A 72089-nucleotide genomic window follows, 5' to 3' on the forward strand; every position below is an offset into this window, starting at 1 on the left:
TCTACCTGATAAAGATTTCCAAATAATGGTAGTGAAAATGATCCAAAATCTTGAAAACAAAATGGAGTTACAGATAAATAGCCTGGAGACAAGAATTGAGAAGATGCAAGAAATGTTTAACAAGCACCTAGAAGAGATAACAAAGAGTCAATCAACAATGAATAATGCAATAAATGAGATAAAAAACACACTGGAGGGAACCAACAGTAGAATAATGGAGGCAGAAGATAGGGTAAGTGAAGTAGAAGATAGAATAGTAGAAATAAATAAAACAGAGAGGAAAAAAGAAAAAAGAATTAAAAGAAATTAGGACAACTTCAGAGACCTCTGGGACAATGTTAAATGCACCAACATTCAAATCATAGGTAGGAGTCCCAGAAGAAGAAGACAAAAAGAAAGACCATGAGAAAATACTTGAGGAGATAATAGTTGAAAACTTCCCTAAAATGGGGAAGGAAATAGTCACACAAGTCCAAGAAACCCAGAGAGTCCCAAACAAGATAAACCCAAGGAAAAACACCCCAACACATATTAATCAAATTAACAAAGATCAAACACAAAGAACAAATATTAAAAGCAACAAGGGGAAAACAACAAATAACACACAAGGGAATTCCCATAAGTGTAACAGCTGATCTTTCAACAGAAACTCTTCAGGCCAGAAGGGAATGGCAGGACATACTTAAAGTGATGAAAGAAAAAAAAACCTACAGCCCAGATTACTGTACCCAGCAAGGATCTCATTCAAATATGAAGGAGAAATCAAAAGCTTTACAGACAAGCAAAAGCTGAGAGAATTCAGCATCACCAAACCAGCTCTCCAACAAATGCTAAAGGATCTTCTCTAGACAGGAAACACAGAAAGGGTGTATAAACTTGAAACCAAAATAGCAAAGTAAATGGCAAAGGGATCATACTTATCAATAATTACCTTAAATGTAAATGGTTGAATGCCCCAACCAAAAGACAGACTGGCTGAATGGATACAAAAACAAGACCCCTATATATGTTGTCTATAAGAGACCCACCTCAAAACAAGGGACACAAACAGACTAAAAGTGAAGGGCTGGAAAAATATATTCTATGCAAACAGAGACCAAAGGAAAGCAAGAGTCACAATACTCATATCAGATAAAATAGACTTTAAAATAAAGGCTGTGAAAGGAGACAAAGAAGGACACTACATAATGATCAAAGGATCAATCCAGGAAGAAGATATAACAATTATAAATGTATATGCACCTAACATAGGAGCACGGCAATATGTTAAGACAAATGCTAACAAGTATGAAAGGGGAAATTAACAATAACACAATGATAGTGGGAGACTTTAATACCCCACTCACACCTATGGATAGATCAGTTAAACAGAAAATTAACAAGGAAATACAAAATTTAAATGATACAATAGATCAGTTAGACCTAATTGATATCTATAGGACATTTCTTTCCAATACAATGAATTTCACCTTTTTCTCAAGGGCACATGGAACCTTCTCCAGGATAGATCACATCCTGGGCCATAAATCTAGCTTTGGAAAATTCAAAATATTGAAATAATTCCAAGCATCTCTTCTGACCACAATGCAGTAAGATTAGATGTCAATTACAGGAGAAAAACTATTAAAAAATTCCGACATATGGAGGCTGAACAAGCCACTGCTGAATAACCAACAAATCACAGAAGAAATAAAAAAATAAATCAAAATAATTATAGAAACAAATGAAAATGAAAACACAACAACCCAAAACCTATGGGACACTGTAAACGCAGTGGTAAGGGGAAGGTTCATAGCAATACAGGCTTACCTCAAGATAAAATAAAAAAGTCAAATAAATAACCTAACTCTACACTTAAAGCAACTAGAAAAGGGATAAATGAAGAACTGTAGGGTTAGTAGAAGGAAAGAAGTCTTAAAAATTAGGGCAGAAATAAGTGCAAAAGAAGCAAAAGAGACCATAGCAAAAAAAAAAAAAAAAAAAAAAAAATCCAAAAGCTGGTTCTTTGGGAGATAAATAAAATTGGCAAACCATTAGCCAGACTCATCAAAAAACAAAGGGAGAAAAATCAAATCAACAAAATTAGAAATGAAAATGAAGAGATCACAACAGACAACACAAAAATACAAAGGATCATAAGAGACTACTATCAGCAACTATATGCCAATAAAATGGACAACTTGGAAGAAATGGACAAATTCTTAGAAAAGTACAATTTTCCAAAACTTAACCAGGAAGAAATAGAAAATCTTAACAGACCCATCACAAGCACAGAAATATAAACTGTAATCAGAAATCTTCCAGCAAACAAAAGCCCAGGGCCAGATGGCTTCACAGCTAATTCTACCAAAAATTTAGAGAAGAGCCTACAACTATCCTACTCAAACTCTTCCAGAAAATTTCAGAAGAAGGTAAACTTCCAAACTCATTCTATAAGACCACCATCACCCTAATACCAAAACCTGACAAAGATGCCACAAAAAAAGAAAACTACAGGCCAATATCACTGATGAACATAGATGTAAAAATTCTTAACAAAATTCTAGCTAACAGAATCCAACAACAGATTAAAAAGATCATACATCAGGACCAAGTGGGCTTTTCCCAGAGATGCAAGGATTCTTCAATATCTGCAAATCAATCAATGTAATACACCACATTAACAAATTGAAAGATAAAAACCATACGATTATCTCAATAGATGCAGAGAAAGCCTTTGACAAAATTCAACATCAATTTATGATAAAAATCCTCCAGAAAGCAGGAATAGAAGGAACATACCTCAACATAATAAAAGCTATATATGACAAACTCACAACAAACATTATCCTCAATGGTGAAAAACTGGAAGTATTTCCCTTAAAATAAGGAACAAGACAAGGGTGCCCACTCTCATCACTACTATTCAACATAGTTTTGGAAGTGTTGGGCACAGTAATCAGAGCAGAAAAAGAAATAAAAGGAATTCGGATTGGAAAAGAAGAAGTAAAACTCTCAATGTTTGCAGATGACATGATCCTCTACATAGAAAACCCTTAAGACTCCACCAGAAAATTACTAGAGCTAATCAATGAATATAGTAAAGTTGCAGGATATAAAATTAACACACAGAAATCCCTTGCATTCCTATACACTAACAATGAGAAAACAGAAAGAGAAATTAAGGAAACAATTCTATTCACCATTGCAATGAAAAGAATAAAATACTGAGGAATATATCTACCTAGGGAAACAAAAGACCTATATATAGAAAACTATAAAACAGTGATGAAAGAAATCAAAGAGGACACAAATAGATGGAGAAATATACCATGTTCATAGATTGGAAGAATCAATCTAGTGAAAATGAGTATACTATCCAAAGCGATCTATAGATTCAGTGCAATCCCTATCAAGCTACCAACGGTATTTTTCACAGAACTAGAACAAATAATTTCACAATTTGTATGGAAATACAAAAAAACCTCAAATAGCCAAAGCAATCTTGAGAAAGAAGAATGGAACTGGAGTAATCAACCTGCCTGACTTCAGGCTCTACTACAAACCCGCAGTTGTCAAGACAGTATGGTACTGGCACAAAGACAGAAATATAGATCAATGGAACAAAATAGAAAGTCCAGAGATAAATCCACGCACCTATGGACACCTTATCTTCCACAAAGGAGGCAAGAATATACAATGGAGAAAAGACAATCTCTTTAACAAGTGGTGCTGGGAAAAGTGGTCAACCACTTGTAAAGGAAAGAAACTAAAACACTCTCTAACACCATACACAAAAATAAGCTCAAAATGGATTAAAGATCTAAACGTTAAGACCCAAAACTGTAAACCTCCTAGAGGGAAACATAGGCAAAACACTCTCTGACATAAATCACAGCAGGATCCTCTCTGACCCACTTTCCAGATTATTGGAAATAAAAGCAAAAATAAACAAATGGGACTTAATTAAACTTAAAAGCTTTTGCACAACAAAGGAAACTATAAGCAAGGTGAAAAGACAGCCTTCAGAATGGGAGAAAATAATGGTAAATGAAGCAACTGACAAAGAATTAATCTCAAAAATATACCAGCAACTCCTGCAGCTCAATCCCAGAAAAATAAATAGCCCAATCAAAGAATGGGCCAAAGAACTAAACAGACATTTCTCCAAAGAAGACATACAGATGGCTAACAAACACATGAAAAGATGCTCAACATCACTCATTATCAGAGAACTGCAAATCAAAACCACAATTAGGATCCATCTCACGCGGGTCAGAACGGCTGTTATCCAAAAATCTACAAACAATAAGTGCTGGAGAGGGTGCGGAGAAAAGGGAATCCTCTTACACTGTTGATGGGAATGCAAACTAGTACAGTCACTATGGAGAACAGTGTGGAGATTCCTTAAAAAAACTGGAAATAGAACTGCCATATGACCCAACAATCCCAGTGCTGGGCATACACACCGAGGAAACCATAACTGAAAGAGGCATGTGTACCCCAATGTTCATAACAGCGCTGTTAATAATAGCCAGGACATGGAAGCAACCTAGACGTCCATCAGCAGACAAATGGATAAGAAAGCTGTGCTATACATACACAATGGAATATTATTCAGCCATTTAAAAGAATACATTTGAATCAGTTCTAATGAGGTGGATGAAACTGGAGCCTATTATACAGAGTGAAGTAAGCCAAAGAGGAAAACACCAATACAGTATACTAACACATAAATATGGAATTTAGAAAGATGGTAATGATAACCCTATATGCGAGACAGCAAAAAGGGACACAGATGTATAGAGCAGTCTTTTGGACTCTGTGGGAGAGGGTGAGGGTGGGATGATTTGGGAGAATGGCACTGAAACGTGTATATTATCGTATGTGAAACAGATCACCAGTCCAGGTTCAATGCATGAGACAGGGTGCTTGGGGCTGGTGCACTGGGAAGACCCAGAGGGATGGATGGGGAAGGAGGTGGGAGAGGGGTTCAGGGTGGGGATCACATGTACACTCGTGGGAGATTTATGTCAATTCATGACATTCAGTTCAATGTATGGCAAAACCACTACAATATTGTAAAGTAATTAGCCTCCAATTAAAATAAATAAATTTATATTTTAAAAATAAAATAAAAAATAGTCATTAAAAATTTAAAAAAGAAAAGAAAAAAAAAAAAAAGGAACTGATCATCTTGAATTGTGGTGCTGGAGAAAATTCTTGAGAGTCCCTTGGACTACAAGGAGAACAAACCAATCAGTCCTAAAGGAAATCAACCCTGAATATTCACTGAAAGGACTTATGCTGAATTTGAAGCTCCAAGAGTTTGGTCACTTGATACAAAGAGCTGATTCAATGGAAAAGACTGTGTTGCTGTGAAAGATTGAGGGCAGGAGGAGAAGAGGGCGACAGAGGATGAGATAGTTAAGAAGCATCAATTGACATCAGTTTGAGCAAACTTTGGGAGATAGTGGAGGGCATAGGAGCCTGGCATGCTGCAGTCCATGTAGTCAGGAAGAGTAGGACACAACTTAGTGACTGAACAGCAGTTTACAGTATGTGGATACTGTTTTATTTTCTCTGTCACTCAGCCTATAATGCTCTTACTTTCTTGTACACTCAGTTTAAAAGACTTCATGACTTATTAAATTCAGTAATTTTTATATATTTCCAGCTCCCTTGTAGCTTTCTCCCATCATTTACCTCACCTGAAAAAAACATTCAGGTAAAATTGAGATCTTTGCTTACTCTATTCCTGTAGAGCAGAATTTGAGTTTGCAGGGGAGATTCACAAGCTGGCTACCTGGCCCAATTGACATTCATGATTTCAAATTTCAAGCTCACCTTCATGTTTCCCAACAAGTTGACTGCATGCTGTTAATCCATGTACTCATTTATCCCTCTCAATTAGAATTTGAGACAGTAGTAATGTTGTTTTCTATTTTACTCAAAAAAGGGAAGCATTCAGGAGAACATTTCCATGTGATCTCATTAGTTCTATCTATCAACTCACTTTCTTCTGTATCCATAAATTATCCTTCTCTCTCATACCCTGAGAGACTGTGTTCATCTTCTCAACCCATACACTTCATTTGAGTATTATGTGGCATAAGTAAGGTGTGTCCCTGGATCTTTTGGCATGACAGTAGGATCAAGTCTGGGATTGAGAGCTTCCAATAATTTCACATCTCTATCAGAAAAAGGTAAAATGTCCTAATAGTCCCAAGGAGTGCTGACAGATCTCATCCCCAGATGGAAAATGTTTTTGTCTCCCCTGTAGCCACACTTCAAATGCATCAAATATTTTCCAAATTCCTGGCACTCATAGTTGCTCTTCTTCTCTACAGTATATTGTGATTTCCCTCCCTCTGCACTTACCATCCTTTTCCAAATATCTTCTTATGAAGATTCTCTTTACTGAATAACTATAAAATGTTAAGTCCACTATTCGAATTCACATACTTTGCTTTAATTTTCTATAAAATATAAACATCTAGCATTTTAATTTATTTATTGTTTCTCTCCTCCCTCTGCTGCCATACACATAACATACAACAGTGTAAGAGCTGATATCTGTCTAGGACATCAACCACCATATCCCCAGTGCTTAGAATCATACTAGGATTTTCATAAAGTTTGTTGAATGACTGAATAAATGAATGGATTCAGTGATTAGTCATAAAAACTAAGTGATGTTTCTCAAAAAGTGTTACTAGACTAGCTATTTCAAATTATTCAAGGTGCTTAATTTAAATGCATATTTTTCCCATAATCTTAATCAAATCTTAATCACAAGAGATGAGATTAAATGACTTTTTATTTTTTTTTTAATTGCTTTACAGTTGTTGAAGATTTGTGGCCAATTATGTTTTAAGAAACATTGGTCTACAGGATTAAATCTGCATTTCATGGCCTAATGAACTCTTTCTCCTGATCTAACCCTTGCTAATCCGTTTGCCAGCCTTATCTCCATTGATTTACTCTTACATGTTACGTTCTTTAAGCACTCTGATCTGTCAGGTTGACGATCCAATTGACTTTATTATTTGTGATGGCTTTCATTCAACTTTCTTACTTGCACAATTCCTATCGTGTACTTGACTCTTCCCCCAATGATACCACAAAGTAAATGATATAAATGGGGATGCCTTTATATATCACTATCATATGTTATATCATACAACAATCAGCATGAAGAGGGCCAGATAGAGACTTTTGGCTGGGATTAAGCATTTGTATAAACTCTGTGTGTGAGATCTATGCTACAAGTCAATCAAATTGCACATTAAACACTTTGTGTCAGCAGTCACACTGTGAGAGTGACATCAGTCAGATTATTAGGTGTAAGTATTTATCTTTGATAATTTTAAAAAATAAAATGATTTTTAGAAGGATTTATGGTAGTTTAGAACATTAATAGAAATGGTATAAAACCAGACTGGGGAAATTGGGTAGAGGTAGAAAATGGCTGGGAAGGTAACCCTCCAGCACAAATCAGCCCAGGGAGAACCATCTGCTGAGAATCACTATTGTCACTGCTGGGTACCACATACTGTACCACATACCACATCTTACACTGTAGATGCTGCCAGTACTTGACAGCACCATTTTTTAAGGAACTCTTGATAACTTAATTTTAATATCACTTCCACAGCTACCACTACAATGAAATGTCCAACATCTTTGTTCCTGTATCATTAGCTATTAAATAAACAGGTTGAGTGGCAGTGTCTGATTGGCTCAGTCATTTCATGCACTTGCACCAAAGGTGAAGACTTGGCTGAGGGAGCTGCTATCATAACATATGACTTCTGCTCCTCCAAAAGTGGAGGAAATTTACAAATAAAATTAAGGTGTAATTTATTAGGTTGGTGCAAAAGTAATTGCAGTTTCAGACTGTGAATTTTAAATCATTATAACTTGGCTCAAATATATCGTTATTAATCAAAATAGGAATCATTACAATCAACACATTTTTGCCAATGATAAGTAAGTTTGTTTATTCCTATAGCATAAAAATTCATGCTTCAAGCTTAGATGAACTCTTGGAAAGAATTTTCTGCATCCTGCTGGTTGTAGAAGTCTTTTCCCTGCAAAAAGTTGATGCTTGTATAAGTGGTAGTCTGTTAGCAAGAGTTCAGGTGAATATGGCAGATGAGGCAAAACTTCCTGGCCCAATTCATTCAACTTTTGAAGTGTTGCTTGTGCTACATGTGGTCAAGTGTATTCATGGGGAAGAATTGGGCCTTTTCTGCTGACCAATGCTGGCTTCAAGCATTGTAGTTTTCAGTTCATTGCATCGATTTGCTGAGCATACTTATTAGATATAATGGTTTCACTGGAATTCATAAAGCTGTAGTGAATCAAATGGGCAGCAGACTATTTCCTTTTCCTGGTGCAAGTTTAGTTTCAGGAAGTACTTTGGAGTTTCTGGGTCCAACCATTGAGCTGGTCATTGTCAGTTGTCCTATAAAATCTACTTTTCATCACAAGTCACAATTCAATTGAGAAATCGCTCCTGTTTGTTGCACAGAATAAGAGAAGATGACAATTCAAAACAATTGTTTTGTTTTGTTTGATTTTCAGTCAGCTCACCAGGCATCCATATATCAAGTTTTATTACCTTTCAATTTTCTTCAAATGCAGAATGTCTATAGAGTGGTTGACATTGAGTTCTTGGGCAAATTCTCATGTAGTAGCAGAGGATCAGCTTTGATGATGGCTCTCAATTGATGTTGTCACCTTCCGATGGCCAGCCACTATGGTCTTCATCTCCAAGACCCTTGCCTCCTTTGCAAAACTTCTTGAACCATGACCATACATTCATTGTTCCTGGGTCAAATGCATTATTGATGCTGAAAGTTGTCTCTGCTGCTCTACAACCCATTTTGAACTTGAATAAGAAAATCACTCAAATTTGCTTCTTGACTAACATAATTTCCATAGTCTAAAATAAATATAAAATAAATAGCAAGTCATAAGTTGTTAGCAAAAATATAAGTGAGAAATGTGTAGTAAAATGATGTATAACATAACCACATTTATTTAGAATGTATCCCAATATCAAAGGACAAATTTCAATACTGCAAAAACCACAACTGGGTGGCCAATCATATGAAAATTTTCTAATTCCAGTACAATTAATAAAATTATTTCCTATTATAATCTTCTTCTAAAGACTGAAGATGTGGCAGATATGCTAGTATTTGGTTTTGACAAATGTGAGACCTCATTGGCTCCTCTCTGAGCTTTATTAAGAAGGTAGTATTTTAGTTCTTGTGAACCTCTAACATAAACAACATGGGCAGTATTCTGTAACATAGCTAGTTGTCTGCCACCATGTGCCTTTATCCTTGCTGGTCCCTCTATCCTCCATTGTTCTTGGGATATATCTGGCATTAACTTTTCATTCCTTCTTCTAATACCACTTTAGACTTTGTCTCCTTTCCAAAGTCATTGTTAATGCTTAGAAACCAACTAGCTGCACTGTCTAGAAGTGTATCTACCCCTAGAGTACCCATAACTTGAAAACAGTCATGTCTATCTCCTTTTTATTTGTATTCTTAGCACTTCACACTAGATTTGAAACAGGAGGCACACATCTCTAAATTCTCATCATATAACTGACTAGAATTTGAAGGGAATTGTATTCCAGTGTGTTGTTGTTCTTGGTCTATATTTGGTACTGACTAATAAAACACATGAAATTATAAGATCCTTACCCCTTGGAAGGAAAGTTATGACCAACCTAGATAGCATATTAAAAAGGAGAATCATTACTTTGCCAACAAAGGTCCATCTAGTCAAGACTATGGTTTTTCCAGTGGTCATGTATGGATGTGAGAGTTGAACTGTAAAGAAAGCTGAGTACCGAAAAATTGATGCTTTTGAACTGTGGTGTTGGAGAAGATTCTTGAGAGTCCCTTGGACTGCAAGGAGATTCAACCAGTCCATCCTAAAGGAGATCAGTCCTGAGTGTTCATTGGATGCACTGATGTTGAAGCTGAAACTCCAATACTTTGGCCACCTCATGTGAAGAGTTGATTCATTGGAAAAGACCCTGATGCTGGGAGGGATTGGGGGCAGGAGGAGAAGGGGACGACAGAGGATGATATGGCTGCATGGCACCACCGACTTGATGGACATGAGTTTGAGTAAACTCCGGGAGTTGGTGATGGACAGGGAGGCCTGGCATGCTGTGATTCATGGGGTCGCAGAGTCGGACACTACTGAATGACTGAACTGAACTGAATAAAACACAGTTATCAGAAGTGGGGGTGGCTATCCTAAACAAAATAATTGACAAGTTAATGTTTTCATGGGAAGTAAGTCAAGTATATTTCAAATTCTCAAATTCCTGATTAAATTGTATTGCTCTATTTTTCCCGCCCACCCCCCCCTCCAGGTGTATAAACTGAATTAAAATACCAGAGGGAAAATACCAATGGAAATAATTCAAATATAATTATATGTCAGTGACTCTTTTCTTGAAATTATTTTCCTATTGATCTATCGTACGTTGCACCTCAGAAGAGAAAGTTTACCATGAGACAGTACATTACATTGGTTATTGATCTGCTGTGATGTACTGCTTCATTCACTCATAGTACTCATTTATGAAAAGTGCATTTCTACATCAGGGACACTTTTGTGCTAAATTCATGAATCTCCTAAAAATCTCTTCCTTCAATAGCCATATATTATGACTACACAGATGTGACTCTTGATGGAATTTCCAGAAGCTGCACATCAGAAATACAGCTAGTACTTAAACAATAAGCACATAAAAATTTGGAATGGAGTTGAAGAATAATGAATTTTGAAGGCTATCTATTTTCTTTATGGGACTCAGACCATGTTTGATCATCCTTTTGAAACTAGTAGGAGTATCTCTTAATAAAATTAGTCTGCATTTTTATAATAATTAATATGTGTTGAGAGCTGCTTCACAACTGTCTTATATTTTACACATTTTCATTAAATAGAAATAATGTGGTATCTACATTGTACTTTATTATTAATAGGTAATTATAAATATTGTTTTCTTTAAATTTAAGTTAAATATTAAATCACAAATTAAGCAGATTTTACAAAAGATATATTTTCTCCTTCACTTTTAAATTAACAATGTAAGCAAATTTAAATTAGAGATATTTGGAGAAAAAGATCTGTTCTGAGAAAACCATACAGACCAGAAGTTAGTGTATACTTGCCTATTAAATGTTTTGATATGGTACACTATGTTAATTTGTTACTAATCTATTCTAGCATCTTTTCTTTAGTAAAACACTTTTTATCTTTCCATTTTAAGTTCTTAAAATAAACATTTCCATAAAGCAGTAAATATTATGTTCTTATCCACATGCTTTCCTACAAACAAGTTTTCCAAATAAATCACTTTGTTTTTTTTTTAAATCTCAAGATTCCTTTCATTGAAAGAGTATAGAAAATCTTATCATGAAGCCTTATCCTGATTATGGCATACATGATTGCCACTACCCAAGTATCCAGGGCATGCAAGATGGATTAACCAGCCTTTCTGATTTTTTTTTTCTAATTCACTAAAATTTAATTAAATTCAGTCATCAAAAGTATAAGTTCATGACTTCATCATTTTTCCAAAAACTTTTCATACTATAAAGAAGATAAAGAGACTTGATTATAATTAATTTTCCAAGTTTAGGGTTCCATATAGTATGTTATAGTGTGTAAAATTAGAGTAGGAAATGGCAACCCACTCAAGTATTCTTGCCTAGAAAATTCCATGGATAGAGGAGCCTGGTGGGTCCATGGGGTTGCCAGAGGTGGACACAACTGAGTGACTTTCACATACACAGTGTATAAAATAGTGGGGAGGGAAGGTTGCAACAGAACATATGAGTCATGATATTAAACAGATAACATTATCAGCTAAATTTAAACCCAAGTTATCCAACTGAAAGTCAGCTAGTGACACCAAAACTATGGGATACATGTATGCTCTCAGTTCAGTTCAGTCACTCAGTCGTGTGTGACTCTTTGGGACCCCATAGACCACAGCACGCCAGGCCTCCCTGTCCATCACCAACTCCAGGAGTTTACCCAAACTCATGTCCATTGAGTTAGTGATGCCATCCAACCATCTCATCCTCTGTCACCCCCTTCTCCTTAGCATCAGGGTCATTTAAAATGAGTCAGTTCTTCGCATCATGTGGCCAAAGTATTGGAGTTTCAGCTTCAACATCAGTCCTTCCAGTAAACACTCAGGATTGATCTCCTTTAGGATTGACTGGTTTGATCTCCTTGCAGTCCAAGGGACTCTCAAGAGTCTTCAACATCACTGTTTAAAAGCATGAATTCATTGGTGCTCAGTTTTCTTTATAGTCCAACTCTCACATTCATACATGACTACTGGAAAAACCATAGCCTTGACTAGACAGACCTTTGTTGGTAAAGTAATGTCTCTGCTTTTTAATATGCTGTCTAGGTTGGTCATAGCTTTTCTTCCAAGGAGCAAGCATCTTTTAACTTCATGACTGCAATCACCATCTGCAGTGATTTTGGAGCCCAAGAAATAAAGTCCATCACTGTTTCCACTGTTTCCCCTCTTTTCCCATCTATTTGCCATGAAGTGATGAGACCAGATGCCATGATCTTAGTTTTCTGAATATTGAGCTTTTGCCATGAAGTGATGAGACCAGATGCCATGATCTTAGTTTTCTGAATATTGAGCTTTAAGCCAACTTTTTCACTATAAGGCATGGCTAATAAAATACACAGAGTTATTAAGGGTAATTGAATCTGTCAGGAGAAATATCAATAACCTCAGATATGCAGATGACACCACCCTTATGGCAGAAAGTGAAGGTGACCTAAACAGCCTCTTGATGACAGTCTCTGAAAGAGGAGAGTGAAAAAGTTGGTTTAAAGTTTAACATTCACAAAACTAAGATCATGGATCAGGTCCCATCACTTCATGGCAAATAGGTGGGGAAACAGTTGAAACAGTGACAGACTTCATTTTGGGGGAGGGTTCTCCAAAATCACTGCAGATGATGACTGAAGCCATGAAATTAAAAGACGCTTACTCCTTGGAAGGAAAGTTATGACCAACCTAGACAGAATATTAAAAAGCAGAGTCATTACTTTACCAACAAAGGTCTGTCTAGTTAAGGCTATGGTTTTTCCAGTGGTCATGTACGGATGTGAGAGTTGGACTATAAAGAAAGCTGAGCACTGCAGAATTGATGCTTTTGAACTGTGGTGTTGGAGAAGACTCTTGAGAGTCCCTTGGACTGCAAGGAGATCCAACCAGGCCATCTTAAAGGAGATCAGTCCTGGGTGTTCATTGGAACACAACACATTCAACACAATGTTGAAGCTGAAACTCCAATACTTTGGCCACCTCATGTGAAGAGCTGACTCATTGGAAAAGACCCTGATGCTGGGAAAGATTGAGGGCAGGAGGAGAAGGGGACGACAGAGGATGAGATGGCTGGATGTTATCACCAACTTGATGGACCTGAGTTTGGGTAAACTCTGGGAGTTGGTGATGGACAGCGAGGCCTGGCATGCTGCGGTTCATGGGGTCGCAAAGAGTTGGACACGACTGAGTGACTGAACTGAACTGACCTGAATCTGTTAGCATGAGTCATTTTATATAAAGAGGTATATATCTTTATTTGAACACAGGGAATTTTAATGGCTAGATAACATTTTGTTTGTTCTTTAGTCGCTAAGCCATGTCTAAGTCTTTGTGTAGCCTGCCAGGCTTGTCCATGGGATTTCCCAGGCAATCATACTAGAGTGGATTGCCATTTCCTTCTCAAGCAGATTTTATTGACCCAGGGGATCGAATCTGTGGCTTCTGTGTTGGCAATTAGGTTCTTTACCACTGAGCCACCAGAGAAATCCTAATTAACATACAGATTGTTAAAATATTGGAAGATTTGATCTTATTTTTTAAATTGAATTAGTGATTTGTGGAAAAATTAAAGAACATAAACTTTGGTTCATGACATAAAATTTTATAATTCAATGTTAACTTTTGAATGCCATAAACCAAAATATGCTGTAAAATCTTTAAAATTAATCTAAAAAGTTGATATCATTAAATAATTTTTTAATATCAACATCGGGAAGGTCACAGAAGTTGTTTAAATTTAAATAAATGTTTTGGAGTTTAAGAATACTCCCCAGTTCGTCACTGTTGGGGAATTGTTCCAGTCATGATCCTGGAGGTAGGTGGCGACTAATTCAAATGAAGGAAATAGGACCAAAATATAGCTCACTAGACTGTATTCAGACTTCCAAACCAATATTTTCATGATGACATCTCAAGACAGACAATTTCACAAAAACTTTCATTAGGTTTCTGAGGAATCTTAAATATATTACATCCAAGAAAGAAGAATAATATATACATCTTTCAGAGAATTAAGAAAAAGACTATATACAACTAAGATTATAGCACAACTGAAAAATAATTCAGCAGATAAGTGAGAAGATACAACTGAGGGAAGACTAACAGAAAATAGAGCACAGATGAAAAAGAAGTACAAAATATAACATAAAATACTATTTAAAACAAAGTTTACAGAATTAGCTCTGAATATTAGGAATATACCCAAAGCAAACGATATTATGAAATTTAAGAATACTGATTTTCTCTTTTGATTTCAACTCTACAACACACATTTTTAAGGAAAAATAACTAAAATGGATTATTGAGGTAGTTAATATTTGAACTGAATAGTTTTTTAGTTAACTCTAAGAAAAGATTTGTTGAAGGTTATGATTAAGGTATTTGGTGTTGAACATAAGAGTATTCTTCCTTCAGCAAGCACCCATTTGAAAGCTTAGTTTGGAATTAGTTGGAAATTGTTCCTTTGGTAACAGAGATAATATCTAAGATGTAAAGCTAGCTAATAAAATGTCTTAGTTTGAGCATAACAACAACAACAAAAAAAGAATACTGATGACCAAAAGAACCTCTTCAGAGTTTTGAATAACAAAAGTAAGCAAGACAAGAACCAAGTCTCAGAATGGCATCTGCTTACTAAGTAGTAGCAACGAAATGAGGAAAGACAATATCTTCATTCAGTAACACTGCAATCTCACTCTGTGACTAGTAAAAAGCAAGTGATTGGCATCCTGTACATGTTAAATATATTTCTCTAACCTCATCCATTTTGAGTCGATAACCTTTGATAATGTTGATAATTTCTTTCTTGCAATTTGTATCTGTTACCTACCTCTTCCTGAGCACATATCCCAGTTAGGACAGGCTGAGTTATGTTGCAGTAATAAAAAGTCTAATATTTTACTGTATTACAACACAAATTTGTTTCTACTTTGCTATATATCCATCTGGTTCAGTTTTAGATCTATCTGATTTGAACCTTATTCAGTAACTAGAGTTGGCAGAACATCCTTCATCTGGAATAGGGAAAGTGGAAAAGTGTATGCTGATTCTTGAAGCATACACTTAAGGGCATTGCATGTCACGTCTACACAAAGTCTATAGCTTCCCTGGTGACCCAGATAGTAAAGAATCTACCTGCAATTCAGGAGATCCCTGAGTTTAGAAGATCCTCTAGAGAAGGGAATGACTATGCACAGCAATATTCTTACCTGGAGAATTCCATGGACAGAGGAGCCTCATAGGCTACAGTCTTATGGGATCTCAAAGAGTCAGACACAACTGAGTAACTAATATTTTCATTTTCTACACAGAGTCCATAGCCTAAAGGACATCATGCCTGTATTAAACAAGTTTAGGATGTATAAATTTTTTCTGGAGGATCTCTGAATTCTTATGAGAGGTGATAGTGTCTACCAGACCCACATTTCTGGTTAAAAGCTTTATTCCTATATAAATATGTCATCTCAAACTTAGCATATCAAAAATTTAACACTTGAACTCCATATTTAAAACAAGGTCCATTTCTGTCTTCATTATTCGTTAATGGCCTATTCTTTCAATCACTCACACAGCCTTGAAACCCTTTTTTATTCACTCTTCTAAATTTTGAACAAAAATGTTACTTTGTTTTCTTCTACTCCTAAAATCAGCCTTATCTTCTTTATTATAATTATTAAAACAAGAACAAAAACTTATTTTAAAATGAAGGAAAGCTTTGTCTTTTATTTTCTATGTAATAGGTATTCAACTTCTTAAACATTCTCTAAAAATATCTTATGTCATCATTGTAAAAACTGAAGTAGATACTATTATAATTCCCTTGTTACAAAGGGTGAACCGATTCATTTCTTCCTCACTTATGATCCAAACACAAAGTTGAGTTCATCTTCCAGACTTCTCTTCTGAACTTTTGATAGCTACCTAACAGATCTGATACTTCTTAGGTGAACAAACGAATTCTAAAAACCACTGCCACATTAAATCTCCAAAATTATATTTATTTTCCTAATATTATAATCCACTTAAAATCTTTCACTTTCTCTCCATCTCCACCTGTAGTATATATAAGATTTTTCAAAATATGGCCCTAATTTCCTCTCTGTTCATATCTTACCACACCTCAATTTGCATGTTAGCCCAACTTCTTTTCTAAACATATTTTTGGCATTCTAAGTATTTGTTATAAGCTTATTTCACTTAGAAAAATTTTTCTTCCCTATTTCTGAAGTTTCACTCTGGAAATGGCCAAAACTCAAAGTTATGGTGAACAAAATTGAAAAAATAGTATATTATGTACCACCCCATATTTATTCTAAAATTGTGTACACATATACACAATGAATTCTTCTGTATTATTTTATTCCCTTGAAAGTGAAAGTCACTCAGCCGTGTCTGACTCTTTGTGACCCCATGAACTATATAGTCCATGGAATTCTCCAGGCCAGAATACTGGAGTGGGTAGCCTTTCCCTTCTCCAGGGGATCTTCCCAACCCAGGAATCTAACCCGGGTTTCCTGCATTGCAAGTGGATTCCTTACCAGCTGAGCCACAGGAAAACCCATTTTATTTCTTTATTTAGAGTTGTTTTTGTTTTTTTTTTTACCCCAGAATGTCACTACCATAATGACATGTTTCTTATATTTTAGGAAAAAACTAACACATAATCAAAATACTATTTATTTTTCAAACTCTTCTGTAATAACCACATTCCAGATTGCCTAGTTCACTATGATACTTGTAAGAGAATAAGATCTTTCCTGTTTTCTGTTATTTAATTTTTTTTTTTTCAAATTTCAGGTAAGAGATCTCAAGAGCCTTGAGGGAATGGGGTGTCTTGCCTTTCTATTTAAGCTTTTTCTGTTCCATAGCATAAGTTCTTCTATAGAAAAAAGTCAATCAAAACACTTTTTGGAATATGTGGTGTGGTGGTGTGTTAGTCGCGAATTCATGTCCAACTCTTTGCAATCCCATGGATGTAGCCTGCCAGGCTCGTCTGTACATAAAATTCCCAGGGGAAAATACTGGTGAGTTGCCATTCCCTTCCAGGGGATCTTCCTAACCCAGGGACTGAACCCAGGTCTCCTGCATTGCAGGCAGATTCTCTACCGTCTGAGCCACCAGGGAAGCCCACCAAAAAATAACCGAATAAAATACAAGCAATCAGTGTATAGGAAATAATAAGAAGGTTAATTTTAAGGACAAAGCAAATATGGACTTCTTTTTGAAAAGGAATTTTGATTAGAATGGAGGGTAATAAGGAGTAAAGTAAAAACTGACACAATATTATATATTGAAACAACAAAATGAATTAAAAGTGAAAATTAGTCAAAAGTTAAAATTATTTAAATAGAGACATAAATTATTGAAATGAAACTAGGACATTCTTTTAAAATCACATCAAATAAATGAGCTATCCCATGTGTCAGTATTTTTAATGTGAACTTTTCCCTATAATTGAGAAAGAAATGCTCATTTGAAGGAAAAAAAAAAAACAATAAGCAGAGTTGAAAGATTTTACAAAGCATCATGAAATAAATGTCAGAAACAGTGATTCACATACACTCCCCATATGCTAATTTACATATGAGTAGTATGTGTTGTATATATCAAATTTTGTGACATTTATTTGAGGAAGCATTGTAAAACTTTCAATTCTGGTACAGCACTCACTTTGAATTTTATTTCAGTGATGGTGTCATTGCTGAATGGAGAACTAGCAGAGAAATTGCAGCATATATTTTCTGTCCCTACCGCATTATGATTACACAAAGTTGTATATTTCTGCATAGTGGCATTATCCCTTGTCAGTTGCATATCAAATATGATGACATTAAAACAAATGAAACATAAATATATGTAATGTTTTTTGCTACTTCATCAAATCTCAAGGTATGTCTGCAACAACAAAAAAAAAAGAAATTAAATTATTGATGAGTGAAAGTTCTCTCTGGACTGTAGTATATTAAGTGAGGGAAAGAAAAATCTGCATTTAAGCCATATTCTGAATAGTCTCTATCAAAATTATTTTACAATCTAAATATTTTATATATTTATATGTGCTGAAATATAATAATGTCCTAGTGAATTTCATAAGACCATTAAAATTTTATTTTTTGGATTGTTTCAAGAAAAATATATCCAAGTTTGTTATAAGACAAACACCACAAAACAGTAAATCTTTTGTAACATAAAATTGCCAAAAATTAGTCCCCTACCTGCCACAAAAAAGGTAGAAATTAATCAAACATTTTTTATTAGTTAAGTTTTTCATGACAATTTTCATCTTAGTTGAAAATAAAAGTAGTTTTCAGGTTGCATGCCATAAGAAAATCAAAGTTTATAACGAAAATCCTACTGCTGTTCTAAATTCTATTATGGTGACATGACCAGAAATCTATAATTACATAAATGCTTTATATTTATGCCATCCAAGTTACTTGTTCATTTTTGCTTTCTTTGAGCAAAATACAGTATCCTGATTCAAAAGAAAAGATATTTGGTGTTATTCAGGGATTAGTAGAGGTTTAAATGTTAATACTCTGCAACAGTATTTCTTCTGAAGAATTCTCATTTAAATTCTTATAGGGACCCTCAGAGTACATGCTGTACTTAATAAGGGCATTTGCAGAAAAAAAAATACTATCTTGGGATTGCAAAATGAAACACATGACAATAATCTTTAAACATTATAGTACTCTGCCTTTTAAAGTGTTCTGAATACAATATACTCAGTAAATATAGCTTAACAGATATACTTTACTTAAACAATTATTTACCAGAAAGTAAAACATGATTTTATTTCTTCCTTAATTATCTATACATAAAAAATAAAATGTAACTTAGTGTTAGTAAAAGGAGAGATCCACTTTTCCACATTAATGTAACAGGTAAGAAATTCATTTTAAGCAGATGGACGGTGTTCTCTTTCTCTCTCCTTCTCTCCTTGCCTGCCACCCTCCCTCCTTCCCTTCATCCCTCTCTCCATTAGCCCCCTTCCTCCTTTCCTTCCATCCTTCCTTCCTCCTCTTCTCCCTTCCTTTTCCTCCATTCTATTTGATTTCCATGCTTGGTAATTATAGACATAAGTATAGGACCTTAATTCAACAGAATCGCTCTCTATAAGATAGAAGTTTATTGTAGATGGATTTTTTTTAAGGAAGATAACCATATGATGCTTTAATTTTCACTTAACTCTTGTGTATAGTTCTCTGAAAAAGAATTATAAATTTATATTCTTTCTGTGTGCCTTAGAAAATGAAAATTCCAAGAGAAAATAAATTCTCAACTGTCTCATAGATCATTTCAGAACCTGAGTTTTGCTCTATTCTGAAACTAATAAATTCTCTAAAGAGTACACCAGGCAATAGCAAGTTTGAGGCCATCTTTGGGAGTCCAGTGATTCCCGGATGAGAGACTGAAACCTTAGGATGGTTGTCTTTGCCTTTAATTATATGCCAAATGGTGTGCACCAGTTCAATTACAGGTAACCCATGGGACTACAGGAGCTCATATATTTCTCTAAACCCCAAATTATGTTACCTTGGTTGGTTTGTCAATTCCAGTTCAGCTTATAACAGACATACCATGTAATTTTAGATTTGAAAATAATATTTTTTGCAACTTCTTTACAAATAGGGACACTGAAATCCAGTGCGGTTAAAATACACAACCAAGGCCACAAATCTGGTCAAAGTTTAGGTTAGTATAAAATTTCTTGACTCTCAATACAGTGCATTTTCTTATCTGTACTCAAAATCTTTCTAGCTTTTACATTAGATGTATAAATGAAGGATGGTTCATGTAAGCCAGTAACTCTCAATTTTATACTGAAAACATCCTAGAAAAGCATATATTTTAATAACCCAAGGGAAAATGTCTTTGAGTGAAACCCAAGAGACAATGTCTATGTGTGACTGCTCACCCACCACAGATAGCAGAGCCAGGCTCAGCAGACCCGTGAACTGTCAAATAAAATAATCACTACTTCGGCCATCTTTAATGGCAGTAAAAGTTATAAACTGGTGTTTAGGAGAAATCAAGGTGTGGCAATTTACTATTAATAATAGAATCTGATGTGTATCCCTTACTAATATAAAAATTAGCTTTTATTTTCTTCTACATTTTTTCTCTGCATATCAGTCTCAAAGACAAGCACATTATATCTTTAATCAGTACAAAATCTCCCTGTTCTAATATTGTTGAGGTTCATGTTCCCATTGGGTCTAACAAATATGCCTTTCAAATTATCAGAGAAAGGAGAGATATACCTTTTATCTTTGTATATGCAGCCCAAGACAAAATATTAATTGAATATTTTGAATATAATATAGGTTCAATCCCTGGGTGGGAAAGATCCCCTGGAGAAGGTCATCGTAACCCCCGACTCCAGTATTCTTGCCTGTATGTCCTTACAGGCCAGAGAAAGAAAGCTCTCTGTCTCTTTGGGCTTCCTGGGTGGTGCTAGTGGTAAAGAACCCACCTGTCAATGCAGGAGATAAAAGAAACAGGCATTCAATCACTGGGTTGGGAAGATCCCCTGGAGGAGGGCATGACAACCCACTTCATTATTCTTGCCTAGATAATCCCATGGACAGAAGGAGCCTGGCGGGCTGCAGTCCATAGTGTTGCAAAGAGTTGGACACCAATGAACTGACTTAGCATAAATGCACATGGTTACTGAACAGACTTGGCCAAAACATGAAACATAGAAATAAAGTTTATCTGCTAAGAAGACTCAAATCTTAAAAATAAGTAATTTGAGCTACCTTTGAATCCCCTGACCCAAACTGAAATAATGACAATGCTACTAATAGCATCAAAATTACTAGCAACAGATGAAAAAGAGCAGAGTAGACCAAGGTTAACTCAAAAAACTTTGCCTTTTCTAAACTTTTAAGCTTCTTGACAACCTATGAAAAAGTAGTCAACAAATCGTGACACTGGTTCCAGTCTCAGGAGGTGAGACAATCTCACTTTTAGAGTAATGCCCAGTGAACCAACAATGTTCCAAAGGTCAGTGTAACAATGAAATATGACTGTTGTCACCAAAAAGCATGAAGACAATGAAGTTGACATTGATGAAGAGCAAATGTTATATGTCACTGAAACCTTGACCAGATATTGTCTAACTGAAACGCATGACCAACTTGAGCAACTTTATTATTTTTTCTATTGGAGTGCTTCTCACCTACATTCATAAATCAAACCTACTCAGAACATAAGAGAGTAATGATCTAGAATACTATAATAATAATGAATCTGACTCTCCCAAATCAAGGTAAATTTGCTATGAATTTCTGTGTGTTCTTGCACTGCAACACCTGATGTTAGGTTTTATAGAATTTCCAGTATAGTCTTTTACACGTAACAGGGATTCAAAACTGTAAAAAATTTAGAGAACAAACAAATACTAGTATTGAACTTGTGCTCTGACCAAATAACCCCAAATTTATCCACAAGTCTATATTAACAATCCACTTCTGAACAGGTTGTCTGTTGATACTTTCCCAAACCTTTTGTTTTTCTTACCTTTATAATTCAGTTCTCTTCAGAGCATGCAATTCTTTTCTACACCCTGCCTACCTCAATCATACTTTGTTGTTATTGTTGTTTCAAAATTCAGCTCACCAAAATTATCCACTAAGCTTTCCCTGTCTTTTAAAACCAAGCTGCCAGAATGTGTGTGTGTTGCTCAGTCATGCCCGACTCTTTGCAGCCCCATGGACTAGAGCCCACCAGGCTCCCCTGTCCATGGAACTTTTCAAGCAAGAATACTGGAGCAGTTTGCCATTTCCTCCTCCAGGGCATCTCCCCCTCTCAGGGATAGAACTGTTTCTCTTACATCTCCTGTATTGGCGGGAGAATTTTCTTTACCACCAGTGGCACCTGTGAAGCCCCAAGATGCCAGAGCAGTGCTTCTCAATCAACTTATCCTGTAAGCAGCTCATGAAACATGCACCTTTGAGATGTGCCTCACAGTTTATATTATTTATGTCCCTCAATGATTTCTCTTTTATTGGTATTCCAACATATATGGTATGTCCACAGTGAGCTTTATAACTAAATACTAACCACTCTTTGGACACCCAGGCTTTGGAATTCTTTGCGCCTGGGGGACATGCAAGGGAAGACAGGGACATTACAGAGAATTTATGTGGTAACCTAATAAGCTATAACTTGTCTGAGATAATGTCCTATTTGATATTCTGATCATGAGACCTTGATAAGTAGATCAGCTATAAGAATCTTAGAGTCATGAGTTCTTAACTCAATAAAAATAATACAAATTAGATAAAAGAGAAACATAGTTACCAGTGATTAAAGTTATAAACATCTAGCACCCTCTGTTGCAATTTCTTTGATATTTTATCACATTCTGTTAGTGATGTCTCCTTTATTACTCTTGTGATCATCTCACAGATTTAGACCCAGGTTCAATCTCTGGGTAGGGAAGATCCCCTGGAGAAAGAAATGGCAACCCACTTCAGTACCCTTGCCTGGAGAATTCCATGGACAGAGGAACTGGGCAGGCTATAGTCCATGGGATCGCAAAGAGTCAGACACAACTATTCAACTAACTTTCACTTTCACAGACTTCTAGAAGAAATTTTGGAAGAAACTGAGAAACAATCTTAATTTATCCCCCTTCCCAGTATTTCCAACTTATACAATAGAACATCAGTGATTCATAATCTAGTAATCCAAAAATATACTATATGGACAACTAAGTTTAAAAATAGTGCACACTCCATTCCATTGTTGGAGATTCATAGCATGTATGTGGATATCAACAATTCTGAGATGTATTTTTATTTTACAAAGATGTATAGAACCCGAAATGTGTTTGATCTAGACACTCTCCCTTTAGCAGATTAATCCATTTAAACTTAGAACAAAGCTATGAGAGCTACCAGTATTATCCCATTTTGTATAAGAGGGAATGAGAAGTTAAAACATTTTTTTCAAGATCACAAATCTAGGATGAGGTAGAACTGAGGTTTGCACCCAGGCTGTCGATTTCTGAGTTTATTCCCTTACTCACTGCACATGCTATGGCTTTATACCAAGCTGAAAGTAATGTTAACTCTTTATATAGATTTTACAACTGAAGAGTTGGTATCTTTTATAAAACAGTCTTTCCAAAATTGGAAGCCAATATTTTCTTCAAGTTAATTTTAATAGCATTAATTTTTATTAAATTGTTTTAAGTATGAAGTAAAAAAAAAATCATACAAATAGAGATGACCACAGTAGTGAGCTGCAGATGAGAGCTGGCCTGACTGTGGCTGTGTCACTTAAAAACTCAGTGTTTAAATGTATGGTTACCAAAGGGGAAAGGTGAGAGGGAGGGAAAACATAGGAACTGGGAGTAACATATGCACACCACTATAAAATAGATAGGACCTGCTCAATAGCACAGGGAACTATACTCAGTATTTTGTAATAACATATATCATGAAAGAATCTGAAGAAGAATATGCATAGATGTATAACTGAATCACTTTTCTGTACATGTGAAAATAATACAACATTGTAAATCAACTATAACTTATATCCTTCTCCAAAGAAAAAAATGATTAATATATTGTATATTTTGTATATATCTTACAATTCCATGCCAGAATATTCCTGTGGGTTACTAGTAGAATGCTTCTAATTTTATATTTTCTATCCATCATCAACTCTCTCTTCAAAGCCCTCCTTGACCAACTCAATATAGAATGAACTCTATAAGGTTAACTGAATTAATTTTATGTTTGTTTCTTTCAATTACACGTATGTATTTTTTCTGCAAATAGATTATGTGTTTCAGAAAGGCAAAAAGCATTACTTACAGTATTGCCATTATACCCTTAGCAGAAAGTATACTGCTCAATTAAGTTAATTAAATATTTTTTTATTCCTTTAAAATTCATCTGTCATAAATTATGTTAGGAAATGCTTAACTACATTGTAAAAAGTACTCCCATTTTTCTTTTGGTTAATCAATTTATTCCGCCATTGTAAAATCCTGAGTAGCTCTTTGTAAATATATATGTAAATGAATCTGTTGTTGTAGCAAAGTCACCTCTAGTGAGCATGGCTTTGCATGCACACCCCAGATAGAAACATTAAAGCATAGCACATTTATGTTATCAGTTTTGATATTATTCATCCTTTATCCAAGTTAGCTAGCTTATAATAAATTATGTTAACATTGATTTTAATCATGTGCTCTCAGATAACTTTCTTAAAAACATATAAATGTCATAGCTAGATGAAACTTTGACTTTAAATTACCTTTCTTCTGAGCTCAATTATATTTTACCCCTCAAAAATAATGACAGAGACAGAAAGAGAGAGGGGAAAGAACAAGACTTAATACGGCACAAGATCGCCTACTGCTGCCGTGAATGATAGATTCTTGGTGCCATGAATCTCTGGGAATTATAACCATATCAAACTATGGGTTGCAGAACATCAAATAAAATGGTCCTTTAAGGTGAATCACTCAGCAAGTCAATGGGTAAGGTTTGGCATTTCAAGACTTTGCTCAAGAAAATCCAACATCATGTAATTGCCTGCCTCCATCTGTGACTATTTTGGAGAAATAGAAAACTCTCAGATTTAAGGAGGGGCATGTGGAGATAAATAGCACTGTGCTACTCACAAAACAAAGACAAAATAGATATCTCTTGTTTGTAATCAGCAAACATCCCTTCATTATCATGCATTCAATAGATTTTGCTATTTTTAAAGTCAAATACAATCAGAGGAAGAAAAAGGAATTGATTCTGAAAATAAATGCACCAGTCTCCTGTGTTTTTAAACCAATTTATCTCCTCAGATTTTAAGTGTCTGTCTAAAACAACATGGAAAAAATTGACACATTTATGTCATCAGCAAGGCTATGTTTTACTGACTTATTGATTTATCAAGCATGTGTGTGATGGGGAAGAGTTTTCTGGTTTCACTGGCAGCTCTGGCGAGATAATTCAAAATGAGTTAGACAGCCAACACATTTCCTACTAAGTCAATTAGCATATAATTAATTGAAAAATGGTAGCTAGGGCGAACTTGCCTTTATTTTCAGCTTGGAGGCAGAGGTCTGTTTAGGAAAAGAGAGTCCATATTTGATACTAGTTGCTTCTTTATGTTACCAATCATTGAAGTAATTGACCATTTATTGCACCTGCTCAAAAATTCAGGATACGGGGTATAATAAAATGAGCATTTGTGTAATTACATTAGCTCGAAGACTCTTTTACTTAGAGACAACTGCCATCCATCACATCATTCTCTAATTCCTCAGTGTTTGTTTGGATGATGGAATATTCCAAAGCTAATGTGAGGTGTTTCTTTTAAAAATTATATGTTGGGGTATTTGAAATGAAAAATGTGATGATCAACATTTGTCACATTATAGAAAAAAGATGAGTAGGGGAAATTTTTTAAAATTCCACTAAATAACAGTGACTCTGAAATGTTACTAGGAGCAAAGTAAGAAAATAACATCACTTTTTCTTACAACTCTGTTTAACAGATGAATGTCTCTATAAGTCTAATGAATGAAAGTCAACACATGAAGTTATAATTAAACCTAATTTTCTCTTCTGTGGTTAATTCCTAACCTAAACCATAAAGCAACAAAATGTGCCTTACTAAGAGACTTCTCCTTGAATCTTAGGGATCAGACAAGAAGAGAGAAATCCCATTATTATCACTAGCTAGCTGTATTACTTTTGGTTTATTCAAGCATTTTGAGTTTTAGCTTCTTTCCAGATTTATCATGTGTATTATATTATATTTCATATTATAAGGCACATAAGTATGTATGCTAAAAATTACAAAAGGTGTGGGGAAATTATAATATATATAATATTTTCTTTATGATATATTATGTTATGAATTATTTACCACCTCTCTGTCAAGAATAGATGGTAGTATGTTAGTGACAGGGAATGGGTATTTTTAATAGATGGAGCAATTATTACTCCAGTTTAAAAAATAAAGTTGACTTTTTATTTATTTTTCACATGTAAAATTTTGCTCAATGAGGCAGAGAAAACAAATATCGTATGAACTCACTTATACGTGAAATCTTAAAAAAAAAATGTAGAAAACAGATGGGTGAATGCCAGAGGTGGTGATGAGAGGCTGGATTAAAGAGATTAAGGTGGTCAAATGTATAAACTTCCAGTTATGAAATAAATAAGTCCTGGAGCTGTATATACAGCATGATGATTATAGTTGATAGCAATGTATTTGAAAGTTACTAAGAGAGTAAATCTTAAAAGTTCACAAGAGAAAAAGCTTGCAACTGTGATGTGTGGTGATGGATGTTAACTTAGACTTATTGTGATAATTTCAAAGTGTACACATATGTTGATTTATGCTATACAGCTGAAATTAATACAATGTTATATGTTTCAATGAAATAGCTCAATAAATAAAAAACAACAACAAAACTTTACACTTCTTCCTAGTCTGTCTATCCATCCATTTATTCCACAAATAATTTTAAGTAACTTCCTTGTATAGGAATTCTGAAAGTATGTCAGTTGGGTCTTCACATGTCTAGATGGAATTAGAATTGCAAGAAATGTATTGAGGGAAAGTGCCTGAAGGACAGCAGAGGGACAGTAGTAGGTAGGAAAAGCTTTTAGCATGGTGCAGTATGGCATCTGTGCAAAGAGAGGAGGAAGAAAGATCCTTACCCTGTGAAGCTACTCTGAGAGATTTTCAACAATTCCAATAAGAGCTTTAATAAAAAGATTTCCTACAGAGTCATGGAGGACAGAAATGAACTGATCCTGGTGTCCCCATTGTGCTCAGTCTTTGCCTGAAGGCTGCCTGAGAAAGTCCAGATGACCTCAGCTTAAGTACTTGAGTGGGTCTTAAAAACTAGAAATTGTATGCGGTTGTTCAGTAGCTAAGTCATATCTGTCATATCTGACTCTTTGCAACCCAATGGACTGCAGAATCCAGGCTCCTCTGTCCTTCACTATCTCCCAGAGTTTGCTCAGATTCGTGTCCATTGAGTCAGGGATGCTATCTAACTGTCTCCCCTTTCACTTTTTGCCTTCGTTTTTTCCCAGCTTCAGGGTCTTTTCCAATGAATCAGCTCTTCACATCAAGTGGCAAAAGTAATGGAGCTTCAGCTTCAGGTCTTCCAATGAGTAGTGAGGGTTGATTTCCTTTAGGATTCATTGGTTTGATCTCCTTGCAGTCCAAGGGACTCTCAAGTCTTCTCCAGCACCACAGTTTGAAAGCATCAATTCTTTGGTGTTCAGTATCCTTTCTGTTCCAACTCTCACATTCATACATGACTACTGGAAAAACCATAGATTGGACTATCTGGACCTTTGGCAGCAAAGTGATGTCTCTGCTTTTTAATATACTGTCTAGCTTTGTAATAGCTTTTCTTCCGAGGAGTTAGCATCTTTTAATTTCATGGCTACCATCAGCAGCAGAAGTGCTTTTGGAGCCCAAGAAGCTAAAACTTTATGGTGTCCGCTAGCTGAACTCCTTACTGCTGAAAGGCAAGTTGTTTTTTGTTTTTTGTTTTTTTTGAAAGGAGATTGAGCTGCACAACTTCAAAACTACCACAGAGAGGAACTGGAGACAAAACAAATCTAGATCTAATAAGGTGTAGTGCAGTGAAGGTCGCTCAGTCATGTCCAACTCTTTGCAACTATACAGTCCATGGAATTCTCCAGATCAGAATACTGGAGTGAGTAGCTTTTCCCTTCTCCAGGGGATCTTCCTAACACAGGGATCGAACTTAGGTCTCCTGCATTGCAGGTGGATTCTTTACCAACTGAGCTATCAGGGAAGCCCTAGTTGTTAAATAAGTGATTATTAAATAGTAAATTCTATCCAGTCCTGAGTGCCTTGAGTGTCACTCTGAGGATATATCCAAGTTTTTTTCTCATCTTTTCATACTCTGATTTTCATAATTAAATAATAATGTACCTTATACAGTGTTATAAATTTAGACCTGGGTTTGATTCCTGGGTTGGGAAGATCCCCTGGAGAAGGGAAAGGCTACCCACTCCAGTACTGTGGCCTGGGGAATTCCATGGAGTATACAGTCCATGGGGTCAAAAAGAGTTGGACACGACTAAACAACTTTCACTTCACTATACTGTATTAGATCTACATTTGTTTTGTCTCCAATTCCTCTCTGTGTAATCATGAAGTTATGCAACTTAATCTCCTTTCAGAAAAGACTTTGCCTTTCAGCAGTAAGGAGTTCAGTTAGCTGTCACCATACACGTTTATTTTCTTGGTCTCCAAAATCGCTGCTAATAAGGTACAAGGTAGGACCATTTCTCTACTGAGGAAGTGGCAGTTGTAAATAAACTGAGTTTTAGTGAGATGAATATTAATACAAAATGACACTGAAATGGACCCAAGTGTCTAATTGTACTTAGGAAAATGAACCATTCACCCCATTCTGTCAAGCTAGTGAATAAGTTTAATAAGAATGAAGCATGAGGAAGAATTGTTATGAACTGACCAAGTAAAATGGGTAACACAGCAATCATCAACTGATTCACGAGAAAAAAAATTCAAAGGTCTATGTTTAGTTGTGTTATGGTCACTGTTTAAGTGATCCCTAGTTCCTTTATTTCTCATTTGACTTTTGCTCTTCTCTTTATCATGAAAATAGTATATAGAATTCAAGAATTTCTTCATTCATATTACCTATAAAATATATTCTACAGCTATGCTGAGACTCCTGAAAATTTTTAATGAGGCAAATGATGACAATTATATTTCACCTCTGATTTTTTCAAATGCTTGGTCAAATTGTCCCATAGAGAAAAATAGAAAGAAAAAAAAAACTTCCTCTAAAGTCATTTGGGTAAATTCTTAGGTTATTTTTCAGTCTCAATCAATTTGGAAATGTATATGGCTCTTTTATATCCAATCTTGCACATTTATATGCCATTCCCTTCCCCAGACTTGGTAGGTTCTTTAGACCCTTTGAACATTATATTAAATCAAATCTAATTTTGTACTCCTTTTACAAAATAAGCTGTAATTCCTTATCTCATTCAAAATTCCACTTGAATAAATTTCTCCTAAAATAATCTTTCTAATGGTGCTCATTCTCTGAAGCTAAATGTAAATAGAAATCCTTCAGGGCACAGCTCAAATGCTCCTCCACAAAGAATTTACTTTTCATTTTTGATGGGAAAGTGTTTGCCATTCTGACAATTTCTTCATTTCACTTTTACTACATCTATTTTAAAATATGCCTTACATTCTAATGTAATAATTCATTTTAAAAACAATAATAGCTCTTAAGTACACAGAATACCTGCATTGTATATATATAGATGTGTGTGTGTGTATGTGTGTGCATAATTCTACATCTATAACAACTTCATGAGGAGGGGAGTATTTTACAGATTTTATTAGTTCTAGATCAGAGAATTTGTCAGTTTGCTTAGATCCCAAAATTGGTAAGTAGAAAAACCAATAATCAAACTCTGACCTTTTAGCAGCAAATTAACTTTCTATAATTTTTTTATGAAAACTCTTCGAGAGCAAACTGATGTTTCTGTGGACTACTTAAATTTCCATTCTTCCAACTTTCAAACTTGCATTCAATAAAAATTAAATGAGCAAATAAATGAATAGGATCCAACCTACACAGGTCATTTGAATATATCTCTCGCAGATAGCAGATAGCTGGATTTATTTCCTTCTTTTACCATACTCTGCTTGGCATTTGTCCGTTATTTGCTTCTGTAAGTAGTCCTAGGTTATTTATGTATGTGTATTTTTTGCCTGCAACGTCTTGGTATCAAGGGCAAGAAGGAGCTTTTCATTATTATTTATTAGGTAGTTTTGGCATCTCTTCTGTTATTTCACAAACCAAGAGTGAAAGTGTATGTATATCATTATCCTCCCTTGGGGAAATAGAAGAATAACCCTTGAAAGCTGAAAAATTAGGTGTGTGTTCTGGAGGAAATTTATCACCAAAACTATAGTTCTGTCATTATAAATTTCCAAACTGTTTGTTAAATTTTCTAAAAATAAACACCTTTATAACATCGTAGACTATTAGTGGTGACAAACTGAATTAATTTTTAATAAAATGCTTCTTTATCTTAAACTAAGAAATGCATTGTGAATTTTCATGAATGATTCTTTATTGTTTGCTGATGAGAATCCTAGTGCTTGCAAATCCACTTAATAAATATATTCTTAGTAAAACACTTTTGAAATTAACTGCATAAAATACAAGAAAAACTTACGCAACTATTTATACATATAACATATGTATATGGGCTTCACTTGTAGCTCAGATGGTAAAGAATCTCCCTGCAGTGCAGGAGACCAGGGTTCGATCCCTGGGTTGGGAAGATGCCCTGGAGAAGGAAATGGCAGCCCACTCCAGTATCCTTGCCTGGAAAGTCTCATGGATGGAGGAACCTGGTAGGCTGCAGTCCATGGGGTTACAAAGAGTTGGACATGACTCAGCGACAAATACTTACTTACTCACTTACTTACTTATACATATAACAAGAGAGTCACTGATTATAATTTACATATGTGTGTGTGCATGCTAAGTCACCTCAGTTGTGTCCAGCTCTTCTGTGATCCTATGGATGGTAACCTGCCAGGCTGCTCTGTCCATGGAATTTTCCAGGCAAGAAGACTGAAATGGGTTGCCACGCCCTCCTCCAGGGGATCTTCCTAACACAGGGATCAAACCTTTGTCTCCTACGGTTCTTGTGTTGCAGATTCTTTACCACTGAACCACTGGAAAAGCCCTAAATTTAGGTAAATAAATTAATATACTTTATTTTACAATATTTTTGTTAGTTTAAGATGTTGCCAATGAAAGCAAAATATGTTAATTTTATGAGGGGATTTTTAAAATAGAGTGAAACTTGGTTACATTCTTTATATAGGTCAAGAAAAGATTTGTAAAAGTGAAAAAAGGTGGTTTAACATTTTATGCCAGTAAAGGTGTATTCTGACCATTTTTGAACAGTGCATCTTACAGAAAACTTCCAGATCTTTAAGTGACACACACCTAGAGTTTTGTTCACTTCCTAAGTAAAAGCCCTTTTTTGTCCCCAAGTTGTTTAAAAGGTTTTAGATGGGGAGGTACCAGATGTCAGCTGTCTCAATTTTTTTTTTCTTTTTTTTTTTTTGTGCAACTATAATGGAGCACAGTTTAGTGATTGCTGCTAAGTGGAATTTAACCTTCAGGTCACTGATTCAGTCCCGTAGTGCTGCTGGCCTTTTGATAATAATAGACCCACTCCTGTGTACACACACAACACACACACACACACACATGCAAACCAATTCCACAAGAGACAAGCAGTCAAGGCAATGTATTAATAGAATGCAAAAAATAATTTTCTTGAAATGAGTTGCCAAGAATAAAAGTAGATGATATTTACTCTTCATATAAAAAAGTTAATGGGTGCAATAATGTAAAGTTTAATAGATTAAAAATACTTTAAGTGATTTTATGCAGAATAATATTCTTAATTTTGAATTTCCTTAATACTCTTCTATTAGGACTTAAGGGAACTTGTGTTCATTGATTTAGTGCTAACTCACCTTTGTTGTGGTCCAAAGCCACAAAATAGTACAGGAAATGTGGAGATTAAGTGAATACTGTTCTTTCTTGAGTAGGATAAACCATGATTATTTTAAAGAAATTTTTGAATGTGAGTGGGATGGAATTTATGGCAACAAGAAGCCAGGCTACATATTCACACGAGGTGTATCAAGTGTTGTAGCAAGTAAAGAGTTACTGTCGGCTGCAGAGTAAATTGCAAGACCCACAGTAATAATACTTCAGCCTAAAAAATCTAATCAGAAAGACCTTTGCTTATGTTTCAAAAAATAGTATCAGCTAGGGGGAAAAAAGAAGCAATAAAAACAAAAACAGCAACCAGCTGTTGAAGCAATGTATTGATCACTCAATTTGTACTAACAGCACCTCTTCTAAAAAAGTTAATATTTAAAACAGGTTTCAAATCAAGGACACACATATTGTGCTTGTTTTGGACAAATGTCCAAAAGTCCTCCATTTTGGATAGAAACAGAGGTTTCCAGCAGTCAAATTATTGCTTAAGAAGGGCATAAGGCCAGGAAATGGAAGAGTCCAAGGTGAGGCCTAGTCCAAGTACATCTGACACATACTCTTCATCACACTGCTATACGGAGACATTCATTAAAGATAAGCTAAAGAAATGTGACTGCCAGGCTGTTTGGCATGTATCTGATGAGGATGCTGCAATGTTTTAGAAATGTCAATTTTGTAAAGAAAGGGAAAGAAAGGCTATATTTCCAGTTAGAGTCCTCTTAACCTGAATGAATTGGTCAACCAGATATAAGCAACATTCAGCCTTTAATTATCACTCAGTTTTTCATAGCATTGCTTGTAGGTCAATATATATTCATGCTATGCTGGGAGTAGACACTACTCTATTGCTTCGTTGATCATGCATAATTCTGGGGTAGTCTCTCAGTAATTTACATATATATACCTTGTATTTCTGACTTCATTTTACAGATTCTATGATTGTTTCTTTTTTTCCTCTCTCTCTCTCTTCTTTTCCTTGTATATGTTTGATATAAGTAATAAGAAAAAAAAAATCCTAAATGAACCATTGTGTCAGTCAATCAGTTCAGTTGCTCAGTCATATCCAACTGTTCGTGACCCCATGGACTGCAGCATGCCAGGCTTCCCTGTCCATAACAAACTCCCGAAGCTTACTCAAACTCATGTCCATCAAGTCGGTGAAGTCATCCAACCATCTCTTCCTTTGTTGTCTCCTTCTTCTTCTGCCTTCAATCTTTCCCATCATCAGGGTCTTTTCCAATGGGTCAGTTCTTCACATCAGGTGGCCAAAATATTGGGAGTTTCAGCTTCAGCATCAGTTCTTCCAATGAGCATTCCAGACTTATTTCCTTTAGGATTGACTAGTTGGATCTCCTTGCAGTCCAAGGGATTCTCAAGAGTCTTCTCCAACACCACAGTTCAAAAGCATCAGTTCTTCGGTGCTCTATCTGTATATTAATAATTTACATATTGAGTCTAATAGCACTAAAGTAAAACTGGTTGCCATAGTTGGTGATTCAAAGTACAATCTTTTGGGGGTAGATTTCAGTTCTTAGTAAATAAAATAAAGTAACCTTGTGCTTTTTTTGCCTCAAAAATTCCAAAAACTTACCCATTGTATTAATATTTGGAACAATCCAGTGAGACACACTGAGTCTTTTTTCATTCATATAGATGAATAAGATAGAGTAACTTTGTTAAATCTCAGAGAAAGTTTTTTGCATTTACTGTATGATTCATTGCATAACTTTGAATCGTTTGCTTCATCTGAGTCAGGAGTGGAGTCATATTTCAAATGTGATATAGGAACAACTACAAAAGTTCAGGCAATGTTCACAAAAACAAACACAAAAATGATATAGAGCTATTAGGTCCTAGGGTTTTGCTCATGTACCAGTTTGAGTAATTTGTTGCTCTGTAAGTTTTAGCCAGATGAAATGTCAAGTTGCCTTTAATTTACTTACAATATTTTATCAGTTAATGTTGGATTACTTTCTCTTCTGCTAAACAAGCTACAGATTTTATTCCACAAGAAGAGAGTGTGCTGTCCTTAGCAGGTCGGTCATGTCCAACTCTTTGTGACCCAATGGACTGTAGTCCAACTGGCTCCTCTGTCCATGGGTATTCTCCAGGTAAGAATACTGGAGTGGGTTACCATGCCCTCCTCCAGGGAAAAGGAGTGTATACAAGAATAAAAGATGGATGAATGCTGGGTATTATGTTCAAAATTTTAAGATTTTTATAGTCATTCTCCCATTCCCCATATTTTAAAATTATTGATATAGAACTTACTATTAAATTTTCTATGTAAAGGATTTTAAAATTACTGTATTTTTGCAACATTCTGAAAATACCATAGAGGACAAATTCTGGAAATTTTTGACATGTGACCACTAATGATAATTGGCAGAAAATCTGTTAAGGTACTATATAAAGCCCATGAGATCCTGGCCTCTTACTATACATCACAACACACTGCAGTTTGAAATTCAGTACAACAGAAATCCATCTTAGATATGAAAATGAGAAGGAATTTGTAACTTATCCTATAATGTAAATTTTCTCTTTCAATATTGCCCTTTAGCATGGATCAATAATATATAAAAATATCAGGATTTTTTTTTTAAGCACAGACTTGATTATTCCTTACTATTTTTATACATATTTTTTCTTACAAGGAATTTGTGACATTATATAGTTTAACAACTAAGTTAAAATAAGTGCCCTCTATTATGTGCCATGCTTTGTGGTGATTTTGGAGACACAAAGATAAGTAAAGCATGATTTTCAACCATCAATATTTTACTCTTGTTAAAAGATAGATCATTTTTTAAAAGTTATGATAGAAGTTGCACTAAACTTTTGGGTACATTAGTAAGCCTTATAAAAATTCTGAATAATCACTCATTATTCAGCAGGATAGTACTATAGCTAGTAACCAACCATACAAGGATCATTGAATATATCAATTTTGTTACCTCATGCTCAGTGATGCATATCACAGGGGGAATAAATTGTTGATCATTGCTGATTAAAAGGAGAGAGAATGGCCCACATGTTAAAGCATGGGGTGTATCATTTATAACAGTTGTATTGCCTAATATTGGTCAATATTAAAAATGTTTATTTTATAAGTGTATAACATTTATTTCTGTAAAAAGTTTCCCAATATCCATAATACTTTCTTGTGGTGAGACTATTTGGTTTAGTTTTATTAATAATAAAATTAGACTTCATAAATATTGCCCAGATAAAATAAATTAAAGGAGTCTGACTGCTATTTTCATGTATATATGTATGTATGTGTGTATATATATATATGTGTGTGTGTGTGTGTGTGTGTGTCTGTGTGTGTGTACACATATTTATGGTAGTTTGGCTCCACATCTCATCTCCAAGATGTGTTATTTACCTAGAAATTTTAAGAAACATAGTTCTTTCTATACCTTTCAAATAAACATAGAAATTCTATCACAATTCTTTCACATAGTTAGAATGTGAATCTTAACCCATACTAGGTTAAGATTTCTCAAGATTTCTGGCTATTTCTTTTGTGCAATTAAAAATAAAAGATCACCCAATCTCATAAGAAAATTACAAGAAAGGATAACTGGAAAATAGTTATACTGCAATAGCATTGCTGTTTACAAATATTTATGTTTTTTGCTCTAAATTAGTAGCTGTGTTTGTGTGTGCTAGTCACTCAGTCGTGTCTGACTGTGCCCTCATGGACTGTGCCCACCAGGCTCCTCTGGCTATGGGATCTCCCAAGAAAGAATATTGGAGTGTGTTTGCCTTTCCCTTCTCCAAGAGATCTTCCTGACCCAGGGATTGAATCCAGGTCTCCTGCATTGTGAGCAGACTCTTTACCATCTGAGCCACTAGGGAAGCAAAACTTAGTGGCTATAAGCACTCAAATATTTTTAATGTAGCATCACTGACAAAAATGAAAATTTGAGATTTCTAAGTAGAAATGAGTCATCATTTCTAAGGCACCTCAGAAATATTCACCATATTGTTGCTTTCCTATACAGCTTATGTAACTTTAACTTCTTAGAAGAGCCATTCATGATGATAAAAGATGCTGTTCAAAAATTTGAAACTTCAAAAATATAAACTGTTAGCACTAAATAACTACACAAGAAAGACATTAAATTGAACTTAAAGAAAAGGATATTTTCCACTATTATTTATTCACTAAATTTTTTTCTTAGTTTCTGTTGCTTAATCAGTAAAGCAAGGAGTTCATGTTAGATATATTCAAGTGATTTCATTTCTAATATCCTATTTGGACAGAGTCAAGTATTCGTTAGATAAAGGATTAACCTTCAACCATCAATTAATACTACCAATATTACCAAACAGTCTGCTAAATGTAAGTTTTGGAGAAGGAAATGGCAACCCACTTCAGTATTGTTGCCTGGAGGATCCCATGGAGAGAGGAGCCTGGCAGGCTACTGTCCATGGGATCGCAAGAGTCAGACACCACTTAGCGACTAAACCACCACCAAATATAAGTTCAGTCATTTAGTAAATGACAGATTAAGGCTAAAAATTTTCCCAGATGATTGGGTGTCACTCTGGAAATGGAATTGAAAAACTCACTAGTTCCTAGGAGATGAAATTGTGGAAATATTCAATTATGCATTAAAAGTCTTGAACAGAAGTCAAGAAATTTTGGACAGACTTCACTTATATACTCTTCCAGATTTCCTCTCCAAATGCTCTAAACTGAAGTCTAAATTTAAAAAAGAAAAATAAAAAAAACCCTCCTTTCTGCTAAAATTATATAATTATATTAATATAAATCTGTAACTACTATTCATTGGTAACTAATAGCATGTGTACCATATAATGTGCTATTTCATTTACTTAAAGTTGTGTATATTTTGACTTTCAGCTTAGTAAATGTGATTTAAAAAAAAATCTATTGTAGAATTTCAATAGTCACACACCATCTCTATATCGATCAGTGCTCCCACCAGGTAGTATATGAAATATTTATGATCCATTAAGTTGGTAACTGATATCATAAGATATATTTTTGAAAATCAAACACTTCATGATTGTAAAATGTGATGAAAACCCTTAAAATGTGAGTAAACACCGCTGGTCAGGTTGAGGTAAGCTTTCATCTTAATTGGTCTTCCTTGGTGGTTCAACTGGTAAAGAATCTTCCTGCCAATGCAGGAGGATGCAAGAGACATGGGTTCAAACCCTGGGTCAGGAAGATTTCCTGGAGAAGGAAATGGCAACCCATTCCCGTATTCCTACCTGGAAAATTCCATGGACAGAAGAGCCTGGCTGGCTATTGTTCATGTGGTCACAAAAAGTTGGACATGACTGAGCAAACATGCCTTTCATCTTGATTAAAGAATGTGTCTCAGAATCTAGGTGAAGATAATGAGTTAGAAAGAGATGTATATAGATGCATTCATAACATAAAGCATAATGATATGCTTATTTTTAAAATATTTAAATTTTTAAAAAATATCTTTTAGATACTTTAAATTACTTTTAGAATATCACTGTAAATATAAGTGATTTCTATATAATATTAACCATTTTGTTTCTGATACAGTCAATAAAAAATCTCAAATCAAATCTATACTTTTTGAAAAATGGAAAGTAGACTGAACACTATATTTTACTGTACAGCAGAATAACTGAGGAAGGAATGGGATGGACATGAGTTTGCAAGTTTCCTAGAGTTTTGTATAAACCATTGTTGCCAATATAAAAAGAACTCTGGGCTTAAATGGATGAACCAATAGCAAAAAAGGAAAGAAAAAGAGGAAAATGAGCTTAGCATTATGCCCAACCTTGATGTATTAACATTTTCCTTAATCCTCACAAGAGCTGAAGGGCCAGAAGTTAATACTTTTCTTTGATCATCTACTTCTACAGTGTTTCCCACTGCACAAATTTTTATACTCTGTAAAGTGGAATTCAAGGGCAATGACTAAAGAAGAGTGTTAGTAAGAAATATATATATTTATACAGTCCATGGGGTGGCAAGAGTTAGACACAACTGAGCGACTGAGCAAACATGCATATTTGTATGTATACATACATATATGTCACTCCATGGACTGTGGTCAACCAGGATCATCTGTCCATGCAATTTTCCAGGCAAGAACACTGGAACAGGTTGCAATTTCCTTCTCCAGGGCATCTTCCAGACCCAAGGATAGAATCTGTGTCTCCTGCATCTCCAGCATGTATATATAATTTTTATTAAACTGTGATTATTGAATAGAACTACAGCACATGTTGTTAGTTATTTACCCATATGTATTTATATTACAGCATGTCAGGTAGAGTTTCATGCAGACCATTTCACTTTGCAGTGAGGATCTAGGTAGCTCTTGAGTCTTGTTTTCCAAAAAGATTCATGTCATGGAGTTTAACAATCTTCTTTCTAAATGTGCATGACATTTTATGAATGAAAATGTTTTATCATGTGTAGCTGCTGAATGAAGACCATAATATGATATTCATTTCACTGACACTATCTTACTGAGGAGACCATGCTTTCGAATTTTCAAGACTTTGGTGCAATCAGATTCTGACATTCAGCATTACATTCTCAAATTATTTAAATGTATCCAATCTGACCTACACAGAGATGCTCCTTCCTATCTCAGTATTCATCTTGGACTAGCATGAATTGGATGGAATTCAGGTGAACAAGAAATACGAACATTATTTAAGAAATTTCCATCAGTGATATTGATTGGAGAAACTCTGTTAGTTGCTCAGTCATGTTTGACTCTGCAACCCCATGGACTGTGGCCTGCCAGGCTCATTAGTCCAAGGAATTCCCCAGGCAAGAATATTGGAGTCAGTAGCTATTCTTTTCTCAAGAGGATCTTCCAGACCTCCCACATAGCAGGCAGATTCTTTATCAGCTGAGCAATCAGTGAAGAGAGACTCTGGAATATTTTAAATATATGTATTGAATATGTTGTATATTATCAGTTCAGTTCAGTTGCTCAGTCGTGTCCAACTCTTTGCTACCCCATGAATCGTAGCATGCCAGGCCTCCCTGTCCATCACCAAATCCCAGAGTTTATTCAAACCCATGTCCATCGATTTGGTAATGCCATCCAGCCATCTCATCCTCTGTCGTCCCCTTCTCCTCCTGCCCCCAATCCCTTCCAGCATCAGGGTCTTTTAAAATGAGTTAACTCTTCACATCAGGTGGCCAATGTATTGGAGTTTCAGCTTCAGCATCAGTCCTTCCAGGGAATATTCGGGACTGATCTCCTTTAGGATGGACTGGATGGATCTCCTTGCAATCCAAGTGACTCTCAAGAGTCTTCTCCAACACCACAGTTCAAAAGCATCAAATTTTGGTGCTCAGCTTTCTTCACAGTCCAACTCTTCACATCCATACATGACCACTGAAAAAACCATAGCCTTGACTAGACAGACCTTTGTTGGCAAAGTAATGTCTCTGCTTTTTAATATTCTATCTAGGTTGGTCATAACTTTCCTTCCAAGGAGTAAGTGTCTTTTAATTTCATGGCTGCGATCACCATCTGCAGTGTTTTGGAGCCCCCAAAAAATTAAGTCTGACACTGTTTCCACTGTCTCCCCATCTATTTCCCATGAAGTGATGGGACCAGATGCCATGATCTTGGTTTTCCAAATGTTGAGCTTTAAGCCAACTTTTTCATTCTCCTCTTTCACTCATCAAGAGGCTTTTTAGTTCCTCTTCACTTTCTGCCATAAGGGTGGTGTCATCTACATATCTTAGGTTACTGATATTTCTCCCAGCAATCTTGATTCCAGCTTGTGCTTCTTCCAGCCCAGCGTTTCTCATGATGTACTCTGCATATAAGTTAAATAAGCAGGGTGACAATATACAGACTTGACGTACTGCTTTTCCTATTTGGAACCAGTCTGTTGCTCCATGTCCAGTTCTAACTGTTTTTTCCTGACCTGCATACAGGTTTCACAGGAGGCAGTATTCACAGTATTCACAGGAGTCTGGTATTCCCATCTCTTTCAGAATTTTCCACAGTTTATTGTGATCCACACAGTCAAAGGCTTTGACATAGTCAATAAAGCAGAAATAGATGTTTTTCTGGAACTCTCTTGCTTTTTCAATGATATATATTTAAATACCCACCCTTTATAAACATTACAGTACAAACCATAATATATTGGGAAAATCTACTTAAGCAAAACCCATATGAAAATTTTAATGAAAATCAAAGGATTGATCAAGGGTACTCACAGTTGAAAATATTTGATACCTGTCTAGGAACTCGGGGGGCGTTTTTACCTAAAAAAAAAAGAGAGAGAGAGAGAGAGAAACTTTGTTTAAATCAGTAGTGTATATATTAAGTGGAGGAAAGCAAACCTAACAATGAGTCTAAGATTAAGAAAATTTGTATTTATGGTGAAACTAATTATGGCAATGGGCATCAAAAGAAAAATCAACCAAGGGATTGAAAACATTTTTTAACCAAAATGAAGTGCCTAAAACAACCAACCAAACATGAGGAAAGTGTGTCCCAAACTCTGTTTTTTGGAATAGTAGTTTCAAGTTATATAGTATTATTTAGGGGACAAAACTCAGATGATCATTATATCTACTACTGTGGGCAAAAATCCCTTAGAAGAAATGGAGTAGCCATCATAGTCAACAGAAGGGTCCAAAAGGCAGTACTTGGAGGCAATCTCAAAAACAACAGAATGATCTCTGTTCATTTCCAAGCGAAACCATTCAGTATCACAGTAGTTCAAGTCTGTGCCCCGACCAGTAATGCTGAAGGAGCTGAAGTTGAATGGTTCTATGAAGACATACAAGACGTTCTAGAACTAACACCCAAAAAAGATGTCCTCTTCATTATAGGGGACTAAAATGGAAAAGTAGAAGTCAAGAGCTACCTGAAGTAACAGGCAAATTTAGCCTTGGAATACAAAACAAAGAAGGTCAAAGGCTAACAGAGTTTTGCCAAGAGAATGCACTGGTCATAGCAAACACCCTCTTCCAACAACACAAGAGAAAACTCTACACATGGACATCACCAGATGGTAAACATCGAAATCAGATTGATTATATTCTTTGCAGCCAAAGATGGAAAAGCTCTATACAGTCAGCAAAAACAAGACCAGGAGCTGAATGTGGCTCATGAACTACTTATTGCCAAATTCAGACTTAAAGAAAGTAAGGAAAACCACTAGACCATTCAGGTATGACTTAAATCAAGGCCCTTACAATTATACAATGGAAGTGACAAATAGATTAAAGGGATTAGATCTGATAGAGTGACTGAAGAACTATGGACAGAGGCTCCTGACATTGTACAGGAGGGAGTGATCCAGACCATCCCCAAGAAAAAGAAATGCAAAAGGCAAAATGGTTGTCTAAGGAGGTCTTACAAATAGCTGAGAAAAGAAGGGAAGCAAAAGGCAAAGGAGAAAAAGAAAGATATACCCATTTGAATGCAGAGTTCCAAACAATAGCAAGGAGAGATAAGAAAGCCTTCCTTTGATCAATGCAAAGAAATAGAGGAAAACAATAGAATGGGAAAGACTAGAGATCTCTTCAAGAAAATTAGAGATACCAAGGGAACATTTCGTGCAACGATGGGCCCAGTAAAGGACAGAAATTGTATGTCCCAATCAAAAGCAGATGATATTAAGAAGACGTGGCAAGAATACATAGAATAACTATACAAAAAAGATCTTCATGACCCAGATAACCACAATGGTGTGATCACTCACCTAGAGCCAGGCATCCTGGAGTGTGAAGTCAGCTGGGCCTAGGAAGCTAGTGGAGGTGATGGAATTCCAGCTGAGCTATTTGAAATCCTAAAAGATGATGCTGTGAAAGGGCTACACTCAATATGCCAGCAAATTTCGAAAACTCAGCAGTGGTCACAGGACTGGAAATCGTGTTTTATTTCTAATCCTAAAGAAAGGCAATGCCAAAGAATGTTTAAACTACCACACAATTGCACTCACCTCACATGCTAAAAAAGTAATGCTCATGATTGCCCAAGCCAGGCTTCAACAGTGTGTGAACCGTGAACTTCCAGATGTTCAAACTGGATTTAGAAAAGGCAGAGGAACCAGAGGTCAAATTGCCAACAACCACTGGATCATCAAAAAAGTAATAGAGTTCCAGAAAAAATATCTACTTTTGCTTTGTTGATTATGCCAAAGCCTTTGACTGCATGGATCACAAAAGCTGTGGAAAATTATTCAAGAGATAGGAATACCAGAACACCTGACCTGTCTCCTGAGAAATCTGTATGCACATCAAGAAGCAACAGATAGACTGGACATGGAACAGCAGACTGATTCCAAATCAGGAAAGGAGTATGTCAAGGCTGTACATTTTCACTCTGCTTATTTAACTTATATGCAGAGTACATCATGAGAAACACTGGGCTGGATGAAGCACAAGCTGGAATCAAGACTGCTGGGAGAAATACCAATAACCTCAGATATACAGAGGATACCACCATTATGGCAGAAAGTGAAGAAAAACTAAAGGGTCCCTTGATGAAAGTGAAAAGGGAGAGTGAAAATGTTGGTTTAATACTCAACATTCAAAAAACTAAGATCATGGCATCCAGTCCCATCAGTTCATGGCAAATAGATGGGGAAACAGTGGAAACAGTGAGCGAATTTTTTTTTTTTTGGTGTGGGCTAGTTGGGATCCAAAATCACTGTAGAGGGTGACTGCAGCCATGAAATTAAAAGACATTTGCTCCTTGGAAGAAAAGCAATGACGGACCTAGACAGCATATTAAAAAGCAGAGACATTACTTTGCCAATAAAGGTCCGTCTAGTCAAAGTTATGGTTTTTCCAGTTGTCATGTATGAATGTGAGAGTTGGACTATAAAGAAAGCTGAGCACTGAAGAATTGATGCTTCTGAACTGTAGTGTTGGAAAAGACTCTTGAGAGTCCCTTGGACTGCAAGGAGATCCAACCAGTCCATCCTAAAGGAGATCAGTCCTGGGTGTTCATTGGAAGGACTGATGCTGAAGCTGAAACTCCAGTACTTTGGCCACCTCATGAGAAGAGCTGACTCATTTTAAAAGACCCTGATTCTGGGAAAGATTGAAGGCAGGAGGAGAAGGGGACGACAGAGGATGAGATGGTTGGATGGCATCACCAACGTGATGGATATGGGTTTGATTAGGCTCCCAGGAGTTGGTGGTGGACAGGGAGGTCTGGTGTGCTGCAGTCCATGGGGTCACAAAGTTGGACACGACTGAGTGACTGAACTGAACTGAATGTTCCATTAGAAGAGGTTGAATAGATTTCTTTACTGCAGTCCTTACGAGCACATGCTGATGTGTTGTGGAATTCAAGAATGTATGTGTGAAATGTATGTGTGAAATTTAACTATTTCAGTAGTTAAATCATGTCTGACTCTTTGACACTCAGTGGATTTCAGCCCATCAGTCTCCTGGGCCTATGGGATTTTCCAGGGAAGAATACTGGAGAGGTTTGCCATTTCTTTCCCTACAAGATTTTCCCAACCCAGACATCTAACCGGTGTCTCCTGCATCTCCTGCATTGGCAGGCTGATTGTTTACCACTGTGCCACCTGGGAAGCCCAAAATTCAAGGATAAAACATATTTATAATTTTTTAAAATATTTAGATCAACAGCTTTTATACAGTGAGTTTGTGTAATCATCAATCCTCAAAAATCATTTTGAAATAGTGTTTATAATCAATATCACATATGCAAATACAGATGTAATTATTCTAAATGGAATTATTTAAAAAATATAGCTAAGGTAACAGTACATGTAAGAGTCATTCACTATATGCACATAAGTTTTCTCTCATAATTGCCCTCTTGATAGTAGTAAATGAAATATTTCCTTTTACCAGTTTCAAGAATGCTGATACTGCCTTTTCTTTAATGTCTGACTGTTATACAAAGAAAGTGTTAAAGTTGCCAATGTGTGTTGCATTTTTTTAATGACACATTGATGTTCTATATATAGGGTAAAAAATTGAAAATAAATGTTAGCTACATTCTTGTTATTCTTTTATTAATTTTTTTTATTGTTATTGCTTTACAGTTTTGTGTTAGTTTCTTCTATACAGCAAAGTGACCCAGTTACATGTATACATTATGTCCAATCTTTTTTGGATTTCCTTCCAATTTAGGGGACCACAGAGCATTGAGTAGAATTTCCTGTGCTGGGAAGTAGGTTCTCATTAATTATCTATTTTATATATAGTAGTGTATATATGTCAATGTCAGTCTCTCAATTGATCTCATCTCTTTTTCCCACCTTAAGTTTGTTCTCCACATCTGTGATTCTATTTCTGCTTTCCAAATAAGTTCATCTGTACTATTTTTATAAATCCACACATAAGTGATACGGAATTCACTCCACATGACAATCTCTAGATTCATCCATGTTTCTGCAAATGAAACTATTTTGTTCCTTTTTATGGCTGAGTAATATTCCATTGTATATGTGAGTCACATCTTCATCCATTCCTCTGTCAATGAACGTTTAGGTTGCTGTTGTAAGTAGTGCTGCAATGAAAACTGGGTGCATATATCTTTTCTAATTCTGGTTTTCTCTGTGTATATGCCTAGGAGTGGAATTCCTGGGTCAGATGATAGCTCTATTTGTAGATTTTTAAGGAACCTCCATACTGTTCTCCATAGTGGCTGCATCAATTTACATTACCACCAACAGTATAGGAGGGTTTCCTTCTGTCCACACCCTCTCCAGCATTCATTGTGTGTAGATTTTTTTGATGATAGCTCTCTTCTCTCACATTCACCAAATGTTGTTATGATTCTTCATGCATTTGATAAGAAGAGAAATTGCTTTCAGTCACAACCATTAAAAACCATTCTGAGGTTTTCGTTGACTGAACCACCCTTCAGGGGTATCTACCTTCAGGTAATGTCACACACAGATAAGATTAAATTGCAGTTACCTGGGCCAATGGCCATGGACAAGGGAATGCAATCATCTTCACTGTTTTACCCAAACCTCAGGCTACCACCTGATGGTTGAAATAAAGATAACTGCTGCAGGGAAAAGTGAGGGCCTGGTACAGGATGAAAAAAGTATAAGGTAATGATTCTGATTATGAGAAATTTCATTTTCTTTAAAAGAAGTTGCACGGAATCTAACCTGTGGTGATATTTAAATATCTATTCCAATGTTGACACTGGATTCCTTCAAGCTTCAAATTAAGCTCAATATATTTGTTTCAGGCTAGAAAATTCTGTGTAGTCCCAGTTCTAGAAGTTATAATACCCTTTCTTCTGCCCACTTATAAATGTTATATCTCCCCATGAGTCCTCTCCAAATTTTAGGGAATGACATAAAATATATATTTTCCATGGAGTGCCTACATTCATGTACTTCACATGCCATAAAAGGACAGTTACAGTGTGCTATTCAAAAGCACTTCCATTTTGAATATTAAATGTTAAAAATTAACACTCAATTTTAACTCAAATAAATATATAGATGAATGTAAAATATTTTGCCTTTTCATTTGCTGATAGTCACTGTAAATATGCAAGTCTTAAGAGAATTATGCACTTTCCAATATAGAATTTTTTTAAAAAGGTCAACTTAAGTTCTGGGTAGATGTGGCACTGTTACATGTTAAATGAAATCCAGCAGACTATCTGGACCTGCTTATTTACTTCTTCTTTTCCCCCAGGAATATTTTGTGTGCAAAGTTTTCAAATTATAAAAAGTCAACTTAAATAGCAGCAGTGAGGAAAAATGAATATTTATACAGATACACACACACACACACACACACATGTATATGTGTGTGTATATATATATCCATGAAATGGTAGAATTATTTTATTTCCCATTTACTAAATATAAAGAGATTCATCAAACACTGCCTTTGCCCTCTGTTCTGAAAAATTCCTATTCATCAATCAGAATTAACTCAGCCATCATGGCTCCCTAATTCCTTTCCTGAACCACTCAGCCAGAATCAATCATGCACTGCCTTAATGCCTCTGCACTTTATGCCCATTTCTATTGTTAAATTTGTTTCAACTTATTTTAAATACTCATTTTCATATCTGCAACCTATTAGATCATGCCTTACAAACTTCCTCTGCAAAAAGTCAGATGGCAAATATTTTTGGTTTTCATGGCCATACAGTCTAAGTTGCAGCTACTTAAACCTGCTATTGTAGCACAAAAGCATCCACAGACTATAAGTAAGGAATGGTGTGTGTATTTTCCAGCAATATTTTCTTTGCATGATGAGGTAACAGACTGGATGTGGCCACAAATTGTAGTCCCAGTTCCTTAAAGGTAGAGTCAGATTTTTCCATGCTTTCATCTTTGTTTTGCAGCTGCAAGCACAATGCTGAATATGCAAAGGAGGATTGATAAATGTATTTTTAATTATAGTTCAGTTGAATCAAATTATAGCAACTCAGGTTCCAGTGATTTCCAGCCCTAAGAAGTCTGGTGCTTAAAAGCTGAGCTGTGTACTGTCCAATATGTAACTACTAGTGATGTGTGGCTGTTTAATCTTAAGTTAATTAAAATCAAACAAATTAAAAATTCAGTGCCTCAGACACATTAACCACATTCCAAGGGCTCAATATCTATATGCAGTTAATACTTACCATATTTAAATAGCACAGACAGAGAATATAACTATCAATACAAAAAACTCTAAAGGACAATCCTGGCTTGGATGATGTGAATATGAAGATGAAGAGAGAGCCTCAAAGAATCCTGGTGCTTCAGTATAGCTCAAATACACTGTCTTGACAGTATTTTCAAAAGTTGAAATTGCAGTGTGAACGATAAATAAAAGGGTGTGTATTTACTGACAAACTAGGTAGTTAGACACAAGCTTTATATTATTTAATGCAAATTCAGTAGACCTTTGGGTGTATATGAACTTGCACATGTGTGTGTAAAAGCAAAATTCAACATTCACAATAGATGTTATGGAATTAAAAAAAAAAAGATTCCTATCACTAAAGCCATAGATGAGAAAGTGGATTATACAAAAGAGAAGCATCTTTTATATAGGCAGAAGAGGGTAACGTTAGGTTCTCATTAACTCAAGAAGTAGAACAAGTTTGACAATATCAAAGTGAGAAAAGTGCAAAATATAAACCATCAAATGCATTTAAAATGGAAATGCAGAAAAGAAGACAATTCTCATCTAATGGATTCTCCATTCTCAGTAAAGGACAGGGCAAGTTTATTTTTTCTGCTGAAGGGGGCATTTAGGATCATGACGTTGCAAGTTCAAATTCAAGCTTCAACTATGATTCATTATAGAAGCTTGACATTATCATTCTCACCTTCAGCTTACTCTCAGTACAGTGATAATAATAAAGCCACTTCAGCAGACTATTGAGAGGATAAAACAAGGTGATATTTGTAGAGGGCTTAGTAGATTGTTCAACACATTGAGTTGTGTTGAACACACTAGGAAATTGTAGAGATTTTATACTGAGATCGAGCACAGTTCGGTAGGATAAGGAATTTGAGGAGAGTGGGGAAGGTATACAACTCTTCTGTGAAGAGTAAGAGAGGAGTTGAGTGGGAGAATATGAAATAAATCCTCAAAAGATTTTAAGGCCCAGATAAGCTAGGAAACAGTGAATTTCTTCTAATAGTGGTGTTCAAGATTATGTGTTTATTTTGTGCTGGCTGTGTCAGGATGTCAAATACTGGAGGAAAGAATGCAAGAAAAAGAATTCCAAACAAAATTTCTGTGGACTAATAGTGATTGAGAAACAATGAAGAAAGGACTTGAGGAATATGTAAGGGAGTGACCAAAGCATCCAGGATTAATGAAGACCAAATGAAAGCCAGAAAGAAGTCATAAAAAGGATAAAGTAGAGAAGTCAGGTAAAGAAATTCCTGCTAATGCCAAAGATATGCTGGGATAGGAGTAACACATGAAGCAAGCAGAAAAATGGAAGATTTTCATCACCAACTGTGATGCTCAAATTTCCATTTTTAAAGGTAAAATAGATAAAGATAGGTTAAGAGAAAAATCCTTAACTGTTGTCAAGGATGATGGTAAGAATTGAGATAATGGGAAAGACCATAAAGCCAGGTACCAAAGAATTTTAAGCAAACATGAGGTGACTTTCTGACTGGTAGAAAACAGTGGTCAGGAATGGTGAAAATTTGCAATCAAGTATTATTTTAACCTCAAAGGATGTTTATTATATTGCTGAAATTTTTATCTTTGAAAATATTTGAAATAAATTGGTTTTGAAATACATATTATGTTTGAATGTTTTAAACTTCAGACAATATTAATATTTGTGTTTATTATGTTTATGGTTTATGACGTGTTCTTCCATAAAAATGACAATATTGCTGAAATGTTGCTAATGTGAAAAAGGAGTGTAGATGAAGTGGTAAAATGTGAATAAAATAGAGGTACTTTCTGATTTTTTAATGCATATAGGAAATAAAAAAATGTTAGCTTTCGTAGACTTTCGAAGCCTACCCAGTATGGAGATCCAATAAAGAGTCCTTTCTATTTCAAAGTGTAAACATACAAATATTAGTTCCTCCTAACACTCAATAAATAGAAAATAAACCAATACACTAAATATTTTAAATTTGGGCTACAGATCCAGGCATCTTTAGCTATGTTACATAAACATCTTCATAATGTATAATTTTTTCTCTTTCAGAGACAAGCAGCATTGGGGAATGAGAGGAGAAAATCTGTGCAGTATACTGCCTTGGAATGATTTTCAGAAGTGTCAAAGTCTGTCTTTTTCTTTAAGTGACACCTGTAGCCTCTTTCAGTCCTGGTGGTAAAACTGCATGGTCTGACAGAAACATGCTTGCCAGAGAAGGGTGGGGACTTGTGACACAGTTCACGCCTGTTTACACGTCTTGTCATCTCACAGAGTTGCTTGCAGTTGACACCTCTTGTAAATTTTGAGTTCAAACTGCTGACTCACAGTCTTCAACAGGAGTTGTACTTTTATTTTGGAACTTGACTGCCATTTCTAAATTAGCTACATCTTCCACAGTTAAAAAAAAAAAGTTTCTGTCAGTTTTTATAACTGGATTCTTATGACAGAAGAGTTCCCACTATGTGGCCGTGTAATCAGTCAGTTATGTTCCCTACTGTGTCCTAGTTATAACTGAGAATAGCTTTTGATGTTCAAACAATCACTTTTATAAGTTCAAGGAGTCCTTTAGTAATCTTCGGTATGGCTAATGCAATTGAAGTTATTTATTTTCTCCCTTCCAGTTCTGCAGTGATCAGGGCCCTGTTCTCCATTTCTGAAACTATTCTTCTCTCAGGCTTCATTAATAATAATAATAATAAAAGAAAAATAAAATTGTGGAGAATTTTGCTTCTCTTTTTTCCCGGTGTATCAGTTGGAACACCTCAGTAACAAAATAATAATAAAGATTCCAAATTGGGGCTTTTACATAATAAATGTTTTCAATTTATTGAGGAATAGCCTGACATTTGATGCTTATATAATATGAAGTATAGAGGATTTCTTTTTTTTATTGACATATGACTATTCAATTGTTTTAGTATCATTTTTGAAGACTATCCTTTATTCATTCAATTGCTTTTGAAATTTTTTCAAAAATCAAATGACTGTCTACATGTAAATCTATTTTTAGAATCTCTTCCATTTATTTGTCTGTCACTGTGCTTTAATACTATAGTTTTATAATAAGTGCTAAAATTGGGTAATGTAAATCCTTCCAACCTTGATCCATTTTTTCAAAGTTGTTAGGCTATTTCAGATAATTTTCATTTCTATACAGATTTCAGAATCAGCTTGCCAATTTTTACCAAAAAGGCCTTGTAGAATTTTATTTATGATCACATTTAATGTATAAATCTATTCAGGAATTATTTCAATAGAGAAAGTAAGATTTTAAACTTTCATATAAGCTCATGTTCATAAATAGCAAACGAAAAATTTGATGTCTTATGTTAGACTAAATTGGAATAGGTTCCACTGATTAATAATAATCACTGACTCTTATTGAACAGGCACAGTACACCAGACATTGTAATGTTGGATATGCCATAATTAAGCATTTACTTGCTAAGAGAGTAGATCTTAAATGTTCCCAACACACAGAAACACACACAAATGGTAACTCTGTGACAAGAGGAGGTGATAGCTAATACTATGATAGTAATCATTCTGCAATAGATTAATCAACACCTTGTTGCACACCTTAAACTTACATAATATCATATTTTAATTAAATCTCAATAAACCTGGAAAAATAACTAAAAAACATGTACTGACTGGTGAGCATCTAAATTGTTTTCATTGTTTTGCTCTAATACACAATATAAACACCTTTGTATAAATATCTTTAGGCATAAATCCTAAAGTTTGCCAGTATCATTTTTAAAAGCAAAACTACTAATCAAAAGTATATTTATTTTAAATTATAAATAGATATTCCAAATTATCCTAAAATTGATAAATTTCCAAAACAGATAAAAATTCCCATTTCTCTTTATCTTTTCTAATACTATTGTTTTCATTTTGTTTTATTTTTGTTATTTCGGGGGATAAAGGTAATTATTTTTGTTTTATGAAAATATTTAGAGTTACAAAATGAGAAAACTTAGTTAATTATCCCTGTTAATATTTCTGTGCATTTATTGTTAATATTTTGGGAATTTTTTTTCTTTTTATTATCTTTTTCTTTGATTACAGGAGTTCATTACATTCATTGCTACAAAGATTTTATTGCCCATTTCATCATTTTTACTGGATATTTATTTTATTTCATTGATACTTTATATAAAGTCAAATAATTTAGTATTTTTAAACATGTATCTTGACATTAAAAAAGAAGTGAACAGAGATCACAAATAATGGAAATAAACATTTACGTTTCCCCTATGACTTCTAAAAGTACAGGTGATCAAAGATCAGAAAGTATGTTAAAATTTATTAAGACTACCAAATTTGTATGTGAAATCTTTCCATTTATAAATTTAAATACATATACAACATATACTTAATACATATCTGTGCATAACATGTTCAAATGTATGAAACAAGGCCGCTCTATTCCCATGAACTTTATTTTCTAGTAAAGGATACAGACGACAAGCAGTAGGGATGATGAAAACAACATCATGTATAAGATATATTTTTTTCTGGACTAAAAATAATATAAAACATACTAAATCACAGATTTATACTTTTCTCCAAAAACTGGTACAAGTTTAGCAAACATTTTTTCTTCTAAGATTTCATTAATTTCATAAAATACGGCAATGTGTTTATTAGCATACTGTGAAACATTACCATAGATAATTATAATTAAACTACACTTATCAAAATAATGAATAAAGCACATTTTGTGGTACTGCAGTGTTGATGTTTTTCATATTTATTTTTTCACTAACTAATCTGCCAAATTCAGTAATCTCTAGTGAGTCTTTCAGTTATTAGTGTAAATTACTGACGGTCTACTCTAATAATAAATAATAATAGCAATTCTGGGAAACAAAGCATTAGCAGTTTAATGTCTAAGCATTTTTTTCTGGATAGTTTAAATTAAGAGCACAGTGAAACATTTTTCATTTAATTAAAATATGTTTCCAGATTATAATGCAATTTAAAAGGATGTTTCTAATGGATATATCAAAATAACTGAATTTTAATGCCATCAAAAGTTTTTTAGGATGTTCTAAGAAGACAATTAATTTCATATTGCATCAACCAAAAGAGAGCTCATAACACAAAAACATCTCTAAGATGTCTAAAGTGACTTTTATTAGTCCACCCATTGTCTTAAGACTCTAAAATTAGAATTTACTACATCTAAATTCCAGTATGTAGATGTCTGAAACATCAACAAAGCTAGACAATGTATTGGAGAAGGAAATGGCAATCCACTCCAGTATTCTTGCCTAAAGAATCCTGTGGATAGAGGAGCCTGGTGGGCTGCTGTCCATGGGGTCACACAGAGTTGGACGTGACTGAAGCGACTTAGCAGCAGCAGACAATGTATTAATTAATTTATTAATCAATTTATGTAGCAGATATCGATTGTTTAAATACTATGTTTCTGGTACTATTCTAGACAAGGTACACTACTTAAACAAAAAAAAAATTATGGCTTTATTGAGTTCTCAACCATATTTGGAGTGAAATAAAAATAAAATGGTAAATAAGACAAAGGATACATCACACAATCCATACGGCACTAGCTAGGTTCCTAAATCCACCCTCTTTTCCCTTAGGATACATGGACCTAAATATTTAAACTTTCTTTACAATTAGGTATAGCCATGTGACACATTTGTATTACACTAAAGCAGAGATTAGGCCTTGTCAGAAAAACCTGGTAATGGGCATGCTGAGACCGCACTGGTCAAATATGTGCACTGGCACATCTTATTATGTTCTAGATTTTACTCAAGGTTACACATTAGGGTAACCCACTTGAAGGCAGTGTTTGCCCTGGATCTGAACTGCCATTGTGAATTATGTGGGGGGTGAGAAATAAATTTCTAAGTTGTTTAGGAAACCTAATTACTCTTGGACCACTCTGTGGCATCATAGGCTTACCCTAACTGATTCAATATGTTAGACAATGTTACAAATGAAGGAAATAAAGCCTGTGAGATGATGGAGAGACTGTGGTGCAAGGTTTGCTTGTCTGTCATTTTGGCTGCTGCCTCATGACCCACGGCTGCTCAGTTTCTAGCCTTCATGACGGCGTTTTAGCCAAAAAGAAGGATAAAGTTACTAAGAGGGACTAGTCCAAATTTAAAGATTTGTGGGGAAGAGTATACTGAAAGAAATTTTGAAGAACTCACAGGACTGCTTGCATATTTTTAATTCAAATAGCATTGAATGAGCTCCCCTGAATTGAAAGGAGCTAGGGGAATCTACTCTTTATTCTGGGAGGTATTTGCACACAGAAAAACAGGGCTTTTATTAGTAAGAATCAAGGGGAAATATTGTGGGGCCAAAACAGGTCTTGACACAGAGAGTTAGGCATGAAAGAATGCTTAGTGATAGACATTCATTTAAAGTAGGTTCTTGAAAATAATTTGAAATCAGCCAGGAAAGCAAGCGTTGTTTGAGGCAAAGGAAAACGCAAGTAGAAAAGAGTGAGCATGGTGCATTTAGGAAACTCTCAGACCTACAGCAGTGGCCACAGGACTGAAAAAGGTCAGTTTTCATTTCAAGCCTAAAGAAGGGCAATGCCAAAGAATGTTCAAACCACTGTATAATTGTTTCACTTCACATGCTAGCAAGATAATGCTCAAAATCCTTCAAGCTAGGCTTCAGCAGTATGTGAACTGAGAACTTTCAGGTGTATAAGCAAGGTTTAGAAAAGGCAGAGGAACCAGAGATGAAGTTGTCAACATCCATTGGATCATAGAAAAAGAAAGGGGATTCCAGAAAAACATCTACTTCTGCTTCACTGACTACACTAACACCTTTGACTATATGGATCACAACAAACTGGAAAAGTCTTAAACAGATGAGAGTACCAGACCAGCTTATCTATCTCTTGGTAAACCCATATGCAGGTCATATGCAAGTAAACCCATATGCAGAACCAGACATGGAACAATGACTGGGTAAGGAGTACATCAAGGCTGTCTATTGTCACCTTGCTTATTTAATTTACATGCAGATTACATCACGTGAAATGTTAGGCTGGATGAATCACAAACTGGAATCAAGATTGCTGGGAAAAATATTAATAACCTCAGATATGCAGATGATACCACTCTAATGGTAGAAAGTGAAGAAGACCTAAATAGCCTCTTGATGAGGATGAGAGAGAAGAGTGACAAAGCTAACTTGAAACTCAATGTCAAAAAAACCCCAAAAAACAAAAAAACTAAGATCATCGCACCCAGTCCCATTACTTCATGGCAAATAGAAGAGTAAAAAGTGGAAGCAGTGACCTTGTATTTTCTTGGGCTCCAAAATCACTATGGACAGTGACCACAGCCATGAAATTAAAAGACATTTGCTCCTTGGAAGGAAAGCTATAACAAAGCTAGACAGTGTATTAAAATGCAGAGACATTAGTCAATCCTAAAAGAAATCAACCCTGAATAATCATTGGAAGGACTGATGCTGATGTTCCAATACTTAGGCCACGTGATAAGAAGAGTTGCCTCATTGGAAAAGACCGTGATGCTGGAAAATCTTGAAGGCAAAAGGAGAAGGGGATGCCAGAGGGTGAGACGGTTAGTTAGCATCACCAACTCAATGGACATGAATTAGAAGCAAACTCTTCAAACTCTATACTTTAGAGTACATGCAGTCCATGCAGTCACAAAGAGTCAGATATGACTCAGCGACTGAACAGCAATGGACTTATTCTGTGTTACAGATGTTCAACAAAGCTAAACTAATAATAAAGTAAGGCTCAGAAAGTCTACAAGAGCTTGAAAAATAACTTTGAGGATTAGCACATGTAAGTAATTTTGAATCAGAAATGCCAATGGAATCACAAGCTCAAAAACACAGAGAAAAATGGGGATTTTTAAGTGTGGTCTGAAGAAGAGAAATAAGTAGAAAGAGACAGGAATCTGAGGGGAAGAAAAGAATCCTTATTATAAGGATACTTAGTATCAGCATACTTAATGTTAGAAGAATTATCAGAAATACAAAAAGCCAAGAAAGAAAAACTTGGTCAAGGATGCAAAAATTTGAGCTAGGATGCATAATGGCAACATTTTACTGAATTCATCTTGGAGACATTTACCCAGTTAAGGGCAACAGATTATGTGACCCCAAAATATGATTTTAGGTGTTCAGATCATGCCACCCTTAGACATGTGGCTTTGACATATTGATTTTTTTTGAGATGTAGGCACTTGAAAAAAACAGTAAATACAGAGGGAAGCTTCCTTGGGATGATCCTATCTGCTTACAAATTGATGCAAAACAGCAGTTCAATTGTCATTTCCCTTTCCCTGGAAGTTTCCTTAACCAGTCGAGATTAGATTTTTCATAGAAGAGGAGATGAGAAGTTGATATCCTACCCAGACAAAATGGTCTACAGTTCCTCTCCTCTTCCCTCTTATGGTGATGCATAATTCTGAGTTCCAAGCTACCTTCAGGAGTTACTCATTTTTCCCTAGGAAACTTTCATATATACATGAGGTATATGTAATAATGAGCTTATTTTTTTTCTTTTTTTAATAGGACTTTTATTACAGGGTCTCAGATAAGATTTCAAAGGATTTAAGGAAAATTATTTTTCTTTCTCTACACTGGAATTTTAGAAACTTTGCTTTCCATAGGTTGTCTATTAAAAAAGCCATGAAAATTCATTAACCATAGAATGTGTGGTGAAACTAAATTTGAAAATTGATACATAAGTTGGTCTCCAGAATCAGAGTTTGGTTAGAATCCCAGTATCAAAACCAACTGAAAGTGAAACTTTAAGATAATTATTTACATCCTCTGGGCCTTGGTTTCTGATATGTAGAATATCTATAGTTGCAATTTTAAAGCTGATAATGAAGACTAAATCAAATGACATGTGTAAAAGTTCTTAGCATAATCCCAGGTTCATAAGTACCCAAGTAAATGTTAGCTATTAGTTTATTGTAGCACATTTTTATTAGAAACCCTGACAATGAAAGAAGAAAAAGAAATAGAAAAGTAGTTCAAGAGGGCAACAGAGTTTGATGTAAGATTTTGGTTTTGAAGAGTGGGGCAAGAGAGACTATGTTACTTACCATTTGTGTTGATAAATGAAGAAGAAAAATGATAACTGACATGGATATGAGTATTTAATGAAGAAGAGAGATAGAGATTTTGAACAATATCTGGAAAATAGATACCATGGATAAGAAATGATATATACCATCTTAATAAATCACCACTTAATAAAGTATATAAAAGGTTCACTGAAATCTGCTGAAGGGAGAGACTGAATTTATAATGGACACAGGTAGAGCAGCTTAATAGCTGTCTTCAGGCTTTGGTGTAATTGAAAGCTAACTTTTTTTTCCTCTCCTTTCACAGACAGAAACATTCAAATCAAGTTCATGAAAATGAAAGAGAGTGAAAGACATACAGGGAGAGGTTGAGAAAGAAAATGAAAATTTAAAGAGTAAAATACTTTACCACAGACTTCATAATTTATTCCAATGCCCCCTGTCTTTCTTACTCTTAGTTCCTCATACCATATTTTGGAGGTTTTTTTTTTTTTTTTCTGTTTTTTATCTGGAGAATAATGAGAACGCTACCACTTGGTAGGAGAAAGCCTTTGGGTATGTTAAAAATGTAGTATTCTACTTTACTATAATGATAGCTTTTTCTGACAACACAGGGGCCTTGACTGTATAATTTTCCCTGTCTTGCTTTGGGTGACGCCTGCTCAGACCAAGTCAGCTTATGTCACGTTATAGTCAGTTATGACCGGGAAACTCTCCGAGCTGCAGAGGGGTTGTCCATTAATTACAGGTGTTGTCCATTAATTACAGACACTATGATTTTTTTTTTTTCAAATTTTTAAAATATTTTCAATTTGTAGATAGAGCTCTAGTAGATTTTTAATTTTCTTAAGACTTAGTTTTTTACACACTAAACCAAATGTGTGTTCTAAAGAACATTATCATTATTTATTGCTTTTAAAAATATTCATTTATCATTTTCTAATCTGAATTTACCCTCTTCTTGATATTACACGTCAATACGATGAATATGGTTCAAAACATGAATGCACATGACCCATTTTTTAGCAGTGAAGTATAAAAACATCAACCTTCAGTGGCGGAGGCGGTGGCTGCCACGGATCCACGGAGCCCAGCATCCCACCCCCGCCCCCTTGCGGCGGGTGGACTGACGGCCTCGCCGCAGTGCCCTGCTGCTGCTGCTGCTAAATCACGTCTGTCGCGCCCTTTGACTCTGTGCGACCCCATAGACGGCAGCTCACCAGGCTCCCGTCCCTGGGATTCTCCAGGCAAGAACACTGGAGTGGGTTGCCATTTCCTTCTCCAACGCATTAAAGTGAAAAGTGAAAGTGAAGTCGCTCAGTCGTTCCGACTCTTCGCGACCCCATGGACTGCAGCCCATCAGGCTCCTCCGTCCATGGGATTTCCCAGGCAAGGGTACTGGAGTGGGGTGCCATTGCCTTCTCCGCAGTGCAGGGCAGGGCGTATTTTTCAGAGTAAACAAATTCCTTGAGTTCAGTTGAAAACAAATTCAGTCTCACAAACATGAGCTGACTCCTGTGTAGAAAAGATTTGGGGGCAACAAATTATGGGATTGAGCTTCCTTCATACGTGATGAAATGTGCCAAGGAAAACCTGGAGAGCTTGATCAAAAATAGTGATAGCTTTGATAATTAGCTAATCCTGTATTGTCCCTCTGAAAGGAAAGTTACAAAGCATAGCTAGGTCAGCCTGATCTCCTAGCAGCTTGTCAGAATAATTATATGAGCCAGTTAGCACAGTTTCTCCTGTGAACTAAATCATTCGTCTGTCTCAAGATGAAGATATTCCTACATGTACCTATAAAGAGAAGCACTGCTAGGATTTGAGTTCTGTAAGCCTGCATTTGAGGTTGGTATTTGCCCCTGAAAAGCATCTGATGGTCATCAGTTTTTTAAGATTATCGTGGAGCTGGAGTCCAGAAATACGAAGAGAACTACATGAAAGTATTACTAAAACCAGGAGGCATTGTAGTCATGCCTGTAGTTGATCAGTTAATACATGTTATGAGAACTGTATAATACATTTGGAAAAGTAAAAATAACCTTGCTGCATCTGTTCCACTTACCTGTGCAATCAAATAAGAAGATATTGAGCAATCAGAGTTTGTGGGGCACTCTTCCCAGCCCACCCATCAATGCTACCAAGAATCTATAGCACTTGCTCATATTTACATTAATGAACACATATATTTCATACATAATGAGATATAGGCCAAGGGGGTTCCTTAAAGGGATCCAACCAAAAGAAAGAAAGTTAAACAGGGAATTAACACTTATGTATTTGTGGGTAATCAGCTTATTCCTCAGCCTCTAGACAGTGAAGAGGATGAGAAAAATAGAAGAGAAAGAAAAGGAAGAGGAAGACCACAATGGAGTTAAAAAAAGTCATCTCAGAATGTACTGAGAAAAAATTATGAAACTCCACTTCCCTGAATCTTTAAAAGTTTACTTGACATATTTAAGAGAAAAATAGCTTAGAGCAGAAAGAAAAGAATGCCTACTGATAATTCCTCTAGTCTTTAGAATGTGGCATTTGTGAGGAGTTTAAAGAGAGAACATTCTTTCTTTCATCAGAGTGAATTTATGGTGAAGAAAAAGTATCTTGTTTCTGTCTTAGTATTTTAAATTATGCACTCAGAGATTAAAAATAATCCCTTTTATAAAATATATTTTCTTTTAAGTCTTGGGGAAAATGGCTGTTTTAACTCAGAATGACTTTAAGAATTGAATGCAACGGGAGTCCAGACTTTGTATAATATAAATCCTCTTCTCATTCCTTACATGTTTGTAGTAGTGAGAGTTAGACTTAATTTTATATAAGGTTGCATAACTGTTAACCACATACAATCTGATTCGAATTGCAGTTGTTAGCATTCCCTCCATAAAAAATTTCTTATCTAATAGTTCAGTTCAGTCCCTCAGTCATGTCTGACTCTTTGCAACCCCGTGGACTGCAGCACAGTAGGCCTCCCTGTCCATCACCAACTCCTGGAGCTTGCTCAAACTCATGTCCATCGAGTTGGTGATGCCATCCAACCATCTCATCCTCTGTCATCCCCTTCTCCTCCTGCCTTCAATCTTTCCCAGCTTTTTTTTTTTTTTTTTCCAAATGACTCAGTTCAGGGTTTTTTCAAATGACTCAGTTCTTCGCATCAGGTGGCCAAAGTATTGGAGTTTCAGTTTCAACATCAGTCCTTCCAATGAATATTCAGGACTGATTTCCTTTAGAATGGACTGGTTGGATCTCCTTGCAGTCCAATGGACACTCAGGAGTCTTTTCCAACACCACAGTTCAAAAGCATCAGTTCTTCAGTGGTCAGGTTTCTTTATAGTCCAACTCTCACATCCATTCATGACTACTGGAAAAACCACAGCCTTGACTTGTTGGACCTTTGTTACCAAATAAATGTCACCAAATAAATGTCCATTCATGACTACTGGAAAAACCATAGCTTTGACTAGTTGGACCTTTGTCACCAAATAAATGTCTAGGTTGGTCATAGTTTTTCTTCCAAGGAGCAAGCAGCTTTTAATTCCATGGCTGCAGTCATCATCTGCAGTGATTTTTGGGGCCCAAGAAAATAAAGTCTGTCACTATTTCCATTGCTTCCCCATCAATTTGCCATGAAGTGATGGGACTAGATGCCATGATTTTCATTCTTCTGAATGTTGTTTTAAGCCAGATTTTTCACTCTTCTCTTTCACTTTCATCAAGAGGCTCTTTAGTTCCTCTTTACTTTCTGCCATAAAGGTGGTGTCATTTGCATATTTGAGGTTATTGATGTTTCTCTCAGAAATCTTGATTCTTATCTAATAAGGAAACAAAATACTTTGTAGTCCCACTTCCCTTACTTTTGTTTCAGTCACTGAGTTCTGACAGATGAATATATGAGGGTAATAATAATACAGATGCTGAACAATTTAATCTTAAAGAAAGTTTCATGGAATTCAATAGTACTGCTACTCTTGCTTTTGAATCTATTGCCCAAAGACTTATGGCAGATAACTGCTTATCTCATAGAGATTTTAAGAGCAGATCAAATGAATAGTAAAGTAAAAAGTACATACTTGCTACAACTCTTCATTCATATGGACCCTTTACATTTTCAGTATTTAAAAATAAAAAAGTTATTTTACCCTCTGGAATTGTAGAAGAGAGTATATTTAGGTTTGCTTTTCAATAGTTCACTCTGTAAAATATTTGGTTTTAAAAAGTAATAGTTCTCTGTGACTGTCGATTGTATAGTCAGTGAGTGAATAAGCATGAGTGGTTACCATTCTCTTGGGGCAAGCTCAGGGCTGGGCCAAAGCTGGCTTTGGTCAGGAGGTATATTTCAGCAAAAGGAACTTGTGGTTCATCTGCATATTTATCTTTGTCAAGTTAGGGCTAAAGAGCCTACATGTGCTTTGAAGTTCCTCTTTGTAGTCTAAGAAATATTCACAGAAATTATCCATAGATGCCTTTCTCTTTGAAAATCTAGACTCATAGTGTAATCTTTGGAATCTATGCTGTGCTCATTTAAAAATTCTTTCCACTTTTTTGTCTGTTTCTTTTGATAGAATTATAGTGATTTTCATTTTTTTCACTTAACATTACATTAACTATCATTTAAAGTTAGTGGTAAATTGTCACTAATAAAACAGGTAGTAAATGCCATTGTTAGTTTGTTTCTTTTCTCCAAACTGGGCCAGAAAACAGTTATTCTTTATTAAGAAAGTATGACAATAAAACATTTACTACTTAGTGTTACATGGATTATACATATTTTTAAGAAGAAAAACTTGGGAGTACTGCTTATTAGCACCAGCATCACTGTTACAGTAGTTGATCAAATATGCTTAATGATATACAATTAATATATAGTAAAAGATTATCATCTTTCTGCAATGATCCAAGAGTTTTGTAATACACAGATGGTTTAAAATTTCAGGTCTGGTAATTCCACACTTCTCAAAACAAGTGTGTGAAATATTCTAAGCATGAAGTAGTCCAAATTAGTAAAGACGTTTTAATGATGTGAAAGATAATTTCAAGGAAGATATTTATTTTATACCAGTGACTAGGGCTTAGACTTGGGGGTCAGAGGTTGGGGGAATTTCCACAATTATTCTTAGATGATTACCAAGCTGTCAAGAAAATGCCACATCTCATTTCTATCAAGGGGAAAAAAAACTAGTTTCATACAATTGTCACTTGTTAGAAATGTTCATTTTATTTTGAACTAAATGCTAGTTTTAGAAGTTTAATTTTGAGGTCCTTGTGTCCACATATTTAAATCTAGTACTCCTACCCTCTTTTGTTCTTAGAGCTGGTGTCCAGATTTGTAAGCATGGATATTGTTGAATAATGGTTTTCTATTCATGGGAAACTTTTTGTTAAGGATGTATTTGAAGGAGACTTTCATATTGTCTTTCATTTTATTAACCTTGGCAAAGCATGCGATAGATTTTCATAATCATTGCCTATTTTTTTATTGGTGAAATGTATATTTTGTATTTTTAAAAACATTTATTTTACAGTTGTGTCTTTATCATTGACTTAAGAAGTAGAAATAAAATACAAAAAAAAATTAACTTAAAAAGTTTAGAAGACCAGATAATGTTTCCTGCTAAGCAAGAATTAAGATTATATACATTATAAATGTAAAATATGGTACATAATGTTATATAATATATAAAACATGTATATTTGCCTTTAGAAAGGATAAATTTTGCATGTCTAAAAAATAACTAAAAATACTAAACAGCAACAAAGGAAACCACACACAGTGTTGATAATATATGAATCATTAGTGAAAGTAAATAAAGACAGACAAGGCACTAGAAACAGTGTTACGGAGGATGTTACATGATATACTAAAACCACATGAATTAGTACACATGTGAACATTTTCTTCTTTATATTATTTCTCATAGTCTTCCTTTCTTTCAGTCACAATGTCAATTCTGTGATTTAGGTCCTTGTTACCTCATGCCTGAATTGTTTAAACAACCTTCTTATCTAGTCTTCAGTACTTTAGTCTCTTCTCATCAAATTGGATCTTAAGCATCATCGCCAGGCTTATAATCCTGACATAATTTTTTTATATTATTTTACTATCCTAGATAGTGTTTATCTACAATTTGGTCATTGGTTTAATTATTATTCCAAAACACTATTTTTTTGTTATTGTAAAATTTTATTTATGAATATGCATGCAAAAATTGTCAAAAATACTCACAAACACACCAGCATTATTTTTTAACCAAAAATAGAAATTTTATCTGTGACTGAGATGACTTTGACACTGCACATTTGTTAGGAAAAGATGAACTGTTCAATAAGTGGTATTGGGACAATTGGATATCTGAATGTGAAAGGATGAGTTTGGAAACCTATCTCACCCCACATATATATATATATAAAAGAAATCCATATGAATTAAGACTTACATATACAAGGCAAAACTACAACACTGTGAGGAAATAGAAAGTCTCCAGTATGTTTCCACTTGTACAAAGTCCAAACCATGCAAAACTATGTATTATATCACTTAATTAAAACCAACATGATTAGATATAAAGTGGGAAAAAAAAGGTAAAGAGAAAATTCAAATTTGCTTTTCCTCTTAGGGGAAATAAAAGGGGAGATGGAGGATCTAGAATTCTTGGTTTATTTGTTAAACCTTTTATTTTATATTGGAGTAGAGCAAACTAACAGTGCTGTGATAGTTTCAGTGGAACTCAGAGGAACTCAACTGTAGAATTCATTTATCCATTCTCCCCAAAACTACCCTCCCATACATGCTATGTCAACCTACTTTTTATGGGGCAGAACGATGTCCTGGTGGTTGAGATCAAGTAAAAGGGTACGATTTTCTTTGCAAGCTGGTAACTATTTACTCCTTTAGGATCGAGTCCAAACTGCTTCACTTATATTTACCTAAACTCAGTCTGTGCCGTGTTTAGCTGCTCAGTCATGTCTGACTGTCTGTGACCCCATGGACTGTAGCCCATGTCCTATAGCCTCATAGCCTGTGGCCCAGGCTCCTCTGTCCATGGGGGATTATTCAGGCAGGAATACTGGAGTGGGTTGCCATACTCTCCTCCAGGGGGGTCTCCCAAACCCAGTGATCGAACCAGGATCTCCTGCATTGCAGGCGGATTCTTTATCAGCTGAGCTACCAGGGAAGCCCAAACTCTTTTTACTGAATTTTAACACCAACATGTTAATATAGTTATCTGCACTCCAGAAATTAATTTCCACAATATACCTTCTGATTCATCCTGACATTTCCTTTTACTGAAATATTTACTTTTAAGAACAAGCTTAAGCAACACTTTTGTTTTTGAACCTTCCATAAGGCTACAGTCCATAGAGGCGCAGAGAGTCAGACAAGATTGAGCGACTAAACACAGCACAGAACAGCACAAAATGTGTTGTCACCTTTTACGAAGCTAAATGTTTACTTTTGTTAATTTTTCTTTTCATTTTCAGTAAGATGGAATTATACTGTTACTTATTATAAAAACCATATATGCTTAATCTTTGCGGCTTTCTCATTTTAAAGGGTGTATTTGAAATAGCAAATCATAAATAAACTTTTATTTATTACACTAAATAAAAGTCTTAAATAATTTTAAAAATGATTCATTTTTTCTTTTCTTTCTTATTATCCTTCCTTCCTTCTTTTTTTTTTCCAGTTTATTTTATTTATTTATTTATTTTAATTAGTTGGAGGCTAATTACCTCACAACATTTCAGTGGGTTTTGTCATACATTGATATGAATCAGCCATAGAGTTACACGTATTCCCCATCCCGATCCCCCCTCCCACCTCCCTCTCCACCCGATTCCTCTGGGTCTTCCCAGTGCACCAGGCCCGAGCACTAACCCTTCCTTCCTTCTTTATTTTAGTTCATCGTCATTTTCTTTATATCTTGTAATTATTTAGCAACAGTGTGTAGAAAATTCTAGAATTGTGCTCTTAAATTTAAATGCTAATTGTAAGTTAAGCTAAGATCCTTGACTCTTCTATTTTAATGTTTAAAGGAGTATAACTGCTAGGCAGTGAGTTTAATGTTTTTGCATTATTTTACCAATAAATTGTGCAAAATTTTTTCATTGAAAAAGCCATGATTCTGTTCTCTTATTTTTTAAGCAATTGTATTATTTATCTTTGGTCTGTGCTGAGTCTTCATCGCTACACAAGTTTTTCTCTAGTTTCAGCAATGAGAGCTGGTCTAGTTGCGGTGAGCAGCCTACTCACCGCGGTAGCTTCTCTTCTTCTGGAGCACGGGCTCCAGGGCACCCAGGCTTCAGTGAGTAGCTCACGGCTCAGGGGTTGCAGCTCCCAGGCTCTGGAGCACAGGCTCAATAGCCCAAGCACACGCGCTTAGCTGCTCTTCATCTTCCCAGATCAATGGTTGAACTCCTGTCTCCTGCATTGGTAGGAAGATTCTTTACCACTGAGCCACCAGGGAAGCCCAATTGTGTTCTTTTAAAATGCTGTATATATTATCATTTCTCAGTTATTATTGTTTAGTCTTTGTGACTTATTTAAAATTTTCAACCTGAATCTTCTGATTTCATGAATATATACACATAGAGATTTCATAAAACAATAAAACACGCCATCTTGTTTTTTCCTCCCTAATAGATAAGATGTTATCTCTTGCTATCATAATTATTTCATGTTAAATTCAATAAGGGAAATAAATTACCATGTCTAAAATGAGATGCTTCCTGCTTTAATTACCAACATTTCTATACAATCTATCTCTTCCACCCAGTCAATATGGCTATTATGCATCATTTTCCCTTTCAAGTACAAACAAAAAGTAAGACAATCTTCTATTTCTGAAATTTTATTAATAAATGTATATATTTGAAAATATTTGTTTTCTTGTTCTATTATCAAGCATTTATAGACAGATATATGTCCAGCATATTGTCTTTGTATTCTCTCTAACACAAACTATAGTTTCTTTTTTCTTCAGTCTCTTCGGGAAAACCACAGTTTGGATAAAAGAATATTCATTCAATTCATTTATTTGATACATTTAAAAGACATATTTTACCACTTCAGATTGTTGAGAGTTTAAAGGGTAGGGTAGACATTACATAAATACAATAGCAGTGTTACTAGCCATATACCCTAAACACTATAGAAAGACCATAGGTAAAGGAGCTTGGAACTTACAGTATCATGGAAGTAAAACTGAAGCAAAATCCAAGAAACATGGGGTGATTAAGACCATGGATTCTGTCACACAAAAACTCTTTAACTTTGGAAATTCATTTAATCTTTCTGAGCCTAAGTTTCCTCAGCTATAAAATAGACCTAACTATAGCTCCAACCTTATTATATTGTTTTAAGGACAAATGCATTAATCAGTGTAATGAGTTTAGAACAGTGTGACTCATTATAAGCCCTTGATTAATGTTGGCTATAATGATGAGGACTACTATGTGAGAAAGAGGAAGATTTCCTGTGCGGCAGAAACCTTGCAGGGGAAGCACAGATACACAAAAGTTTATAATACACTCAGGGAAATAGAAATTACTTGGTTGGCAGGAGCTTGAGGAGCAGTAAAGAATGGCAAAGATGAAATAGAAAGATAACCAGGGAGTAAAGGTGAAGAGCTACTTACTGGACATATTAATGTTATGGTGTAAGCTATGGGGTGAAGTTATTGAAGAATTTCATGCAGTGGAATGATATGGCCTAAAGTACACTTCAGAAATAAATTTATTAAGACATGCATAAAATGGATTTGAGAGAAAGGTTTGAAGGAAGAGTTGATGGCAGAATATAATGGTGGCAGAGATTATTAGTAGGTAACTTAGAAGCTAGATATGTTTAGCTTGGTATGTATAATGTGTAACTCCTGGGATCATGTGAGTATTAAGTTGGTACGTGTAATGTATAACTCCTAGGATCATGTGAGTATTAGGCCCAATGCTTAGTCTTAGAGCTCACACTCAATTTATATTAATTATAATTATTGTCAGTGTGATATCTTTTTAAAAAATAATTCAATATTATAACTTAAATGGCTTCATGATTAAATGATAAACTGATAAAATGGAAGAGTGGATTTCGATCAAGAAGACAATGACTTAATTTTTAACATATTGAGTATGAGATTTCCATTAATATACAGGCTTATGTGTGCAGAAATCAGATGGAAATAGAAATTAAGAGTTCAAGTGAGAGGCTTGGGTATGTGGACTGGGAACAGGTTGGATCCACGGCAACCAACAATATATGGAGTACCGCAGAAGCATTGGTAATAAACCATTTCACTTAGGGAGAGAGATGTAAATAACAGAATAGAGTAAGAACATAACCTCAGGTTCACTAGCTTTTTCTTGTCCTATGGATGAAAGTCTCTCAGAGTGTGAATGGCCAAGAAGATATGAGGAGAATCAATAGCTGGTAATTCAAAAGAAAATCATTAACAGCAGCATTTATTGAGTGATTACTAACATTCCTGGTGGTGTTAAGTACTGTATAAGCATTAACTCCTTTAATAATTAAAAATATCCTCATGTAGGTTATTTTACTTCGTTTTTTTTACACATAAGAAAACTTGACATACTGATAGGGTGAGTAGTGTCTGAGGTGGGGGAAATTACAGCAAGATAGTTCTTACTTCATGCAGATACTGTTAGGTCAGTGCTGAAAGTGGTCCATCGCTTTGGTCATTAGAAGGTGCCTTCACACTGCAGCAGAATAGCTGCAGCAGCTGGGGAAGGGTGAAACTCACCGTGCAATATAGTAGGAAGTTGGTCAAAATCAATAAATGAGAGGATACAAATATTTTGTCTAAAATTTGTCAGATCTCTTTCTTTAATAAAAGGTGAGCACACTTAGTCATTATCAGAATAAGCTTCACTTGTTTCTATGATCTTCTGAGGATATGGATTTTAAGTATGAGATTACTTTCCACAAGGATGATTTTACCTTTCAGTCTCTGCTAATTTCTTGTTTTGCAGACCTGCCGACTGTAGTGTCGAGAGATTAGTCTTCCACACACTTTTCACATCCTAAAGTGTTTCAATAATTGAGTTTGATGAACCCCTAAATAAGTGTCATTTACTGTGTTTAACATGGGCCAAGCATTGTGCCAAAATCTTCATAGGGAATATTTATAATATTCTCAATAATTATACTTGAATGTTATCTACTTTTCAGATGAATGACTTAAACCTAAAAAATGCCCAAGGACACAAGACTAGAAAATGATGAAGGTACTAATTAATCCAAGAGTAAGGTCATTCCAGGGCTTCTGTGCTCCTTCCCTCCAACCAAAATCTTAAGACATGGAGTTTATTTTTCCTCCTTTAATGATTCCAACTACTAATAGACTCATAAGCATGAGTTTTAATTGTTTTGTATTTATACTTATGAACTTATTTTAATGAATCAATAATAAATTTTGCATCTCTGTGTAATTTTTATTTTGTTTTGAGTTCTTATATTTAGAAAGCTTTAGGAGGATGATTATATTTCATACACTTTTAGGTTCCTTTAAGGCATTTCTATTTTTAAAAAGACAAAAATAATCAATAATTCAAAATTACCACTTTTCTTTGGAAGAAAATGATTTGACTTTTAAATTCATTAAGTCCATTTTAATAACCAAATCAAACATGATATAAAGAGTAATTTCCACACACCTGTCTGTCTTTTTTAAGTTCATCAACAGAGACACTTTAGAAAAAAAAATTTTTTTTTCCTAGTGGTGTCCCAGTTCTCTTACTGAAAATTGTAATAGGTTAGGATTTCAGGAACATGCTTTGAGGGTCCATCATGTAACCGATTACCTAAGGATTTTGTACCAGTTATGTAACCTCCATCCACACACTAGGGGAAGTTTGGTTCAAGGTATATTCCAATGTAATATTGCAAGGTTTAATGGTATTAATGTACTTACCTGGATAAAATGCCATGTACGTTTTTATCAGTTGATTTTAAACTTGGAACAAGTAGTTGAAAACACCTATGATTGATATTTGCCTCCTCTGATAGAAAATTATATTAGACTTATTAACAGCTATTACAAATCATAATAGATTAATATTGGAGATGAAATACCATTAAAGAAATGATCATTGTAAAGTTGTTATATAAAAAGCTTACTAGAATTTAATGTGTTTGAATATTTTATACTAGAAATCTTTTTCCAAGAGTGTCTTATCTTAAAAATAGCATACAAATTTTTATTTAATCCCTGAAACAGAGGTAGATTTCCTATTCTGCTTGTTTAAAATTTTGAAAGGCTTTTTCTTTAATTGTTCCCCAGATGTCAATGGAAATCAAGGGTTTTGTTCTCAACAATAACTTTGACCTTTCAATTCAAGATCACCAAATTCAAACTATGTTAAAAGTTTCTTATGGTATTTTTCTCATTTGACCTTGAAAAACAGTTGTGTGTGTTTATGCATGTGTGTGTGAAAGAGAGAGACAGAGAGAATGAAGGATTCCTACTAGGCTATGGGCATCAAATGAAAATGATTAATTTTATCCCCATAATACATGGTAGACTTATAAATACCTGGCAAGCAAACATTTTAATTAATTAAAATACATTTGCTAAATATTATTACCTGTCCACATTTATAGAGAAGATTTTTAATGAAATTCCCTATTGAACTAAAGAAAAGTTTGGATGGTTGTCTGAATTTTTAAACTGAATCTGCTACTGCAAATCCTGTATCTTTCTATTACCAGATTCTAAACTTTTAGAACATAGACCACATCGAAAAGATTAACTAAATCCTAACCAGCAGAAAGTAATAAACCACATTCCAACAAGTGCCAAAATTATGGAAGGACTGTGTGTTTTCTACATGACATATTAGCGGTATCTTTACTGAATTTTGGATTAGTAAGAACACAGACATTGAAACTTTCAGAACATTCCCTATTAGTCTTCAGTAAAGTGTGTTGTAATGTGTCACAAGGGACCAGGGATCATAAGTTGATTTTCACCACATGTAGTTCTTTTTCCCTTTGTCCTTCACTGAGTCTTCTTTTTTTTTTCCTACCTCTGAAGCACTCCTGAGGGTCTACTTAAACCAAGATAGAACATTCACCTCCTGAGTGCTTCAGTCCTTGAGAAGCTAACAGATTTAAGGAAAAGAAAAAGGGAGAGGAAAAGGAAAGGCTGAGAAAAATCCAAATTTGAGAGTGAAATAGGCAAATATCACCAATTCAAAGTTTTCAATAATCTTCAGCATAGGTAATTTCAAACTCATGTGTGAAAACTAGACACCCACTGGAAAAGTATGCCAGACTTATTATGTAAAAATTTAGTGAGTTAATTTTAATCCTTCATAGTGCTTATAAATTTGCTTTTATATTCCTTTACTTTTAGCAAAATCTCTTTTAGTTGATGTTGTCAAAAGCCCCATGTTACAGATGTTTTCTGTAAGGCAAAGAGGTGGAAAATGTTGCTGGTGGTCATACAAAAAGGTAAATCATGTATTCTTTACCAATTGACAATCAAAAGGATAACAGTTGCATTTAGAATTTGTCCTATGTCAATGTAATAATTGCACAAATAGAAATATGTAATGCATTAATAAAAATTTGTTAGAGAAAATTCTCCAAGATTATTCTACTGCTTTCCCGCTTTTGTCTGCTTGGGTGTCACATGCAGGCCAACCCACTCAGGTATAAATAGAGAACTATACAATTCTAATGCTAAATTAGTAGGCTTGGTTTACTTTTTCCCTTTGTTTCCCTATGAAGAGCTTTTCAAGGACTATGAAAGGAAGGAATGACTGGACTGACATTTATAAGAGAAATGATGTCAAGTGTAATTGACATATTTTACACACAAAATATAAAAGGTGTACACAAGATTCTCATTTCAGATTCTAGTTTTGCTCTCACTAAACATCTAGCAATAACTGGAATAGCTAAGGACATGATTCTTATCTAGTTGATAGTATTTTCCTTATTTCCCAAATATTGTGGCCTAAATTTTCTCTGGGCTTATTGCTTCAGCACTCAAATTACCCTGGTTTAGTTTTGTTTATATACTTGTGCAAATAATAGCTTTTATTAAAAGTTTTTTAATTGATTTCTAAGAAATACTTAATTCGCTCCCGCTATAGTCATGCCTGAGCCACCTGTACTTTCTAATTGGAGACCTCAGGGTCTGAATTTGTATTTTCTTCAGAGGTTATATTTTTTAAACAGCAATTTTCTGTGTAGGAGATAGACAATTTTGAATCTTTATTTAAATAATCCTCTATTTAGGCAATCAAGTTTATAGTTTCAATTTTGATGTAGTTAAATAAGGCCTGTATGAGATTTGTTCTGTCCAGAAAATAAAATGAGAAAATGTGAAAATGTAGACTTAGTTGGATGGGTGCAGAAATTCCAATTTTCTCAGATTTTTTATTTCTATGTTCTTGACAAAAACAGGATAGATCCTTGACTTTCAACTCCACTAACCACTATAAGCTTCCAACCTATAGTTCTGGTTCTATAAGACAAAACAGGAAATAACCTAAAAGTTTTGATGCTAAGAGATGAGCTTCTGGATTTTAAATTTCAGTTCTGTCACTTTTCACCATTTGTGAGCTTGGACAGATGATCCAATATCTCTAAGCCTGGTAGAAATCTACATAAACCACATAAAGAAAACACATGTGCAGAAATATGAAAGAGAGTTATATAGTTGAAGGTATGTAGAAAATAAGGTAAGAAGCAAAAAAGGCCTAAAATAAGTCTCTAATTTGTTGGAAAAACTGAGACTTCAGATAAAAAAGAACCCACTTTGTGCTGAAAAGAAGAGATTGTAATTGACAGGCTCAACTTATACATTATGAAATGATAAAAGCTTCCCCCAAAACATAAAACTTTTCTATGAAGAATAAAGATCCCAACAGAATTGTCAATTGTGACACTGGCTGATCAAAAATAACAGATCAGTAACCTTAAATTTAGGATGTGCTTTATGTGCTAAGTCACTTCACTCTTGTCCTACTCTTTGTGACCCCATGGACTGTAGCCTGCCAGAATTTTCTGTCCAGGGAATTCTCCAGGCAAGAATACTGGAGTGAGTTGTCATTTCTTTCTCCAGGAGATCTTCCCAACCCAGGGATCGAACCTGTGTCCATGATGTCTACCTTCATCGGTAGGCAGGTTCTTTACCGCTAGTACCACCTGGGAAGGATAAACAGTGCAAAACTTAAAAACCTTTTAATTTTATACCCAACCATCTATTTGAAGTATCAGTTATTAAATAATAAATTCTACAGTTAAAATTGTAATTCCAGTACAAATATAAATTTAACAAATTGCAGATATTAATTTGGCTAAATAAAAGTTAATGAAGCCAGCAAAGTGGAAAAATTGCTTCACTGTGATTCCAAAAAGCAGATATATGTATAGGCAATCAAGAATCTGAAAAACAAATATTGCTTTATAAATGTATAACTAAATTTTCTGGGTGCATGCTCAGTCGCTCAGTCATGTCCAACTCTTTCTGACCCTATGGACCATAGCCCCCCAGGCTTCTCTGTCCATGGGATTTTCCAGGCAAGAATCTGGAGTGGGTCACCATTTCCTTCTCCACGGGATCTTTCCAACCCAGGGATCAAACCCGGGTCTTCTGCATTGGCAGGTGGATTCCTTACCGCTGAGCCACCTGAGAACCCAAATTTTTTGGGGGGAAGAGGAGGGTAAAAGTTACACCTCCAACAAACCAATTTGTTTTTATTTCTGTTAGAAAAAGATAACTTGCATTGCCATTAATTGTCTATATCTTACAAAGTAGTAAAATAACTAAAGTAACTCAGACAATGAAAGGCACAGGTTCTATATTTTATTTTCAATGGAAAGACACCTTTTGGCCTATTTCAAAGTCTTTCACAAGAACTTTAATTAGCTGACATTGTGTGACAAGGAAGAGATTCTGAATGTTTGCTTTCCATGCAAACTCCAGGAGACCGTGAAGGACAGGGAAGCCTGGCTTGCTGCAGTCCCTGGAGCTGCAAAGAGTCAGACAGCAACTGAGCAACAAAATCAACAATGCCCATTTTAATACAGCAATCATGATTGTTCAATGCACAGAATCAAAATGGAATTTTACAGTTAAATCTGATATGTGGATAACTTAAGAGATTGTTTTGATAAGATTAAAAAAATTAAAAAAAACACATACTCCTGCTCAACTTTTTTCCACCACCACTTCTAGTAATAACACCTCTATTTGCCTTAGGGAAAATATATATTTAAACTTTAGGCCATATTTTCATCTTGGAATTAATATGTGTAAGCCTTAATTTAGTGTGTTAGGGAAATGCAGTAAGTAAACATAGTAAATAGACACACTATCTAAACTTAGAAAAAATAGAGTGCACAGTCAGCAGAGAGGAAAATAAGAAGAAACTGTTGACTGACTGAATATAAGTCC

General features: G+C 35.1%; 1 pseudogene; it reads left to right on the forward strand.

The window, feature by feature from the left end:
- The first annotated feature begins 41573 nt into the window (after positions 1-41573).
- LOC122422018 lies at positions 41574-58143 on the forward strand (annotated as a pseudogene).
- The last annotated feature ends 13946 nt before the right edge of the window (positions 58144-72089 follow it).

Source organism: Cervus canadensis, chromosome 19 (assembly GCF_019320065.1).
Source record: "Cervus canadensis isolate Bull #8, Minnesota chromosome 19, ASM1932006v1, whole genome shotgun sequence".
NCBI lineage: Eukaryota > Metazoa > Chordata > Mammalia > Artiodactyla > Cervidae > Cervus > Cervus canadensis.